Genomic DNA, 72,089 nt, shown 5'->3' with positions numbered 1-72,089 from the left:
TCCTATCCACTTCGTTATAATTTCTTAATATTGTCAATACACCTTCCTAATTCATTAAAACCTCTCCATATTGACCTTAATCCTTCATTAAAACTAAATAAAAACATTCCAAAATTGTCAACTTCCACATAAAAATGTTTATTGTACAACTTCATAGAACATCCAATTACTACGAAAACTATTAAAAATAAACAAACAAACACACACACACACTTATATATCTATTACCAATAAACTAAATAACTATTCCTAATGTCAAATCTAAGTGCATTGATCTATTGGTAGGAACATTGATGCTAGTGTCCCTTGTTTAATTGATGTGCACATTCAAATTGAAGGAAATGAATAAAATAATTTTATTTTTTACCACTTTGAAATTTCCCTCACTTTTCAAATATGAGTCAAACTTGGTTTGACTGGCCCGTCACGTGTTACTACCTGATTGGTCATTGAACCTGGCCATTTTCCACCTCTCTACCATGCGACACCATTTCATATTCTCCTCATTTGTCCACCTTACCTCCTTGTGGGACCTGCATACCACATGGTGAAATTTCATAACCCCAGAGGTCTCCACATCGTTTAGCCACTATCTGCCCAACCATATGACTAACCACTAGCGGTTAGTCATAAGGTCATAGGGGTTTCCTCTAACCACTCTAACCATAGACTTGACTGCTAGTGGTTTGCGTATGGGTGTAACCCTCACCTGCTTAACCATTGGAATTGTGAATGCCTCGATTTCCATGCCATGTGACATCCTCATGTTCACGCTTGAGCTGCCACATGGTGATTGTTGAGTGGTTATTCTAGGGTCCACATCATTCACCATGTCATCTTCTACACACGCATGATTTCATTCAAAATGTATTATTACCTACCTTCTAGTTGGGTCCCACCATGCACAAGCCTTGTGTCTTAAAAGGCTAGATCTTTTAGACACTTTGTAAGTCATTTCTTAGGTGTAAAAATAACCAAATATCGCATTGCACAGCGAATATGGGACAAAAATGTTATACATTATTTTACAAACAACATATGTCACATGGGAAGACCCGATTGTGTGTGTAGTTTTATCTTATCTTTGCGAAGTGGATGACACAATTCCATGCATCTCTATGTTTATTCCATGTTTGGCATTGATTAGAATGGAGATTAGTAATCACAATTTTGGGTACAATCTAAGATCATTGCGACACAAACGCATCTAGAATTCACATCTTAATGGCATCAACAAAATTATAGTCCTCTCTTTAATATATGTTGGTTATGAAAATAGGAAAAACCATCTTGATCATATGATCCCACACAACCATCTCCCATAACCACTGCTTCTTTATATTGGTGAGGCCTGGTCTACATCCACAATCGCCATTAAATGAGCACTCAGGCAACGGTCTTCTAAGCATGCCTTATTTTCTTTTGGTGTTTATTTTGAAAATGGTTTGGAAATGATGTCATAATGGGGCTCTCCCTTCATCATTTGAACAAACTCCAACACTAGACCACCAATTCCAAACAATATCCATTGCTACATGGGTCACCAATTCCAATGCTGAGACTCCCCTCTTGTCATAACACTTCTTCTACATTTGTTTTTTTTTGTCTTTAGCGTGAGTAGACTAGCAAAGAAGAAAATAAAGGAGGATATGGAACTTTTATGCATATAAAAGAAAAATGGATGCAACATTTTGTATTTACACCAAACAATAGCCATCCAAACACATCCTCTAATTTCTCTTTAAACCAAAAATGCATGTGCATGTGTCCTTCACAATTTTTTTTAGATTTAATATAATGGAGTCACTCTGATAGACTAAAAATTCACGTATTAGAATTTTTATCTTTTACCACATTCCAGATGTAAGAACATCATTGATTTTGGATCAAACTTGGTGAGGAAGAATGCTTGACTATAGCATTGTCTAGGGATATTGAACACATATTTGGTGGCTATAACACTTATGAGTAGGACCTCGCATATTTGGCATTATTAATGTGAATGTAGTCACACCCCTCTATTATATAACTCTCAAACTCCCAACTAAATTCTTATATGGACAATTATACAACTAATTGAAGTTTCACACCAATATCAACATGTTCTTTTGTAGATATCAAGCTTATCTTGGTGGTGCAGAATCATCTAAACCTCATGCTTTTTCAAGTCCATATTTTTCCTTTGACCAGAATATTGAACCTTTCCAGAAGAGAGGATGATTCCATTAGCTTTGTGTTTATTGTAGCTTCATTCAAATCTTCCAATGCCATAACCCATTTAGGACAGAATGATGATGTGTGCATTACCATATTATTTTTATTGATCAACTCACTTGATGTCCTGTTAGCTTGAAAATATCAATCGGACCCCAAAGTGGGTCCGACTAAAACAATTCATTTCAAACAACTGAGCCTCCCATTTGATCTGACTCAAAACATTGATTAGGTTCAAGACTGATCATTATTTGATCACTTTAAAACTCATTTATCAACCTTTTGCAAACTACAACTTTTGTTTCGAGAGGCCTTCGAGTTGGCTTTAAAAACTAACAAAATCACCTTATTAGGCCCTAAAACTTTTCATTCATGTTCTCTGGTCCACATACATTTACCCTAAAAATACTAATCTCTTGACAACATGTAGGTCAAAAGATATTGACTATCAAAGTTGCTCACTTCAAACTGCCTACAATCAAACATGTTAAAAATAATAAAATACATCCAATTTTGACATTGAAAACTAGTCAAACAACCACTTGGGGATATGAAACCTGGTGCATTGGTAGACTATCACATGGAGAGTATAATTTATGATTTGGGCTCATGACCAACAACAGGAAAAATTTGGAAATGCATGAAGTTGGCTACTTGAAATTGCATAACTGGGAACATTGGCCGAATAGTGATTTTTACAAACAGAATGGACTTGGAGATGTGTGCAAATGAATTTGTCAAGATTTGAAAAGTGGCACATGTAAAGTATCTTTAGCATAGAATACATTTGTACAATCCATTTGGCTCAATCTATCATGGTTTCAAAGTTATAGCATCTCTGACATGGCTATCAATCAATCTACACTTTCAGTTATAGTAAAACTTAAAAATTGCATTTGGAATCATGTTTGAAAACTAGTCAAACAAATTTGTCATAGGTTCAATTTTAGAACATAGCATGTCTCTGACCCCTATACTGCAACTCAAAAATAAATTTATTAAGAATTTTAGTTGGTTCAAAGTTATAACTAGGAAAATAGGGTTTCCCATAATTCTAAACAATGTGCATCAACATGACAATAATGAACTACCAACTTTGAGGGATTCAAAACCTAGACAAAACATATCAAAAAAATCTGAAAAATAGGTTCTTTTATATGCATAATTAACACTCCCAAAGTGGTGATTCATGAAACTTTACCGGGTGCAAGACATTCAGTTACAAACTAGGCTTCCTATCGTTGTTTGACACTTCGGCAAAAATGCAGATTTGACAGATGCTCAAAATGACGCTTCACAAAATGGCTCAGAATGATATCTTGTCATCATAAAATGCATGCATGTACTGAATGAAATTTTTAAATACATGAGACACATCATGGCCTCAAAATTCTAGTCAAGTACATATGCATGAAAAGCTCTTATAGGGGCTTGATTAGACTCAATTTTCAAAATGGTATTTAAAATTAGCTCTTCAATTTTGAGTCCCAACCCCCTATTTGCCTTATGTATTCTGATTTCCTTATGAAATTTGATGATCATCATTATATTCCCATTGTTTTTTTCTTATTTTCTCCATTCAAAATATGCAATCATCATTACAATTTCATTCCCCCTTATTTTTGTCACTTATGTATGTTGTTGGGGTTGAATGGGAGGAATCAAACCATACTTCTGAATAAAATGTTTGTGTACTTTCTTGATTATAGAAAGTGCATGAACCAAAGTGGTCATTGCTAATTCCAAAATATGATTTTACAACTGTAACCTAGCTACCAAATCAATCAAACTGTCAAGCACCAAAAGATTATGGTCTTCATTGATAATATATTGTGTTAATTTGATTTCTCTCTACATAACCTCCAAATGATGTATCAGCTTTGATTGGATGGAGGTCAACTATGATCTTATATTGTTGTCATCTGCCTAAAGCTCAACCAATTTTCCTTGAGCATTCAATAAATTATTAGTGTTGGGAGCTAGATTTAGTAGACTGCAAATAGTGTTGCTTACTTCATATCAACCTGAATCTACTAGATGTTTTCCTAAAGATCACAAGTGAATCTTGGCACATCACATAAAATGTTGTACAAATGTTGTACTTTCTAAATTAGTTCTACTATGTTCTTTACATGTTCCTAGAATTGAACCTTCTACTCATAAATTATTGTAGAAACTTTATCCACAACCTCATTCTTGAAATTTCTTGCTAACCAATCCATCAATTTTTCATTGGATTCAATATCTCCAGCATTTATTTGCTCAACAATATTTACAAGATGGGAAATTATTGGGGCTTTCCCATCAAAATTGTGTATATCAAATGCCACAACAAAAATTTCTTTAACATCATGCAGTACCTACTTCTATTGATGTTCCCTTCTTAGGTCTTCCTATTTTTTCTTCTTTGCCAAAATTTCTTGCAACAAAGTTGTTTGCTCAAGAGTGATATTTTTCAAATCCAATTGTAGCATCTCAATAACTCCATCTAGACTAACTTCAATACCTGGAGAGGGGTACTTTATTGCTTTTATTGTGCAAGGTGTAGAAGTGGTACTGTTTGGCACTGCTTTGGGAGATGGTGAGGGGATATCACCACTTAGTCATGTTTGTAAATTAGTGCTAGAGACAAAAATAGGTGCACTCGCTACTATTTAATTTTCCTCCTCATTTACCTCAATGTGAGGTCCTAACACATTTGGTCCTTCTTGACCTTTGGTATGAATGTCTACACTAGTGTCCTTGTCAGTTTCTTCTACCTCTTGCTCCTCCTTATCTACATTAGAGGGCTTCTCTAGAGTATCAATGATGTTAGCATGAACTGGTGACATGTTTCCTTGTGAACTTAGCACACCTAAATGCATTTCATCACTCTCATCATCTAGAACAGTAACAGTCTCTATATCCTTCACTTCTTTTGTTATGAGACCAAAAATGATTTTCTAGAGTAACTCATTTTGTTGAATTACAACTTTAGTCTTATTTTGAAATATCATAAAGATTCTAAATTTAGGAATAAATTTGTTTGTGTATCTCTCCAAAAATGTATTCTTTTGTTCTTGTGATAGATTAGGCATAACCTCAGTTAATGTGCTAGTTCTAATGTTTTTCTCTTCTTCTATTGCATGTTGCCACCTTCTAACAAGTCTATTGTACAAATCTATAGGTATCTTCTTCTCTACTTCATTTGGAGCTAACTTATGATATTCCATCATAGCTATCATGGCCTCCTCAACTTTTGTTCTATCAATATTATCCAATGTGTCATATTTCACAAATCTAAAATTGGATAAGCCTGAATATTTTCTTAGGTCAACACATACCTAATCAATAGATTGTGTTCTCCTTGTGGGTGGTCCTTTAACAAATCTCCTTCTATTTGATTTTGACCCACTAGACTCAATGGTCTCCGCTGCTCTTTTCTTTGCAGAATCCTTGACACTAGTTGCTTCCCTTTTCCTTGGTTTGGTAGGTGGTGGAGGAGAGAGGAGTTTCATTGTAGGCTTCTTTGTAGTTCCTTTAGCCTTTTCTCTAGGTGGTGTGACAACAACTAGGGCTTTACCCTTAACTCCTTCTTCCTCTTCCTCATCATCATTACCCTTTTCTTTATCTTCTTCAAGACCTTGTGTAATATGTTGAGGTTACTTTCTCTTGCCTTGGTGCCTAGCTTTGCCTCTAGGTCTTCAATCATTTTCTTCCTGTTCTTTGCCTTGGAAGCTATCTTGACATTTGTAGAAATGTTTTCCTTAGCTTTTTCATATTTCCCAAAAGTTTTAGCTTCTGTATCAATTTATTATTTCAATAATGCAAAAATATTTGCATTAATTGTGTCACTATCAATATCATAATCAAATGTTGTTAGTCATGCCTTCCTTGGCTTAACCGCCTACACAAATGTGTTATCTATGTGTACTAGAAACATACATCATTATAATGTTTCATTACCAACTCTTCTAGCATCCTCACCCCCATTCTCATTCTCTGCCTGAATTCTTCAAAATATATATCCATGACATTTTAAAAAAATTCTCCTAATTGAGTTATATACTCATTGATTTTCCTTATTCCCAAACAATATTACTAATACTAGGAAAATGTTTTTGAATGTAAAAGAAAATACACATGATAAGTGATATGAACTTACACATTGAGTTCTTTACCTTCCTAAAGATTGTCAGGTTTTTTACTAATTATAGTCTCTACAACTCAGCAAGATCATAGTCATGATCTTTCATGACTATCTTCCACACTTGATCTACTTTCATACATGGCACATTGTTCAATCTGCTAGATTATAGAATTTGTTAGAAATCACCCTTACTAAAAATTCAATCAATGGATTAGAAATTGTTTTGATGGACAACCCTTGTCCATTCCACTTGACACTTGTGTTGGCTTCAACTTCTTCTTGACTCGGACTATACATGGTCTTCTTCTTGTCTAGTGTAGGATAACCAATAACCTTGTGAATCATCTTCTTGGTTATTTCAACTGATCCATTGTGTAGCAAAAACTTCATGTCATGAATCCTGCTCAGTACAACTTTGATTTATGCAATCCTAAAATTTCTTAGGAACTCTAGGGCATAAGTTAACCCTTTCCTTTCAACTGATTTATGCAATCCTAAAATTTCTTAGGAACTCTAGGGCATAAGTTAACCCTTTCCTTTCAACAATTTTGAATTCCTCCTTCAAAACTCCTACGTCACACAATTTTTCATATGCTTCTTGGATTTCATAATCTCCTACTTCTCCAATATTTCAAATGTAGCAACTTTGCACATTGTGTATCATGATTGCCTTGGGTGGTATCGAGGATAATGGACCCATTGAGTCACCTTTTATTGTAATTTTAGGATAGCATGAAATTTAGGTGGAGGAGAAATGTCACTCCTCACCAATTGGATCTTACTAACCTCTAATCCTTGACTCTTCCCTATGGATGATGAAGCTACCATTTTTCTCTTTATTAGGGTTTGTAAGATTTCTTCCTCTAGATCACTCAACACTACTCAGATCTTCACTCAATCAATCTTCTTGTCTCAGATTTTCTCTTAAATATCCTTAGGTTCTCTTTTTCACTCAAATCTCTCTATGGTCTCTAATTTTGTATGCAAGGTATGAAATAATGCCTTCTTATTTTGATATATATACTTCCTTTTACTCGATTTAGGGTCTCCATTAATACTATGTACTCAGATAGGTGGAATCCAATTGTCTCGATCAACATTGTGCCTTCAAACTAGGTCTTCACTATACAACTCAATTTCTTCCATCTGACTTGGCCTACATATCAGTTGCTTCAAAAATACTCAATCCATATTGCAATGCTCAATCAATATAGATAGTTTTACTGATGTTTGGCACTATCTGTATAAATAATTCTATTGCACTAGTTCTTTAATTAATATGTTATTATGCATCTTTACTTATGCAAATATGAAGTTTAGTACATTTTATGTTAGGAACTAATATATGATATATCATGTAAATATATAGTTCCATACATACCTTTCTTACTTAGTTTGAGATGATGTGATCACCTTCAATTGGATTGAGTGATCTCAACTTCATTTGTTCCACTACTTCTATATTTTATCTTTTTCTTCCATATTTGATTCATTTCCTTCCTTGTTTGATCAATATTTACTTTACCTTTACTCTTGGTTTTGTTAGTCCAATCGAGTTTTGTATGTGATCTACATTCATATTCTTTATGCCCATACTTTTTATTATTGTAACAATAGCCTTCAAATCTAGGTGTAGTAGATGCAATTTTCATTCTTGACCTACACTCATGTATTTGATGTCCTTACTTCTTGCACTAAAAACAATAACTAACAAACTTAGGTTTAGGATTTTGCATACCATTTTTGCTTTGGTAGATGTTTGCAGTATGACCAATTTTTCAGCGATGATAACATGTGGATTTTCCCTTTGACTTTTCATTTCTCGATTCTCCATTCCTAGATGATTTTCCTTGCTTGATAGATGAATTTCTTGAACTAGTAGTGCTTCCAGAGGACCTCATAAGTTCATCAAAGTATTTCATTGCTTCATTTGGCTTATTGAATCTTTCCACAAGTTATTTTTTAATTTTTAGTTCATTCTTCACTAAGTTCTTTTGTTAGATTAGGTTTGTTTTTTCCACATCCTTCCTATTCAACTCTTGATTTGAAAGCATCTATTGATTCATCTTTTCAAGTTGAGTGTTTGTGAGCTTTTGTACATCACACATCCTTTCCTCAAGTCTAGTTTCCATTAGCCTTTTTTCTTCCTCAACAACAACCTTTTCTTCCTCAGCTTTCTTCTTTTTCTTAATTACACCACATAGTCTTACTGATCGAATCTCATGTTCCCTTTTTAGTCCTCTAACTTCTTCCTTTGGGATTCTTTTCTTATTTAGTAGTTCTACAAATGATGTGTCATTTGAATTTACTATTTCAAATAGTCCTTCAGTTTCAACTTCTTCATGATGAAATTGTTTATCCTAAATAGAAAATTCTTGTCTCATTTTTAGGGATTTCTTCAATTCTTGTTTGGCTATCTCAAGTTGATGCAATATGAGTCAGATTTCAATCACTTATTTATCAATAACTTTGTCCAATTTAAAATCCTCCATCTCCAAGATCTAAACTCCAAGTTGTTAAATTCCTTCAAAAGAACTCAACTCTGATACTAATTATTGGAAGTTTTAATTGGGAACCAAGATACTAAGAGGGGTGTGAATCAGGATCTGTAACACTTTAACCTTTCCAACAGTACTATAATACATTCACTATATTTACCATCTCATATCCAATTCTCTATGCATTCATAACTTATAAAATTAAACTATAATAGCATATAGATCTAATCTATCAATCACAAGCATGAAAAGTAATCACATGACACAAAGATTTTGGTTACCCAAAAACACTTCAAACTGAAGGTAAAATTGGGGTGGGGATGACACCCACAAATCTTCACTACTATAGTAATAAAGTTAACCTATTAGGATTACAATGCTTGACCATATCCAATGATCTACCCTATGAGGGTCTAGCCTATTCAAATATTTTGAAACTATTAGACCTCACCTTGTCAGAGGATTTTACACTTACAACAATGTAAGGACTTTGTTAGGAGATTTGCAAAGATCTATTAAGACTACTCTATTAAGAGATTTACCCTGACTCAATCTATTAAAATTGACTCAATACCTAATCCTTGATCTTCTCTAATAATATTATGTTGGATCTCCTCTTTCAAATCTGATATGATCTCTCAATCTAATAAATATTTTATATCCTTCACTTCTTGACTGGGTTTCTTGCTCTATTCTCAAATAATAGAACTCTTTGTCTCTTCTGCAATGTTTACACATTCACACTTGAATAACATGAATTTTTTATTTTATCCTTTTTATTACCATACACTTCACCATATCACACAAAACTATGTTAGTTCTACCTTATTTAAATATTTCATAAAGAGTTTTCTAGATGTTTCCTTACTTCGCATCTTCATCTGATTCATTCATCACAAAACATATGGATCTATGATCCACATCATAAAATGTGTAAAACTCTCTGTGACAAACTCTACAATTATTAAATATCATGCCCATGTCATCCTGAAATGTTTCACGTCAAATTTTTTATCATTCTTGACTTGAACATAAATTATGTGTTGCTTGGCACTTAATATTTTTGTTACTTGGCACTCACTGTATATTTTGCTAATGCTCGGTCTCTACTATGCTCGACATCTTCTACGTAACTTGGCTTCAATGTGCTTGAACTATTTGATTGACATTAGACTCAACCTAGATTGAGAATACTTGATGACCATTTATTTTCTCAACTCCTATAGAGCTTGGTATATACAAGTTTATATATAATTCCTTTATCATGACTTAGCCTATATAGAGTAGCTCAGTTGCAGTGATGACTATCTGACTCTACCTAGTAAATGACTAAGTGTTTGACACTAATAGACAAGAATAGTTAGAGAGACCAACACCACTATGATTTAGTAAAGCTCTAACAATGAGATTGGCAGGAAGATGAAAGAAATTTTTGAGCTAAGATCTAAGAATACGAAGTTAAGGAATGAGTTGAATCCTAAGAACTATACAAATGATAGGTTGAAAAGATTAGAAGAAAGCATGAGGAAATTAGATGAGTAGTGAAGAGGCCAAATAAGATAAAGAGACACCATAGGACTAGGCTTTAATGAGCAGTTTGCATCTAAGAAAGGGGAGTCATCAAAGAAAGCTAAACAAAGGAATGTATATGTGAATCCTAAGCACAAGAAACCTACATGTTATCACTATGGAAAACCTAGACACATGGCCAATATTTGCAGGAGCAAGGTCCATAAGATTATTGTTACTCCTAAATTTGATTGTTATTGTTATAATTTCAATAAGTATGGTCATCAAGCTTATGAGTGTAGATCCAAGCTTAATCAGTCTACTAATAAAAACAAGTTTAATGACTATTGTTGCATAGGTAATAAGTATGGACACAAATCACAAGATTGTAGATCATAGAAGAAGCCTAATTGAGTAGCAAGAAAACAAGGAATAACTATTAATTGGGACTACAACACAAGGATTACCTAAAAAAATGTGGAAGATATTGTCACATTGTAGACAATTGTATGAGGTTTTACTTTGCAGGAAGATTTGGCAATTAGAGGAATATTGGTATGGCATATTTTCATTGTCATATTTTCATTGTCATACAGTCATTCACTTATATAGAAACTATATATATCAAGCATCAACACTAAATAAAGAAGATATCAAAGGAAAAGGTAAGGGTGATGTTGATGAGATTCACAAATAGATGGGTAAGATATAGAAAAATAATATTAAATAAGGTGGAACATCAAATACATTAGTTGGTGACCCTCATCTAATGGATTAGGTGAATCTACTACTACTGACTAAACCATACAAGAATTATGGGAATCACTTGCAATTGCTATATCTTACATTAGTTCCTTGTAATCTTTAAATTAAGTCCAAATCTACATATTGTTTGATGCATTAGGACAACTCATAAAATATTGAAGGATAGTATGGTTAGTAGAATTGACTGAGCATTGTAGTTGATTAGTGGAAATGAAGTGTGAATAGAGTTGATTAGTTAGTCAATGTCAGAAGCTAAAGTAACCAAGCATACTGATATAACCAAGTTAAAAATGGTGGTTAGTATGGTAATCAATTTTGAGTTATGGAGTATTTCTTGTGTCCTACATACCATATTAGGTAACTTTACCTATAAATACAAGCTCAAACAACTCATTTTCCACCTTGCATATGAGAACACTTGAGCGATTTCAAGCGATTGAGAAGAGTAGTTGAGTTTTGATCTAAGACTAGTGAAATTGTGAGTACTTTTGGAAATTTATGCAATTTTTGAAGGATTCACAAGTTATCAAACAAGTTTAATAGGAACCCTATAAAGCCCTAAGTATCCAATGAAAATGGCATAAAGCTTAATTCCTGGAAGTACACCCAAATTAGTTCAATCCAAGGATCAAAAGGTTGATAAGGTTAAATTGGTGAAGAAGGAAGATTGAGAAGAACCATATTATAAATTACACCCTGAAGTTAGCACACAAATCAATAAGAGTAGACATTGACATTGTTAGAAATGCTTTAGATAACTAAGAGGGGGAGTGAATCAGTTATTCAAGGTCCAAATGTCCAATTAAAACTTTTTCACCAAGTAAAGTGAGCCTTCAAAACTATTCATTCATCCAAGCTTAGACTTTCCTACTTAGCAAGTTACTATAAATCATCATCCAATCATAACACATGAAAAATCAACACATAACATAGTGATTTATGTGGAAACCCAATTTGAGAAAAACCACCAGTAACATGCTACTCAATTTTCACTCTTCTAAAGTGATGCCCTATGAAAGGCTTTCCCTATTAAAGGCTACAACACACTGTAAATGTGACCTAGTTAAAGGATTTAACCACCTTGTTAGAAGCAGGTTTGGTTAGAGGACTTTAGAACATTCACTTGGAATGTCACCCTGTTAAAGGATTTACAAATGGTTGTTAAACCAACCTAAGCCTATAGGATTTTTACCCTAACTGATTCAATTACTAGAGAGTAACAATAAGGGGTTTTGACCTAATTACAATTCACAACTTATCTTGCAGATTTCCAAATCACCATTCAGCTCTTCACATTGCCTAGCTTTCAGTCTCTACAACTCTTAACAGCTTGCCCTCCTTTCAAGCTTTTTCTCCTTGAGTCTTCATGCTCAATGTACCAATGCAATCTTCCTTCTGACCACTAATAAAAGCAGAGTCTCTGTGCTCTATTCTTCCTCCTCTTTGATGTCTTCTCCTTGACACCTTTCAACCACTTTGCAATTTGGCACTCTAGTAGTTCTTGTTTCTTGGTCTGTGACTCCTTAAATAGAAATCTTGAATTTCTTTTCCCACTCAATTCTTCCCTCCTTTAATTTTTTTTTAAAAGGATTATGTAGGATTCATTGAATCTAACCCATATTTTGTTCCTTCCAAAAATATCATGAAGAATCCTCTTGAATTCGCTCAAAAAAGGTTTACATAGAATTCTATGCCACTAGCTCATCATCCTTATCCTCCATCTGGTTCACAAAATTCAAGGTAACAACTTTGTTAGCTCAGATTTGGAAAATCTTAAGACTTTTTTTAATAATGCAATAGCTTGACACTATTGAAATTTTAATGCTCAGCACATACTGTGTTACTCGACATCAACTATGTTTTACTGATACTCGGCACTTATTGTGGATTCACTTGGCATCCACTAAGTTTTTCTTATGCTCGGCACCTGTTACTTTGCTCAGCACTTGAACAAGCTCAGCTCCTTCTATATCACTTGACAAACACTAGATTTTTCATTTTCTTGGCTCCTACTGAAAATTTCCTCGGCTCTAACTAGCTTGCTAGGCACTCACTAATGAACTTAGTTAAGCTTTGCAATCAACCTTGTTACAACTTATTCCTCCAATATTTCTAAGTGTGATCAACCTTTGTATCTTCAAGTATATTATCAATACATCATTTAACCATTGTCTTAATTGATCTTTGCACTTCATTACAAAACCATAACTCAACCTTTCCCTTATTTGCTCTTCTTACATCTTGTTGATTAAATCCTCTTCATCAATCAACTAAGTGATAGTACTTGGATCTTATAAGCAATTGTCATTCTAGAAAGTAGAAAGTTTGACATCAATGACAAAATAATGATTAAAAACATTCTTTATCAACCATCTTCCTTCTTTGCAAAAATCTCCCTCTTTCAATCAATCTTCTTCTGACAATGATCTTTTAAGTTAGATTTCCAACAATCACCCTCTTTGGCATTGATGATAAACCAAACTGATCAACCAAGTTAACAAAATACTAACTAGGTTAAGACAATAAATCAAATACCAAAAAGAAAACTTTACAAAACTATTCATTCTATCAGCAACATAAACTAGCTTATGACTCCCTCTAAATTTTTTGATAATAAACTATCTTCTCCCTCTTTGTTCTGTAATTCCTCTAATTAATTCTTGTTTGTATTGATTTCTCCCTCTGAGTTGTTATTTCCTCTATCCATTTGATCCTGTAGATTTAATCAATTCTTGCTACTTCTCCCTCTATCTAATTAAATGTTGTTGATCAGTTTCTTCATTTTTCTTCCTCGACTATTGATCAATTTCTTATTACTTCTCCCTCTTTGACAAAAATACCAAAGACATACTATTTTAGTATCTTAACATCCAAGTGTAGCATTTGCAGGTACTCCAATTTCTCCCTCTGTCACCTTTCTTGTGACTAATTTGGAACTTCGACACTTTGATTACTTCAAGCATGATCCTAAAGTAAATATCCTCTGCATCAATTTGTAATGTGCCAAAAATCAATTCATTTGATGTAGGATAGTCTTCCTTTATTTCAAGTAGCCTTGGCTAGGGGTATCACCCCTAACTTACCTCTAAGATACTCAAAAGCATCTTTAGGTAGTGCTTTTGTGAAGATGTTAGAAATCTGCTCTTTTGAACCGATATATTCCATTCTTACTTTCTTGTCTTCCACCAATTCTCTTACATAGTGATACTTAATTGCAATATGCTTTGTTTTGGCATGCATCACAGGATTCTTTGATATGTTGATGGCACTTGTATTATCACAATAAAGTATCACAGGTTCGTTTACCTCTTTCTTCATACCTTGTAATAGATGTTTGATCCATACAATATTGGTGCAGTTGATAGTCGCTACAACATATTTAGCTTTTTTTGTGGACTGTGAGGTACAACTTTGGTTTTTTTTGGTCCATGTAATCAATTTTTTCCCTAAGAAAAGTGCTCCTCTACTAGTTCTTTTTCTATCATCAATATTACCTCCCCAATCTACATCAGTGTAGGCTCTTAATTCAAACTTTTAACTCATCTTATAATATAAACCAAAGTAATCAGTTCCTTTTAGGTACATCAGTATTCTCTTTACTGCCATCAGATGATTTTCTCTTGGGTTAGCAAAAAATCTTGCCACTATTCCAACAGCTAATGCAATGTCTGGTCTACTATTTACAACATACTGTAGCTTTCCAATTATTGATCTATACATTGTCTGATTCACTTTAGTTGATTCATCATTCTTTGATAACTTATGTCCTATTACCATTGGTGTACTTATTGGTTTTGAGTCTTCTAATTGAAATGTCTTGAGTATCTCCTTGATGTATTTTGATTGGGTTACAAATATGCCATGCTTCAGTTGATGTACTTGCATTCCAAAAAAGAATTTGATTTCTTCAAACATTGACATCTCAAACTCATGTTTCATTTGAACTGCAAAATCTTTGCATAGGGCATCTTTTCCACCAAATATTATATCATCAACAAAGATTTTAGATATCATAATATCTTTGCCTTTTTTTGCCTTGATATACAAGTTGTTGTTGTCATCTGTTCTCTCAAATCCTATCTTCACAAGATATTTTTGCAATCTCTCATACCATGCTCTAGGTGCTTCCTTCAAGTCATAGAGTGCTTTATGCAATTTTCAAACCATATCCTTGTTGTCGTCATCAACAAATCTCTCTAGTTGTTCTATATAGACTTCCTCTTCTAGTATACCATTTAGAAAGTAGACTTTACATCCATCTAATAGACTTTGAAACCTTTGTAAGTAGCATATGCAAGTAGTGTTCTTACTCCTTCCATTCTTGCAACAGGGGCAAATGTTTCCCCATAGTCCATTCCTTCTTCTTGTGCATAGCCTTTGTAGACTAGTTAGGCCTTGTTTCTTGTTATCTCACCATTCTCATCAAGTTTTTTCCTGAAGACCCATTTGGTACCAATTACATTTTTAGCAGTTGGTCTTGGAACTAGGGTCCATATTTTTTTCTTCTCAATCTAATATATCTCCTCTTCCATAGCTTTACGCCAATTATCATCTTGTAGTGCATCTTTAACTATTTTGGGCTCAATCTTGCTTAGTAGGCATAATTCATTCCTTAGTATATTCCTTGTTTGCATCTTTGTCACCAATGATTTGTTCTACAATGGGATGTCTTCTCACATACTTGGCTAATCTTGGTTCTGTCCTTCTTTCCATATTTGATCCTTCAACTTCAGAGTCATTTTTCTCTTCTCCTTCTGGTATTTCATCATCTCTTCCATGTGTACTAATTTCAAAATTAGAATGTGCATTTTCTTCATTCTCAACTCAACTTCTAAATGTAGCTCAACACTCACTGGTTGTGACTCAATTGATACTAAAATTTGTTGTTGATTCCCAACTTGATTAGTAGCATCATCTTCAATTGGTATTCCTTCATAGAAGTATACAAAAGATCTATAATCTTTTGGTTGCTTGGATTCATCAACTTGGACTTCTATATGTTTATCAAAATTTACATTTGCGCTCTCCACAATCTTGTTAGTGTTAGTATTCAAACACTTACATGCTTTGCTTCTAGTGGAGTATCCAAGGAATATGCCTTTATCACTTTTTGCATCAAACTTGCCATTTCTAGCATCTTTAAGAATATAGAATTTATAATCAAATACTTTGAAATGTTTTACATTAGGTGAGTGACCATACCATAATTCAAAAGGTGTTGCATTTGTTCCTTTCTTGACTTGGACTTGATTCAAGGTGTAAATAGTACTTAGAGCTTCTCTTCGGTACTTCAGAGCAACATTTTTCTCAATCATCAATGTTTTGGTACAATCTATTAATGATCTATTCCTTCTTTTTGCAATCTCATTATATGTTGGAGTTCTCAGTGCTAATGTTTGTCTCTTGATACCTTTTTCATTGCAAAACATCTCAAATTCTTTTGATGTAAACTCTCCTACTCTGTCTAATCTCAAGCACTTTAGACTCTTTCCTATTTCCTTCTCAACCCTAGCCAAATACCAATTAAACATTTGAAATGCATCAAATTTTTTCTTTAAGAACATGGTAGTCATCATCGTTGAATAGTCATCTACAAATAGCATTATGTATATGTCTCCTAGGTAGCTTTGCACTTTTATTGGGGCACATAAGTCTGTATGGACTAATTCTAGTACCTCTTTGGAAGTGTAGGTTTTGTTTTTGAAGCTTGACTTGGTCATCTTCCCTAGTTGACATTGTTTGTACATTGTATTTTCAAGCTTCTTCAGCTTAGGCAAACCTTTAACTTTCTTCTTTTTGCTGATGCTAATCAAATTGTCAAAATTAACATGACATAGCCTTTTATGCCATAAGCACACATCATCAATTCTAAAAATAAGATAGGTTGCATCTTCCATATCTAGGTAAAATATATTACCCCTATTTTGTTCACTTTTTCCTATTAGATTTCCATTAGTAGCATAAATTTTGGTAGTTTTGTTTTCAAATTCTACTTTACAACCTATATTGCCTAACTGTGACACACTCAGCAAATTGTAGTTTAGTCCTTCAACATAGTATGTATTTTCACATGAAATTTTCTCTGTAAGTTTAATAAAATCTTTTCTTTTGATTTGACATGGAGCATCATTACCAAATCCAACACTATTTCCATCATATTGAGTAAAGGTAATAAACTTACTTTTGTCTCCTATCATGTGATATGAACATCCATTGTCTATGATCCATTTGTCATTCTTGTTTACACAAGTCACCAGTGTTGTTCCTTCATGGCTACATAGACTACTTCATCATCATTCTCATTAGAATCTTCTTCAACAATGTAGCATCTTTTGCCTTTGTCCTTGTAATCTTTGCTATCATCTTCTCTTTTGTTCTTGTACTTGTTTCCTTCTTTATAGTTCTTCTTCTGTGTACACCTTGCAGCAATATGTCCTACTTCATTGCAATTGAAACAAATGATAGGGATCTTACCCTTGAATTTACCTTTGCCTCGATGGAATCTTCTAGCCAATAGTGCTTCCAATTGTTCCACATCTTCTTCATCTATGTTGTTGTCACTAGATGCATGTTTTCCTTTTCTACTCTTCTTCATTGATTTCACCTCCTTAGTATCTTTCAATGATAGCTTAGCCTTGAAAGTAGATTCAAGGTTCTTAGGTCTATAGTTATCATGATTGGACAATTCAAAGGCAGTGAGTCTTCCTACTATTCCCTCAAAGGTTAGTGTGTTTCCTAGTACACACCTTAGGTCTTGGATGGTTGAAACTCTAATAGCATAGATGGGGAGCAAAGTTCTTAAGTACTTACTATTGATAGTGTCATGTTCTAAATGACCACCTAGGCTTCTTATTGCACTTACCACTTCTTTCATTCTAGAGGCATATTGAGTAGCATTCTCACGTTCCTCCATTTTCATGTCATTAAACTTTCCTTTGAGGCTTTCTCTCTTTTCTCTTTGAACATTCTAATTTCCTCCATAGATATCTGGTAGGGCTTTCCACATCTTGAATGTAGTATCACATCCTTTGATGTCATCAAATTTAGCATAACTGAGTGTAGAGGCAATCTCTAGCATTTCCTAATTGTCCTCCTTCCTTTGTTGAAATCATCTATAGAGAGGGGTCCAGTTGGATCTACATGTTCCACTCCAATTGAGGTTTTTGTATAATCTCCTATTGATCCAAGGTGCAGTTTCATCAAACTTTGCCATGCAATGAAGTTATCTTTGTTGAGCTTGGGAACTTCTCTCTTGGACATCTTGATCTTCCTGCTTCTAGTACCTTAGAATTAAATCAGTAGATGGCTCTGATACCAATTGTTAGAAATGCTTTAGAATAACTAAGAGGGGGATTGAATCAGTTATTCAAGGTCCAAATGTCCAATTAAAACTTTTTCATCAAGTAAAGTGAGCCTTCAAAACTATTCATTCATCCAAGCTTAAACTTTCCTACTTAGTAAGTTATTGTAAATCATCATCCAAGCATAACACATGAAAAATCAACACATAACACAGTGATTTACATGGAAACCCAATTTGGGAAAAACCACCAGTAACATGCTACTCAATTTTCACTCTTCTAAAGTGATGCCCTATGAAAGGCCTGCCCTGTTAAAGGCTACAACATACTGTTAAATGTGATCTAGTTAAAGGATTTAACCACCCTGTTAGAAGTGGGCCTAGTTAGAGGACTTTAGAACATTCACTTGCAATGTCACCCTATTAAAGGATTTACAAATGGTTGTTAAACCAACCTAAGTCCATATGATTTTTACCCTAACTGATACAATTGCTAGAGAGTAACAATAAGAGGTTTTGATCTGATTACAATTCACAACTTATCTTGCAGATTTCATATCACCATTCAGCTCTTCACATTGCCTGGCTTTCAATCTTTGCAACTCTTAACAGCTTGCCCTCCTTTCAAGCTTTGTCTCCTTGAGTCTTCAATGTACTAGTGCAATCTTCCTTTTTACCACTAACCAAAGAAGAGTCTTTGTGCTATGTTCTTCCTCCTCTTTGATGTCTTCTTCTTGACACCTTTCAACCACTTTGCAATTTGGCACTCCAGCAACTCTTGCTTCTTGGTTTGTGACTCCTTAAATAGAAATTTGGAATTTCTTTTTTCACTCGATTCTTCCCTCCTTTAATTTATGTTCAAATGGATTAGGTAGGATTCATTGAATCTAACCCATATTTTGTTCCTTCTAGAAACATCGTGAAGAATTCTCTTCAATTTTCTCAAAAATGGTTTGCATAAAATTCTATGCCACCAACTCATCATCCTTATCCTCCAACTGGTTCACAAAATTCAAGGTAACAACTTTGTCATCTTAGATTTGGCGAATCTTAGAATTTTTCTTATAATGCAACAAGTTAGCACTATTGAAATTCTAGTGCTAGACACATACTATGTTACTCAACATCAACTACATTTTACTAATGCTCGGCACCTATTATGGATTCACTCGGCATCCACTAAGTTTTCCTAATGCTTGGCAACTATTACTTTGCTCAGCACCTGAACACACTCAACTCCTTCTATATCACTTGGCACACACTAGATTTTTCATTTTCTCAGCTCTTATTGAAAATTTTCTTGGCTCTAACTAGCTTGCTTGGCACTCATGAATGAACTTACTTAAGCTTTTCAATCAACCTTGTTACAGCTTATTCTTCCAATGTTTCTAAGTGTGACCAACCACTGTATCTTCAAGTATATTATCAATATATCATTTAACCATTGTCTTAACTAATCCTTGCACTTCATCACAAAACCATAACTCAACCTTTCCCTTAGGTGCTTTTCTTACATCTTGTTGATTAAATCCTCTTCATCAATCAACTAAGTGATAGAACTTGGATCTTATAAGCAATTGTCATTCCAGAAAGTAGCAGATTTGACTTCAATGACAAAACAATGATTGAAAACATTCTTTATCAACCATCTTCCTTCTTTGCAATAATCTCCCTCTTTCAATCAATCTTCTTCTTACAATGATCTTTTCAATTATATTTCCAACTATGTACCCCCTAGGGTTCTACTAGTATGTGATATTCATGCATTTATCCATTGCAAGATCATTAAGTGGGAAACTATGAATTGCAAACAACTTGCAATGAACTAAGTGAGAATAGGAAGTTGAAAGAAGACCACAAGCATCTTGAAACTAATGGTTTGACCCACATTCTAAATTTTCCAAAGGTTTTTAAGATTAAGTGGATAAGAATTATTTTAAGCCGAGTGCACAAGAATATAATGTAGCTAGATGAGCCAATAAGGATTACAGAGAACATTATTCACATGGGGATAGGCTACCCTATACCCAAGAAAGTAAAGGAAATTAGGTTAGTGCCAAGGAAAGAGATTGAAAAAAAGACTAGAGTAGTTTGGGATGGAAGAGGTTTGAAGGTTGCTATAATTTCTAATCCCAAGACTAGATTTGGCACCTATGTTGTGGAATATAAGATATTTCAATTAAGCAGACTAAAGAGTGTTCCATGTGTTGTAGTTGATCTCGCATATAATATTGTGAATAAAGGTATCATACTAAACCTAAATGAGTTTTTGTTGAAGCAATTAAAAGATAATATGAGAATGGTTTGGTTTTCCAAGACAAATACTCATAAATTTGGTTCTCTTCTGATATGTTTATGTTTCTATCTCTAGAACTATGTTCCTACTATTTGTCATGTTGAATGGGATTTTAAGGGACCATTTATATATCAAATAAAAATTTGATAGTGTAATAGATGAATACTTTAGTCAATTCAAGGACAAAATGCATAAGAAGTGTTGAGCTCCCAAAAAGCTAGTTGAATATAATAGGGTGAGATGTGTTTCTTAGTAGATATAGATGCCATGTTGATTAAAGAAGTGGAACCAATAACTACATCAGTAATACCAATAGAATATAAGTTAGATATTGATTGAACTATTTGGTCAATTAATGCATTATTGAACCAACCCAAGGATCCAAAATCAAAAAAAAAAAATCTACTTATGAGGAGGCCAAAGAAAAAATTAAAATGGAAATTATTGGTCCAAAGCTGATAAAGAATTGAAGGAAAGTGAATAATACACTTGAAGGTAAGTTTGGTGGAGATGAAGGTACATGTAAGTTAGCTAAAGCTACAACCAAGAGAAATGATGAAGAAGGTGGTGAAGAAGTAGAAGTGGAGGTTGAGGTAGAACAACCTAAGGATAAAAGAGAGAAAAGTAAACAAATTGCCACACCATAGAGTCCTAAAGATATGCATTCTAGGACTAGAGTTGCTACCTTATCTACTCCAGCTACCATGAAAGGTGTTGTGAAGATATTTAAGATTTTGTATTCAAAAAATAAAACTTATCAAAAGAGGAAGAATGTTCAAGAATCCACTAGCCAACCAAAAAAGAGGAGAAGAAAGTTGATTTTTGAAGAGGGTAGTGATAAAACTAAATCAAACAACATAAGATAATTTAGAGTGGAAAGTAATAAAAATATAAATAATATTGATGGAATTGTATATTAAATCAGAGAAGCTGGTGGCTTAGTTGCATTTAGAAACTTCAAGTATCCTGCACTAAATCATGAAGACAAATTGAAGATTGAACATGCATTCAGTGATATGATGTATAAATCTAAGTATGTGCCTGTTGAGTTTGGTAACATGATACCTTAAGAATTTTATAATAAAATTATTACAAGGTGGAGGTATGCATTAGACATCAAGTAGAAAATGAGAGAAATCACACTTTCTATCACAATTCCATATTTGTTAGTGCCAGATATAAATGAAGAAATATTGAAATATCAAGGTAAATTTATGCATAAGAAAATAGTAATTCAGGTGTTAACTGGAAAAATCAAAGAAGTAGATGATGATGGTGAAAAAAAGAGGAAGAAAATAATTAAAATAAAGGGCATCAAAAAGTCATTCCATGTACCTAACACCAAGTCAGTAGAAAAACAAGTTAAACTAGACAATAAAGAAGATGAATATTAAAATATTTTAGTTCAAAATGTTATTGATGGTGTACCAAACATGGTCAAGAATATAGAAGATACAGTGATAACTAAAAATTATTTAGATGATGATGTTAATAAAAATCAAGATATTACACTACTGAGAAAATTCTTGAAGAGAAATCTTGCACCGAGTCAACAACTATAAAAATACCAGGATATGCCCCTGTTCTTGAGCAAGTCAAAGATTATCGAACACTTGTGGCATAAACTAAGACACAACATGTAAATATTGATGTTAATGATTTTTTCAATTCTTTTTTTACTAATACTCACATGGATGCAAATAAGATAGATACTTAGCAAGTCGAGCAACAAGGTGATACCATACAAGAGGAAGATAATAAAGGAAGGAAGCAGACTAATGAAGGTAATGATGTAATAGTCCAAAATAATAATAAAACACATTGATGTGAATACTAAAAATAATTCTTCTATTAAAACTATTTCAAGGCTAGACACTCAAGGACCTCTAAGTGTGGGAACAAAAGAGAAAGTTCAACAAGCTCAACCTGAGAAAGCATCACAAGAAAAGAAGGAAATAGAGAAGCCAACTAAGGTACAACCTCAATAGCCACCCAAGTTGAATGTTCAAAAGGAAGCCCACAAGAAGTAAAAAATAGATGATTCAAAAAAGAAGATGAAAAAAGTTTCATCAAAGAAAAATAAGGAGAAGAAGGCTCCTATGCCACCAAAAGCATCCTCGAACACAAGCTTGACCACATATAATGAAAAGAAGAAGAAGAAAAAGACAAGGATAGATCTAGTAACATTGAATGAAGTAATTTTTATTCCCAAATGTGACCCCCATACACTTGATCCTAAAGCTTTGAAGGAATATGGAGAACTATTTACAAGAAAGGTAGAATAGTATCAACTCAGGCAAGACATGAAGAATAAACAAGTGTTGATAGATGTCAAGGACATTCTATTAGAAATTATACCCAATATTATTAGTGTAGAAGGTGAATGCATCATATGTTGATGCATGAGAGAAGTTGATGGGGTGTGTAGAGAATAAACTTGAACATAAAGTTAGAGAAGGTTGGAAAGTCTATTGCCATCCAACAAGTATAACTCTCATAACTGGTCATCCATCTAGAGGAGCTAACAAAAGTTGCAATTAATTTATTTCATAGATTGTGTTATTTATTTATTTACTGAGGATACCAAGGAGAAGCTGAATAAAATAGAGGAAGATCTTAAGACTAGTACTAATGGCCTAATTGCTAACCAAAGCTCATTTCAAGTTCACTATTATGAGATGAAACACTTTCTAGGAGTTCAACATGATTTAAGAAAAGAAAAGGACATATAAAGCAAAACTGAATGAGATCCAAGATTTTTTGATACCTCACATTGAGGTTATGCAACAACATGTCAAGAAGGAAAAATATCTCGTTGCTACACCTGATCTATCAATCACTGAGCATATGTTAGATCTTTTAGCATTGTTACATGGAGAGGAGCTTAGCTTGCAAGCACTAAAAAATGCCTAGAATTATACAATGGATAATCTCAAGAAGACACACATGCATGTATTTGACAAGTTTAGAGTAGTGTTTTTATATATTTATCATTTTTGAGATTACTTGTTGGCATCATTGTCAAAAAGGGGGATATTTGTGATGTATCGATATAAGGGGGAGATATATAGGATATTTTGGGGGAGTTACATATGATGTTATAATATTGGGAGATATAACAACCAAAAAACATTTTTCTTAAAAATATTTTCAAAATACAAGGTATACTGAATGAGTAGTACATATGTAGGAAAGATATGCAAAATTTTCACTAAGTCATTTTTGTGTCAATAATATAGAAGTTTTTTTCACTAATGCCAAGGGCGAGAATGTTACTCCCATATGCATTCAATGTTTTCATTAGTGAAAAATTTATGGTTAGTGAGTATTGAAGATATTGGTTGGTGAGCAGAGTTACTGAGCCATAATATTATTACCGAATATAAAGAGAAGAACATGTCAATGTTGAACACTATGGTTGTCGAGTGATATATACACCAAGAAAGGCCAAGTACACTGAGTAGTAAAGATAACTGAGAAAATTATAAGTTAGTAAGTACAATAACTATAGTAGAGCTTACTGATCCAAGGTGTTATTGAATGAAAACATCATAACTAAGCTAGAATATGGAGTTTACTGAGCTACATAGGATGGACATAAGAGTTTAAGAATTCACAAAAATTAATGCATTTGTATTCTAACAAGTGGGAAGATCTATTTTCAAGATGAAGGAGAAGATTTATTGGGAAGAGAGATTTAATGTTTCATGATCCCAAGGCAAAATGTAAACCAATGAAATAAAAGGCAAATGAGATGATAAGGATGAATATAGATCATAGATCTTATTCTGATGTGATCTACGAAAAATTGCTAAACCCTAATTAGGTTATGCATTGAAGAGGTAAAAATATTTATATATAAGGACATATCTATAATAGTTTAAGGGTTATTACTATATTATGGAGTTGATGCTTGGCAATTGTTGCATTATGTACACCTAACAATGTGTATTGTAAATCTCCTAATAGAGTATACATAAAATGAATGTTGAAAAATCCTTGAGAAAGGTGGATTTTGACACATTTTATTGTATGACCCCTAATAGAGTAAGTTACCATAAGTGACACCATGGTAAGCCCTAACAGGAAAATCTTTATTGTACAATAGTGAAGAATTTAAGGGTCTCATCCCCATCACAATTTTTCACCTCACCAATGGTTTTCATGGGACCAAATATTTATGTCATATGTATTGATTTTTTTTGTGCTTATGTTCTTCTAATGAACAAAATTAGAAGTATTTACTTTCATTACAGTTTATGAGATTGTGGACATGCATGCACATGTTGATTAGTTATAAGAAGGGAAACATATTGGTAAAGGGTAAAAAAATTTATAAGGTCTATAATGTGCATGGATTCTTTAGAAGATGTGGACCATTTATTGGTGCAATGCCCCTTCACTTACAAATTTTAGGACATGACTAGGGCCAATGATGAATAGTTTGAAGGAACTAAATTCTTAAGTTGGCCTTATAAATAATGTAGATCTTCCCTTTCTAAATTTATCCTTCTTAATTATTTTAGAGATTTTGAAAGAGAGGAATAGGTAAATTTTATAATGCAAGGTAGAATCTCCTGATATAATCAAACATAAAAAAAAAATTGGGCTATAGTGGAAGTCATAAATATTGTTGTTGAACTTTGTAATCTAGGTATGTTATTTATTCAAAGGAGGATTGTTAGCCCCAATTGATATTGTAATAGATAATGAGGATATTATTATATGATGATGATATGAATGTATGTAAAAGAGTCATATCAATTCTTATATTAACCTTTTTTAATGATACAAAAATTGATATCAATTCTAGCTAATTGCGGTACATTATTCTAACTTAGGAAAGTACCATATCATTTGATTGGTGAAGAGAATTTGAAGAAAGTATGATGAAGATAGAAGTGATATGTAAGGTACTCAATCAGTACTTGAATGATTTGGACAATGATTATGTAATATTGGCTTGATTATTTTATAATCATCTAATATTAATGCAATTTATTCAAGGTTATAACCTTAACTAAGTCATAAGCTTAATGAAGGGAGACTATATTCACTGAGTGACTACAGTATTGCCCCAATGATTGGAAAGGAAGGAAGAACACAACATTGCCCAAGCAAGTTAGTATTACCTAAGTTATATGTGGCCTAAGTAAATGTAATGTTTACCAAGTGACATCCAAATCAACAAGTATGAGACACTAGAGTTTGAGGCAAGATTTTGATGGAAATTTAGAAAGTTTGAGAAGGTTTAAAGTTAGAGTCAAAGTTCGTTGTAAGATCAATGATGCAAAAAAATCAAGAAGAATTTGATGGAGGAAATTGAAGAAGGATAAGGATGGACACAAAGTTCTATGTAAATTTATTTCTTAATGTGTCTAAATTTAATTTATGAATTAATTATGTTGTAAACCTAAGATCATTGATTTTTATTATGTTGGTAAGTATGGAAGGATATGGAAGCATTCAGAAATCTATTTAAGGAAATGTTAGAGTCGGATTTTAGGTTGTTGATCAGGAGTTGATGATGTTGATAAGGATCTGATTGAAAGTTGTTGTAAAGTGCAAAGTTATTGAAGGAGAAAAGAGATAACTTTTGAGTGGAGTGAGTCAAGTAGAGAAGAGAGAATAAGAAGAAGGAAGAAGTTTGTGAAAGACAAAGTCAATCGAGTGAGTAAAAGACATAAGGAATGAGAACAGAGATGTGAATAAGAAAATGTAGTTTCTATTCTTAACATATCACTTTACTATTATTGTTCAACTATTGTAGCAGATAATATTGGAAGTACCAAGTGGACCTAACAAGTCTATGAAATCCTAAATGGTAACATCAATTAGTGGTGTTTGTAATTCCTTTAATTCAAGCCATTATTTTTAGTCCTAGATAGGGAGTGATAAGGTCTAGATAGTCTTTTGGTGAAATCCTCTAACGAGGTCACTTTAACAAAGTGTATGTAACTTTTAACATGGTAGTCTCCTAACAGAGATCACTTTAGAAGACTAGACTTTTTGGGTAGCTAGTATGAGGTGGTTTTTCCCTTAACAAGGTTTCCATGTTAAATATTGGTGTCAAAAATTGTGTGATTGTTATATGTGTTGCAAGTTGTTTTACAAGTTTTAATAGTTTACTGCAACTCGGTAATAACTAAGATATCACTAGGTAATAACTAAAATTTATTAATAGCCATATTAATTTAGGTAATGCAAGGAACGGTTTGATAACAATTTGGAAAGAAATGGGTGTATGATTTAAGTGTCAATTTGGATTTTTCTACTAAGTGATTGGATGTATTATTGCTAATATTTTTATGGTTTTGAAAAGTTTGAAAGGACTATGAGATAACTAGACATAATTGATTCACCCCCTCCCCTCTCAGTTATCTAATAATTTGGTATCAAAGTTGAGTTCTTGAAGAAAGAGGTTTAAAGGTACTTAAGAAAAATGTCAAGATGTATAAGAGAGAGACACCAAAACTAAACAAGGAGAACTTTTTCTGATAGTAAGAGCAAATGAAGCTACATATTTTTGGTATTGGAGAGAATGTTATACAATAGTTGGAAAATGACTGTGTCACACATGCTAGTCCCCTAACTATGGAACAGATGAATGAGAAAAGAAATCACAATAGCATGATGATTGAGATTTCATCCTCTCTCAATGATGTAGAGTTTGACAATATCAAGAACTATGCCAATGCAAGACAAATGTGGGATAAAATAAAGTTTTTTTATGGAGGAGATGACAATGTAAGAAGAGATAAAGTTGAAAGACTTAGAGGTAAGTATGATGACATGAGAATGAAATAAAGTGAAAATGTTGCACATTATGTGAACTAAATCAAAGAATTTGTGAGTGAAATCATAGATGTTATAGTGGGAAATTATTTTAAGCCCTCACTAACCATCAACAATCGAAAGAAAGAGAAGAAAATCAAAGAAGAAAGTGAGTTTGAAACTAAAGATGATCTAAATGAGATTAAAGAACTACTTGCACAAAGGTTATTAAGAGGTTAAGGTAAATATAAAGGTAAATTTCCCTTAATCTATTTAAATGTAATGAGGTTGGTCACTTTGTTGCTAAATGACCTAACTAAAGAAAATCAGATAGAAATGAAAAGAAAGATTACAAGTACAAGAAGAATAGGGATTACAAAGACAAAATCAAGAAGTCATGTTACATTAATGAAGAAGAACATACTGAGACAAGTTATGATGATGACAAGGAAATAGTTGAAATGGTCTTTGTTGCAATCAAGAAAGATTGAAATGGTGAAAGGTATGAGAATGAAAAATCTCTTATTTCACATGTTACAAAGAATGATTCACGGATTATTGATAGTGGTTGTTCACATAATATGACTAGTGATATAAGTAAGTTTGACAAATTTGAAGAAATTGATGATGATGGAACTATTAAGTTTGGTAGTGATGTTCCATAGTTAGTGAAAGGTAAAGGATCACTAATCTTGAATAATAAGATCAAATGTGATTATGCGTATTGGGTTCAAGGACTTAAATATAATCTTTTGAGTGTTGCTCATTTGAACAACTCATGACATAAGCTTGAATTTGAGAAAAGGAAGGCCAAAATCTTTGATGAGGAAGGTTAATATTATTGGAAAAAGAGTGCAAACAATAGGTAAGTTATTCTACATTGATCCTACATTTGATACATGTTTATTTGCTAGAGTTGAATATGTGTGGTTATGGTATAAAAGGTTGTATCATGTAAACTTTTAGAATATGGTGAAAATCAGTAGAAATAAAAGAGTTAGAGGATTAATAAGTTTGAAAAAACTTGAAAATGCTATGTGCAAAGAATGTCATCTCTATAAGATGACAAAGTCTAGTTTTTCTAGTAAGGCACATACTTCAAATGATATTCTAGAATTAGTGCAAACTTATTATAGTGGTTTGATTAGAGTGGATAGTTACTATGGTGATAGATACTTCATATTGTTTGTGGATGATTATTCAAGAATGGTGATTGTAATGTTTATGAAAGTAAAGTCACATGATTTTGATATATTTAAGTGGTACAAATAAAGAGTTTAAAAAGGAAATTGGTAAATTACTAAAATATTTGAGATTTGGTAGAGATGTGAATTTATGTCTATAGAATTCACTAACTTTTGTGTTAAGAATGGTATCAAAAGATAGTTGTCTACACCAAGGACACCACAACATAATGGTATTGTTGAAAGGTGAAATAGATCTATCATGGATTGTGCAAGGACATTGATGATTGAGAAGGAGGCATCTTAGATATTATGGAGAGAAGCAATCAGTATTGTTATTTATACTCTCAACCAAGTTCGATTGAAGAAAGGAACAAACAAGACACCCTATGAGCTATGCTATGGTCATACACCTAATGTAAGTTATTTCAAAATATTTGGAAGTAGATGTTATATTCACAAGGATTCTAGGAATGGTAAACTTGATGTTAAAGGAGATGACTGTATATTCCTAGGATATTATGTTAAGAGAAAATCTTATAAATGTTTGAACAAGGATACTAACAAGATGGTTGGAAGTGCAAATGTAAGATTTGATGAATTTGCAAAGAGAAATGATTTGGAGAGAAAGAAGGAACCTAAAGATTACAACAATTTTGTTTATGTCTATGATGATGTAGCAAATACTCTACCTAAGTTACAAAAAAGGCATTTCAAGCATCAAACAGTAGCACCTGAATCATAGATAGATATTCCTGAGCACTAGATATTTTTTACCAAGAATTAGATAATACAACTTGAGCAGGAAGATGAACCCCTACCGAGTGAAGAAAATGCTAAGAATTAGAGAACTAAACCTGTATTAACCAAATATATGAGGAAAAACCATTCACTTAAATAAATGATTGGAGATAGAAGTGTTGGAGTACAAACAAGAAGAAAACTAAGAGAAGATACATGTTTACTAGCTGATTTTGAGCCTAGATTAGTTAAAGCTATGATGTTAGATTAAAGCTATGAATGAAGAGGTTGATCAAATTGAGAAGAACAACACATGGACACTTGTATAGAGACTTGTTGATAAGAATGTGATTGGAACTAAGTGGATTTTCATAAACAAACTGAATGAGAATGGATAAGTGGGAAGAAACAAGGCTAGATTGATTTGCAAAGGTTATGCACAAGAAGAAGGAATTGAATATGGTGAAACTTTTACACCTTTTGCAAGATTTTTAGGTGTGAGAATACTATTGGCTTATGCTATATACAAGAAATTTAAGGTATATCAAATGGATATTAAATCTACATTTCTGAATGGAATAATTGAAAATGAAGTCTACATTGAACAACCTAAAGAATTTGTTGAACATGAAATGAAGGATATGGTCTACAAATTGAACAAATCATTGTATGGACTGAAGTGAGCCCTGAGAACATGGTATGAAAGGTTACACTATTATTTGATTAAGATAGGATTTCCTAGAATAAGTGAAAATAGTAATCTATATTTGAAGAATGAATCACAAGATATGGTGTTGATTGCTAAAATATTTGTTGATTATATAATATTTGGAGAAAATGATATGATGAGCAAATTGTTTTCTGATTAAATGAGCACTGAAATTGAAATGTCAATGTTTGGAGTGATAAAAAAAAAGTCATTGGTTTGCAATTTAATCAAGCACTTAAAGGTATTTAGGTCACTCAATCCAAGTATATAAAGGAAATCTTAAAAATATTTGGGATGGATGATTCTAGACCACTCGATACATCTATAGTGATTGGAATGAAATTATCAAAGGAAGACTCAACTGGTGAAGTTGATCAAACACAATACAAATATGTGATTGGAAAGCTACAATATGTTATACATGGTAGACCATATATTGCCCTAGTTGTTGATTTTGTTGTAAGGTTTTCATCTAATCCAAGGGAAAATCACATGACTGAAGTGAAAAGGATATTCAAATATCTCAAGGGAACTAAAGACTATGGCATATGGTATAAACAAGAAGATGATTTTAATCTTAAAGTCTACACAAATTTTGATTGGGTTGGAAATGTTGATGACTATAAAAAATACAAGTGGAGGAGCTTTATTTTTAGGAGAAATATTGATTACATGGATAAGAAAGAAACAAAGTTTCATCTCACAATCTATTATTGAAGTTGAATACGTTGTTGCTCTAATCAATTATTAAAATATTGTATGGACCAAAAAAATATTGGACAGAATACAAAAAGAAGTAACCAAACTTGTCACCATTTACTATGATAACAAAAATGCTATAAATATATCAAAGAATCGGTGATGCATGAAAAGAAAAAGAACATATCTATCAAGTATCATTACTTTAAGAAGAAAGTATAAGAAAATAAAGTAAAGCTTGATTATGTAAAGTCTGAGGAAATCTTGTATGTTAACATTGATTAGTAGTGTTTGTAATTCTTTTAAATCAGACCAATCTTTTTTTCCTAGACATGGAGTGAGAAGGTCTATATGACCTTTTGGTGAAATCCTCTAACAAAATCAGTTTATCAAAGTGCATATAGCCTATAACAAGTTAGTCACCTAACAAAGATCACTTTAGAAGAATGAAATTTTTGGGTTTCCAGTCCCAGGTGATTTTTCCCTTAATAGGATTTCCACATTAAATATTCATGTCCATTTGTGTGATTGTTATTTGTGTTGCAAGTTATTTTACAAGCTATGACATTTTATTGAAACTTGGTAATAACTAAGATATCATTAGATAATAACTAAAATTTACTGAAATTTTATTAACACTCCTAAAATTAGATAGAGAAAGATTGCTAATATTCTTGGATGTTCTATAGGATATTTGTTGTGTTCCTATCTTGGTCTCCCTCTGGGGCTTAGCCCTTCGAGTGCCTTTTGGTAGGATCTAATTAAGAAATTTAATAAGATATTAGCTTGTTGGAAAGGTAATATGTTGAGTCAAGCGGGTAAAGTTACTCTTCTCAAAGCTTGCCTTCAAAGTATCCCAATTTATGCTTTGAGTCTCTTTAGGATTCTAGCTAAATTTGCAAATACTATTGATAAAATTCAAAGGAATTTTTTATGGTCTATAATTGAGGAAAGGAAGAGAATGGCTTTTATTACTTGGGAAAAAATTTGTAAACCTAAGATGGATGGTGGAGTGGGTATTAGATCTATAAAAAGTATGAATAAAGCTTTACTGGCTAAACAAGGGTGGAGAGTGTATCATGATGATAAGGAATGGAGCTCTATTTGGAAACATAAGTATATTTATGAAGCTCCAACTATTTCTCTCTTTTTATCCTACCATGTTATTCCTACCTCTTCTACTATTTAGAGTGTGGTCCAAGGCGCTAAACATATCTTGAATAAAGGTTGTAAATGGAAAGTTGGTAATGGATGTAAAGTTAAATTTTGGGATGATTACTGGTTGTTGGATCACCCTTTAGCTGAGGATTTTGAGGATATGAATTCTATAGAAATTTTCAAATAGGTTTATGGTAAATTTGTGGAGAATTATTGGACAAACAATGAGTTGGTTAATATTGCTGAGATTAATCAAGAATTTTACAGGACCCAGATTACCCTAAATGTTTGTAGCCTTTATCCACATCAGGAGGATCTTAAGGTGTGGGAGATTGATCCTGGAGGTTGTTTCAAGGTCTCTTTTGTGTTTAGATCTGAGGACAAGGGTAATTCTCCAATGTGGGCTAAAGCGTGGATCAAAAAATGTATTCCTAAAATCAATATCTTTTTTTGGACTATGATTCAAAATAAAATTTTAACCTTGGATAATTTGCAAAAAAGAGGGGTTTATTTGGTTAACAGATGTTGTCTCTACAAGATGGATTCAGAAGATAGGAATCACATTTTTTTGAATTGCAAATTTAGCCAAAATATTTGGGATTATCTTCTTCAATATTGGAACATCTCCTGGGTTCAACATAACAACATTGATCACTACTTTCAGATTTGGATATGCCCTATAAAGAATGTAGAAATAGATTTTCTCTGGAAGATATCTCTTCCCCATCTCTAGTGGGGTATTTGGAAAGAGAGGAACAATAGAATTTTTAGAAACAAGGAAACTCTTAATTGAATTTTGGGTCAAAATATTATTAGAGCTATTAAAGAGAATTTCAAATCTCAGAACAAAAATTTTGATGAAAAAAAAATATGAAATCCTATGAATGGTAAAGGTACTAAAACTAAATAGGATGACCAGAGATAGTATGTGAAATGGAGATCTCCCCCATTGGGATGGGTTAAAGCTAATTATGATGGTTCAACTAAAGGGAATCCTGGAAAAGCGAGGTGTGGTGGAGTGTTGAGAGACCATTATAGTAGAGTAGTGGATGAAATTTATATACCTATAGGTCATTCTACTAGTCATAAAGCTCAAGCTATGACAACTCTATTCATGATGAGGATGGATGTGAAATCTAGATTTTGGAATTTATGGATAGAAGGTGACTCTCTTAATATAGTCAATATGTTGAATAAGAGTACAATAACTTGGAATATTGAGGCCAACATCATGGAAATTAAAGATCAGATTTAAAAAATTGATAATGTAATTATTACTCATATTTTCTGTGAAGGTAACAAAGTTGTTGATTGCATATCGAATAAAAAAATTTATAGGAAAGTTAAGTTGACTTGGCAGGATTACCTCAACAAGGAGTGTGAGTTGACAACAATTGTTAATTATGATATGAGAAATTCTATTGAAGGAAATATTACATAAGATTAAGAAATTAATGATGAGAAGTAACAGTTTTATGGTAGATTATTTGTGTATCCCAAGGAGTTACCATTGTGCTATTATGGAAAGCACTTAGCACATTTTCAGGGTTAAAAGTTTTTTGGAGATTAAATATACTTTGTTCTCTATTTTTTTTACCATTTCTCATATTAGTTGTAGATGCAAAGCCAACAACAAGATGGGTGGAGAGCTGGGGAAACTAGAGTCAATGACCTGCAAGGAGTGGAAGGTAAATTTGGCTATGTGGAATATTCTCTAAAAAGGGAAAGTAATGGTGTATATTGAGAAACTTAATGGTTACAAGCCCCACATTACAGAGTATTTTTTCAAGAAATGGATTGAAGATAGGGTTATGATGCATGGGGCTAATATGAAATTGTCTAAGGAATTTCTAGCCAAGATTATGGGACTTCCTATGGAGGGCCTAAAATTTAGTAAGGAGACTAGCATTTTTATTGATGCCTTCAAGAAATTTTTGAAAAGTGATGAAAAGGAGAAAAGGCTTGAGAAGAGTGGCTACTTCTACAACCTAGACTAGATTAAGGTTATATGGAGGGATTTTCTATCCTACATTCATGAGTATTTCATCCTGGATGGAAGATCTAAGTGGGTACAAAAATTTCATTTTGTGTTTTTAAATCACTTTTAGTATAAAGATAGCATGTCTTTCCCATTTTATTTGAAGTTCTCTTTGCTTCATATTCTCCAGGACCATAGGAAGAAGGATTCTAGACTAGTGCTCTATGAGGGGCTTATTTTACTAATTGAAAATTATTGTAAAAATAAAGATGTGAAACCATCTCCTACTATGGAGAAGAAGCGTAAATTTATTGGTAGTAACCTTCATGCAAAGAAAATTAAGGTTAAAAATGAGGAGGGATTTAGTGATAGTAAGGGTGCCAAGAAGGGTAACAAAAGGAAGAAAAAGAAGAAAAAATTGGAGGATGTTATAGAGTCTAATAATATTACTTAAGATGATGATAAAGTGGAAATGGGGGACCTCAGTTCTAATCTAGATGGTTACTCTAGTAGCAAAGGTATTTCAGCTAGTAAGGATAATTCAAATAGTAGTAAAGGAAGGAAAACAAAGTCAAATGTTAGTTCTGAAGCATTGGGGCATAACGAGGGGAACCTAAGTGCTCATCCTACACCCACAAAAAGGTATTCTACTGAGGTTTAAATGGATATGGAAACTAAAAAGAATGAGGATAGAAAAGCCCTTATCATGAAAGAGCATAGCTTGAGTAAGGATAATAAAGAGGAGCTAATGGAGAAGCATGGCTTAAACGCTAAGAACCGAGTCAATATCAAGGAAAACCAGGAAACTACCAATGACTCTGGGAATAAGTCTACTAAAGGGCTTAGGGATGATTCTCATTAGATGAACTTGTCTTTCCTTCATAGAGCCAAGCTTAAAGTTGATGTATCTCTTCAAGGAGACTCATGGTTCTATAATGAGATTATGGTGTTAAAGAAAAAAGGTGGTGATATGCAGAAAGAGTTGGATAATGAAATAATTTTGAGAGCCTATCTAAAAATCCAAGTTGGAAATATTTCTAAGAAACTTAAGGAGTATGAACTAGAACTCTAACAATTGATCAAGGATAGTGGGCAGAAGATGGAGCTTGCTACTTCCATCTTATGTGCTACTGTGGCCATTTTAGGAAAGAGAAGTAATGAGGATATTATGTTTCCAGATACCATTGGGGCTAAGAGTCTAGGCATTCCAAATAAGAGAACAAGGTAGAGTATGAAGAAAAAAAATTGAGGCTCCTAAGGTTCCTGGGTTTGCAACAAAAGACGTCATCCAAAGCACTACGGAGGTAGGAAAGGAGTTAGTGAAGGTCATCAAAGAGCTTCTTTAGTTGCTAGTTAGGTTTGCTAAAGTGTTGGTTTTTGGGCCATGTTGGTTTGTTGATTTTGTTTATTTTGTTATTTCTAGTTTTTTGTATTAAACTCTAGGTTCTAGGTCCTTGTAAAACTTAGGTTTGCTTCTATTTGTTTACTCTAGTGGTTTTAGGTCCCTGAGAAACCTAGTTTTTTGATGTTTTGTGGTGAACTTTAGGTTTCAGCTCCTTTTAAAACTTGGTGATGCTTCCTATTTATCTTTATTTGTTGTAAAGGGTTTTGGGTCCCTTCAAAAAAAAAAAATTCATTTATCTAAAACTAAAATTTATTAACAGTCAGTAATGCAGGGAATATTTTTATAATAGTTTGGGAATAAGTGGATGTATGAGTTAAGTGTTAATTTGGACTTTTATATCGAGTGATTTGATGTATTATTGTTAATTTTTTGATGGCGTTGAAAAGTTTAGAGGGACTATGAGATAACTAGACATAATTGGATGTGTTTAATGTGTATGGATTCTTCAGAAGATGTAGACCATTTATTGGTGCAATACCCCTTCACTTAGGAATGTCAAGACGTGACTAGGGCCAATAACAAATGTTTTGAAGGAACTAAGTTTTTAATTTGGCCTTACAAACAATGTAGATATTCCCTTTCTAAATTTATCCTTGTTAGTTATTTGAGAGATTTGGGAAGAGAGGAATAGGTGAATTTTCCAAGGCAAGGTGGAATCTCTTAATATAATCAAATGTATAACAAACTGGGTTATAGTGGAAGTCATGAATATTGCTGTTGGACTTTATAATCTAGGGGTGCCATTTATTCAAGGGAGGATATGTTTATTCTTAAGGAATAGTTGGAAATAAGAATGTGTATAAGTAATGTTATCGACAAAGGCAAAGTGATGAAAGAGATAAATAAGAAAATTCAAGACCCTTAGGTGTTGGGGTGATTTCTTGTGAATGGAGAGGGAATACTTTTGCAATGACAACTAAATTATTGATGGATGGAACAAACAATAAGGTAGAAGTAAAGGAAACTCTCTTGGTTGTGCAAGTTCATAAATTTATACAAATGGAATATATTCATATAGGAGGTGACTCAAAATAATTGTAAATGTTATCAAGTCAAGTGAGTCACAATCCTATCATTTGAAAGTTTTGATTTGTGAAATTATATATTCTCTTTTGACCTTTAACAATTTAAAGGTGAGTAATATTAGGAGAAGTGGCAATGTGGAGGATGGTGTGCTACCTAAATGTGCAGTAAAATTTAAAGGCATGAATAAAACTAGGATAGAAAACTTTAAAAATGTAAGAATGGACTAGTTGGAGGTGTTTCCAAGCCTACTTACAAGTTAAATAACATTTAATGGTAGCAGGATTATGGATGAAGATGAGATCATTTAGGGGCTTGATTTTGGTTCATTTTGACACTCTTTGATAGCTAACAATTGGGGATGTCAAGAATAATAATCTTGATTTAGGGAGGACATAGCAATGATTACAAAATTTTGCTTCGCATGAAAAGGATGTCAGAAGATGGGATGTTTCTTGAAGTGGAGTGTAGAAAATGGTTAATATGAAAAGGTGGAATGAACTTGGAAAATAAGCATAATGTTTTTGGTTGTCTGAAGTGTGTGATCAGACATGACATTAATAATGTCAAAAGTTAATTTCCAAAAAGGACAATGAGGAGTTATTGAAGATTGGAGAATGTGGAAATTCTCATTGAATAATGACAAAAGGAGGATATAGAGGAATTCATTCTTATTTAAGGATATTTAAAGAGTGTTTGATAAATTCCCATGATTGAGGTTCATAGTTTTACACTCTGATCAAACTATGCATTTTGTAGAATGTAGGCTTATTTTACAATGACCACTAAAAATAAACAAAAAATATATTTTAGGGCCATGTTAGTGATGAGAATGGGTAAGGATTATTGAAACTAGAGTTGGATATGATGGAGCATTTGGTGATTAGTGTTTTAGGGCCCAAGTTTAAGGAGAAATTTAGAGTTGAGGGGTTAATATGGATACCATTTCTATGGAGATATCCCTTGGATTTGAATTAGGGAACACACTAATATGGTGAAATGAGTTTTCCATTCACTTTTTGACGAGGAATTTCTTATGGGGTTAGATTCAATTCTGGAATGGGTTGTACTGGTGGTTAGCACAAACATCTCAGACTATAGCAAAGATAAAGAGGAGGATTAGGAATATGGTTTGATCACTTTTATTATTTATATAGAGAAGGTAGAAAAGGAGGATTATAAACTATAGAGGTTACTAAAGTGGGAGGAGTTAAAGGTAGAAATAAGGAACTTTCAACATAATATGAGGACTATACAAAATTCTATACCAAGTAGGGTGTTAAAGAGATAGAGACCAAAGGGAAAGGTAAGAGGACGTGAAGGTCAACCTTAATATGGGGATGGTGTTGTTAAAAAAATTGTGGCTCTCAAGTGGAGGATAAAATTTGAATTATGTTTGATGTTTTTTGTCTAGTTACTACTAGGTTGTGCTACTTTTTAACTGAAGGAAAATATATGTTAGTAATGCAGTTACAAGTGATAAAGTAGTAGCACAAGGGGCTTGGAGAATAAATTGATCCCTTTAAAATGTAAAATGTAAATGGTTTAAAGATAGTAATCTATTTGTAGGTGTGATCAAAAGGTCTAATTAGTACAATATGACAATTGCAGTGGTTGTGTAGTGGTTGGAAGGAAAGTTTCAAAGTTGTAATTTTCTCTTTTGATTAATAAAATTATCTATTACTAACTAAAACAAAATATCTCTTTGGTGACTCCTACAATAAATTAGTTGTCATGATCAAAAATTTCAATGGTTTCACTTGTCCTACAGTCTACCCATGGTTCTACTACATGGTCTATTGAAATCTATAGTTTTTCCTATCTATAAGTGCTTGAAGTTTCTTAGCAATGGACAAATCATAATGATTAACCATAGTCTCTATCATCCTTTATCCAACCAAGATAAGCTCGACCTTCACTTCCTTTTAGCCTCATATATCTCAACCAATTCAACCTCGGTAAAATTATTTATTCTTATCCTATCAAAAATTTAAAAACACAAAAGATTTTCAAACTTAGAAATATTAAGGTGGTCTCATCTCCTCACTCTAGACTTAAAATGCTTCCTACATGTTTTGTACCTTGGATTTGCGTGTCAATTCTACCTCCTATATTATATTAATTTCCTAAATCTCCATCTCTCAACATAGTGTAGTTCCCTCTATTTTTCCTTCTAAAGATGAAAAGGACCCAATGTTGAGTGATCCTAAACAAACACAACTTTAAAATATCCAAATGTAATAATTATGCCCATGATCACTACCATAGATGTTTTATTAGGTATTGTGATATTTCTACCAAAAACATTCCCTCCATTAAGACACATTTAAATGTCTTTTATCTCTTTGACTTGTGAGTGTTAAATATGGGCCTCTAATTCATCCACACACTTCAACATGATCATTATTTGTCAGTAACATCTTGAAATGTGTTAGAGTAATTATTTGTCTACACTTATTAATTAAATCACCTTGATTTAATTAAATAAGTTGCCTATTACTCTAGTTTTCTTAAGCTATCTCTTAGGTGCATATAATTAATATTTTATATTAATTATATTGTGCAACCTAGCTTTTTTAGCCTTTAGGGCTTTTGTTCACCTTTAAGGTTGAACTCTTGTAATTCTTTTTTTGATCAATCAATTTTGGAATACAGTTTTTCTCTCATCTTGTTGAGTTTTTCCAAGCTCTTCTTTTTCCTTCTTTTTTTGGTTTCTCTTTAGTAGGTTATTTGCATGCAGGTGATCTTGGCAATCTGTGAAGTTAGTTTTCGCAACTTCTACATGGTATCAAAGCCTCCCTGCTACTTCTCTATTGAATGATTTTTGAAGCTATGATTCAAAGACACAAACCCCAGTTTGTTTGTGTTTTTTTCTTCAATTGGGAGGTAGAGCAATTTTTTGGAGCACTTTGGGCCCAAACAGACACTGTTGTTGGATCTGAAAGGTCATTTACAGTCAAGATCCATATAAAACTTATTCATTTTTGCTTCCAGGCATCTCGAAAAAAATTTTAGCCCCCTAAGGAGGTTGTACGAACAAGATTTTGCATTTATTGCAAAAAAAAAAAATTTAATCATATTTTGGGCGTGCCATCGCAGCCCTGCCTATGTGAAACCCACAAGTGGCTACAGCCGGCTGCGTTGCCACAGCAGAACTGCGGCCCAGCCGCCACCCACCCACCACCTCTTCAATGGCAACACTAGCAGTGCTTCTAGTACCTGCCACCTCCGCCAGTCTTCACTACTAGCGGGCTCCTTCACCACCAATTCGCGGCCATCGCTCCATCTTTGCATAGTTGGCAGGCCTGTTAGCGCTCAATTGGATTTTTTTGCACAGTCAGCACATCTCGGGTGTGACACATGGCACGTGGACTCTGCCATGTCAACCATACTTGCCACGTGGCACTACCATGTGGCCCCTTTTTTGCCACGACAGCCCCCAGGCTATCAAATTTTTTCCATTAGATTGTTGATGTCAGCACTACATCATCAGCCCTCCAGCACCTCTCTAGTGTCCTTTTCTAACCTACAGTTGGTTTTTTGGTGATATCTTGAGCATACGGAGGTCTTTTTTCGATCTAAAAGAAGTGTCGAAAAGCTAGTTTTGAGATGGAGATAGTAGTGTAGGAGTTTTTTGGTTTTGATGCAGTTTAGTTTCCTATTTTTTAGTTGAAGTCCAAAGTTCTATTTTTGACTTCGACAAGCATTTCTTGTGCATCCCATCTCTGTTTTGTGAAAACATTATATTTTTGGAAAGTTGGTACTGTCATCTTTTCAGAAATGATGTAATTTCTTCTTGATTCTACCCCATGCTCTTTCTATCATGTTTTTGGCATTTTTTCTCTATGGTGGATATCTTTAGTGTTTCAAGTCCAAGGATCATTTTCTTGGCATGGGATCTTTTGTTTTGGGCTATACTATCTTTTGTATTAGCTTTTTTCCCTTTCTAATCATTGTCGATATCATTTGTAAGCATTTTTATGCAAACGCACTGAGATAAAGTGCCACTCTTGCATTTCGGGTTCATGAACATTGTTTTGAGATAGTTGTACTCGCACTATTTTTTAAAGTGCCATGGGGGGGGAGGGATAGTTGTTTGCTTCTTTTGTGCCCTCTTCCTTTTGTGCCCCATGCAGTGTCTGTGACATGTGCCTTTATAGGTGTTTGTACCTCTTACACTCTCTCGTTGTTCTTGGTTCTTTCTATAGAGGATTTGGCCCATCTTTTCAATTGCTTATCACCTCACCCCATCTGCATTAAGGGGGGGCTATTCTATTGTTTCTAATACTTCCTTGGTTCAATGGTTCATTGGAATGAGCTATGTATTCATTATTTTGATCCTATATACTAGGTGATTGCAGTGGCTAGCTACCTATGCATTTTGGTGAGATGGATCACCTACCATATAGACACTCTCGGTTCGTGCCTTCTATTTCTGTGGAGGATCTTCAGATCAGCAGTTTCTTTCTGACAGATTTGTCGGCTTCTTCTGCTTCAGTGGTTTTCTTCATGATCTTATCTTTGTTCCTATCTTCTGGAACATTCTTTGCTATCTCTTTTTGGAGAGTGGTTTTTCCCACTAGGTTTTCTCCTTTGTCTCTAGTTTATAGAGATTTTCTTATTTTGGGTACCTGATCAGGCCTTGTTGTCAGGACCCATTTTCCTACTTTCATAGTTGTGCTAGGTTAGCTACCTCCTGAGCTTCACTTAAGGGGGGGTGTTAGAGTAATTATTTGTCTACACTTATTAATTAAATCACCTTGATTTAATTAAATAAGTTGCCTATTACTCTAGTTTTCTTAAGCTATCTCTTAGGTGCATATAATTAATATTTTATATTAATTATATTGTGCAACCTAGCTTTTTTAGCCTTTAGGGCTTTTGTTCACCTTTAAGGTTGAACTCTTGTAATTTTTTTTTTTATCAATCAATCTTGGAATATAGTTTTTCTCTCATCTTGTTGAGTTTTTTCAAGCTCTTCTTTTTCCTTCTTTTTTTGGTTTCTCTTTAGCAAGTTATTTGCATGCAGGTGATCTTGGCAATCTGTGAAGTTGGTTTTCACAACTTCTAAAAAATGAACATGATATTATTCATTTGACATGTCTGCATAAGGTGATTTGTTTGTTTCCTTCTAACAAGTTGGGGTTTTACTATACGCTCTCAGAATCAAGAGTTCGGTAACCACACCAAACTAGTACAAGGATTTAAATGAATATAAATGCAATATTAATCTATGTTTTTGATATTTTTGTATGAAAATATATGAATTAATATAGATGATATTGAATTGATCTAAGCACAATGATAACCAAATTAAGCTAAATAAATGCATTGCAATCTAGATGATGGGCATATAAAAGCAATAGAGATTTGAATGCAAAATGCTTGAGTGATCAATCCAACAGCAATTTGGTACTCTTCACTTGCATCCTCTCCAAATGAGAGGTCAAGGGTCTCTTTATAGAATCTTGGACCTAATCAATGGTCAATATTTAACCAAGTGTATGGTTTAGATCAAATGAGAGATTGAGTCCTCCATTTTTTATGAAGTTGAATGAGATAAAATAGGGGATAATATTGATCCATTCAAATATGTGTTCATCATTATTATTCTAATTAATTGAATAATTAGTTTCAACAATTATGATGAGTATATTTGATTAAATCAATATATTTAATTCTTTTTTCATGTAAAATGAATTAGGAAAGAGTATTGATCCATTCACACATGACATCATAATTCAATATTCTAATTAACTAAATAATTAGTTTCGACACTTATAATATGTATATTTAATAAAATCAATGTATTTAATTCCTTTTTATGTGTATTAGCTAAAGAGGGTGGATTTAATTTAATTAAAGTTCTTAGGACTTATAATAAAATTAATTCAATTAAGAGGTTAATTTAGCCAACTTCCATCAATATTTAGGAATTAAATAAAGTATATGATTAATACAGATTAAGGATTTTTTGCATTTTACACTTAAGTTGTGTAAAGATGATTAGAGCCAAAAATACCTAGTACAATAGGATTTAATTGATCAAAAAATAGATGATGTGAGATTGATGCACCGAAATTGGTTTAGAATACCATGCACCAATTTAGGGGTATTAAATTCACCTCTCTTTGAATAAATGTGTGAGCAACACATTGATTCAAAGAAATTGAAAGTCTAAAGTATTGAACAAGAACTGAGATTGATTTTGAGATTTATGACACAAAAACCAATTGATAATATTTTTAGGGTCATCTTTAGAATGAAGATTAACCCTCCATAATCCAAATAGAACACCTAGATATTGGTCTTAATAGAGAAAAGATTGTCAAAATTTATAGGATTCTTCCCAAAATGAGACTTGATCCTCAGGAGTCATAGTTAGAATACCCCGATACCTGTCCATTAAAAGATGACAATATTGATCACGATTCATAGGATTGTCCCCAAAACAAGGCTTAATCTTCAAGAGTCAAGGTTAAAATGCCCCAATACATGTCCATTACATCGTAATTAAAAGAAAGTTTAGGATTATCTCCATAATGAGGCTTAATCCTCCAAAGTCTAGATAAAACACCTGAATACTAGTCCATGAAAAAAAAAAAAAAAGACCTAATCATGAATCATAGAATTATCCCCGGAATGAGGCTTAATCCTTAGGAGTTAGAATAAAATACCTAGATACATATCCATCAAGATATGACAAGGATTGTTATGAGTTTGATCAATAAGTAAGATTAGATAGCATATGATGCCATATAGAGGGAACAAAGATGCTCTAAGTGATGAGATGCCCCTAGCAATTAGGACATTATATTCAAATTAAGTTGAAATTAGATTTGAAAGATTCAATTATATAATCATCCTACCCCCTCAAGAGCAAAATTGAAAGAATACACATCCAAGCAATAAATGATATTCAGAAGAATATAGAATAGAATAGAAGAGCATGTAGAAAATTTTGAGTTGATTAATTAAGAGTGATTCAAAGGTCCAGTTGACCAAGCTTGACCATAATTGACCAAAGTTTACTTTTTCAAAAATATTTTGAAAATGTTGAGAATATGGTGAATTGAGAATAGCCCAAGATTTGTATGGTATCAGAAATATAAACTGCACAAGTGTTCGATCACGTTGGTCCCAAATATTTAAAATATGATTTTGAGTTGTTTAAGTGTGTTAGATTTTGATTGAGATCAAAGTTGTCCAATTAGCCAAGGGATTATTTTCATGTCCATTGGAGCACTTTGAAAATTTGGGTCAAAACCTATATAAGGGTCCAAAGGGTCATTTTCAAATCATTTTAACATTTTTCTTTTGTGGAGAAGGAGCTTTGAGGAAAAAATGGTGATTCTATACATTCTCATTGTTTCGAGAAATCCAAGTGACATTATCGACCAACAGATTATAGACCACTTGTGAGTATCCAATAAACCTCATCCTTGGTTCAATTTCTTTGGTTGTTGATAAGTTTCTTATCATGTTTAATCATGTAGAAATGTAATAACATCAGGGTCCTTGCATGAGGACTTAGTTTCTCATGTGAGCCCTTGACAAAGTTCACATGAAGAAGTGCTTCTAAAGCACATTTTTGCATGGGTACTACAATTTTTGTGCATGAGACATACCCATGTCTTGTGCATAAAACCCTCATATTAGAGCTAGTTTTTCATACATTTGATTCCTTCTCATATGAGGTTACTTTCTCGCAGATCTTGAAGAGTTTCCTGGCATGAGGATATACCTTTGAAGCACAAGATTGTAAAATCCTGTGTGAGATTTCAAGCATTTTAAGGTCATTCATATGTAAAATTGCATATTTTTCATCTTGTTTTGTGTCATCATGATGTTTTTTAGCATGTTTGTAACATGTCTATGTAGCAATAGTATGAGAATATTTATTTATTTTTGTGAGTGCATACTGATCGTGTTATGTTGTTTACATGTTTTCAAGTTGACTTTCCAAATGCGAGTTTTAGATTGAATTATTCAATCATCAGGGCACTGACCAAATAGCTAGATGATATAGAGTTGACAAATATTGATTATCTTGGTCTCTTCCATTTATGTGATATCCCTAAAATTCGAGTGAATCATGGCTTATTGACTACTTTGGTGGAATGTTTCCATTCAAAGAAGAACACTTTCCATCTGCCACTTGGAGAGATGACCATCATACTAGAGGACATATACAAGATCCTACAGATCCCATTCCATGGGCCTTAGATAGATTATGATAGCCATCCATGACCAAGGAAATTGGTACTAAGGTCCATATTCCAGGATGATATCATTATGGGTTAGGGCTATCTCACGAGAGGAGTTGGTGCAAGTTTATCGTCTAACACACAAATTGGCAGTAGTGCTAGGAGCTTTCCTCAGTTACTACTTGATGCCTATCAAAGGTCATAATGGACTAGAGTATGGATGGGGTTGCATGATGTAGCAAATGTTAGAGCAGCTAGCACATTTTGGGTGGAGTCGATGTATGTTGGCCCACATGTTCCATGAGATGCATGAGATTGTCTATAGAGAGATGAAGAGTATGGTGGTAGGAGTTTATGTATTGCAAATATGGGCATGGGAGTATTTTCCCATCACCAAATTTATATGTGAGGATATGAGACAACGTTACATGCCCTATATTTGTAGATATAGTAGATAGATGACCTTGATCATGTTGGGTAAGATTGAGTAGTAGAGAGCTCAATTAGATGATCTTGGAGTAGTGGTATAGTGGCCTTGGTAGGAGATAGAGACATGGGATGATACATGAGCATAGCTCAATTATATGTTTACCTTAGCCACTTATTGATTATTCTATATGTGTTATTAAGTAGTTTCCTGTAACACAAGCGTGGAGGAAGTATAGTCATCCATGTGACATTACTCAAGAGTATTATGCTTATGCTTACTTCACCAAGGAGGTGAAGAATGTTTGGTCAATTAGATTAGACCCTAAGAGGTTGATGATAGATGTTTGAGGCCCTCCACTGACCTACTAAGATTATATGCTAGTTGTAGTTGATGGAAGGATGACAGTACTAGTGTAGTTGATTCATGCTCCTTAATAGGTACCATAGCAATAGGGACACCAACAAGGACCTCAATAGATGAATACATAGATCCCTATTCTATCTCAATAGATGAGGGTAGATCCAAGTGCTAGTGGGAGTAAATTAGGTCAAGAAGAGCTTGTGGAGAGATAGGAACCTTAGGTTCCATCAGAGGTGATGCTAAGAGGTAGAGAGTGGATGAACAACCTATACAATATGCAAATCATGGAGGAGGTGATGAGGAGATGCATGATCTTCCTTCCCCTAAGCCACAAGATGAGAATATCCTTTCATTGACTCGGTATGCTCAAAGCAGGTTACGAGATCAAGTCAGGATGGCACAGTGATGTATCATCTTAAAATGGGAGCACTTCCATGTTAAGAGTGTTTATCCCTTTGAGTAAGTGGTTTGGGGTCATGTCAAGTACCTTAAATGGGTCTTTGACATGGATTTGGCTTTTTCCCCTATTCTTCCCCCATTTACACTTTCTTTCTATGCTTTTCTAGCATTCTAGAATGAGATCCTAAGATTTTTGACCTGAAGGTCAAGGATGAACTTTTAGGTCAAGGTCAACCTCAACCCTAACCTAGGTCAAATGAACCCAACCCTAACCTAGGGTAGGGTTGACCTTGTCCCTAATCCCAAGTTCAAATTTTAAGGTTCCATGATTTTTAGATGTCAGGTTTCGAAAAGAATTTTTTTCCTGCTTTTGGGTATGTTGTTTTGTTCTTTGAAATGGTAAACTCTTAAAATAAATTTAATCTAGGACCATTTCTAGGGGTTAAGGTTAATTAGGATTTAATACTCCTATGTCAACCTTCTCTAAAAGTTTGTGTCGTAGATCTCTTTGTAAGGAAGCTTTCCTTTCTAATTTAATCTAATCATTATCTTGTACAACCACTCACTATGAACCTATGAAGAGATGATACTAAGTTATACTCTTTCATTATCAAGCATTCAAGCATTCAAGAAAGCATCCATCTTTAAGCATTCAATTCATTAAGGATATCCATTAGTAGCCATTGAAGGATTCAATCTCTATGGAGCCCTCTTGTTGAAGATTCATCCATTTCCATTCAAGCCTCTTCCTAATCCAAGATCCATTTTAGATTGGTGTTGAAGATCTAAGATAATAGATTTGAGAAATTCTACATCCTTGTTAGTAAATAGTTTGTTCACTTTAATTAACTCTTCAAACGCCCAATATTTTTGAAGAATAACTGATTACAACAATTGGGAAATTGTAGTTAAATGATTGATTTCCCTCTAAATTTTATAGGTACAGCTCCCTTATGGTTATGATTTGCAATGAATTTGTTTGTTTCTAATTCTAAAAGGGGTATGTTCTTTCCTAGAGAATAGGAGAGGTAAACCAAGTTAGGCCTAAATAGGAAATAACTCAAGAAAGGATTTAGGTCTTAATACTAATCAAATTTATGAACTCATACATCTTCTAAACCTGTAGAATTTGACGATATAGTAATGAAATCAATCTATGAATTAGCTACTTAACAGAATGCTTCTAACCTTAACATGCAAGGGACTAACTTAAGGAATAATGTGTGATAGAATCTCTTTGAACCTTCAATAACAATATTATTAGCTGATAAGTAGGAGATAATTTCCACAGCTAGTCAAATTGTGATATGAATATCAGGATTTAACTGTGTGATTTTTGAGTCAAACTCGATGACCCATGTTTCATGAGTAGTGATTCAACATGAATCCATCTCTCATGAGAATAAATGGAACACTTAGCACTCATTGGATCTAGGTGATGCTCACAGGGGTAAAGCACCGGGACTTCCCGGGAGGTCACCCATCCCAGTACTACTCCAGCCTGAGCGCGCTTAACTACGGAGTTTCCTCCATAGTTAAACCCAAAGCTTGCAACCCCATTTGCAAAACCTTCACCAAGTGTTGTGCCTTATGAACCATTCATTAGAAAGCCCCTTAAGCTCATCAATTGATAAGTAGGAGATAATTTCCACAGCTAGTCAAATTGTGATATGAATATCAGGATTTAACTGTGTGATTTTTGAGTCAAACTCGATGACCCATGTTTCATTTATTCTCATGAGAGATGGATTCATGTTGAATCACTACTCATGAAACATGGGTCATCGAGTTTGACTCAAAAATCACACAGTTAAATCCTAATATTCATATCACAATTTGACTAGCTGTGGAAATTATCTCCTACTTATCAATTGATGAGCTTAAGGGGCTTTCTAATGAATGGTTCATAAGGCACAACACTTGGTGAAGGTTTTGCAAATGGGGTTGCAAGCTTTGGGTTTAACTATGGAGGAAACTCCGTAGTTAAGCGCGCTCAGGCTGGAGTAGTACTGGGATGGGTGACCTCCCGGGAAGTCCCGGTGCTTCACCCCTGTGAGCATCACCTAGATCCAATGAGTGCTAAGTGTTCCATTTATTCTCATGAGAGATGGATTCATGTTGAATCACTACTCATGAAACATGGGTCATCGAGTTTGACTCAAAAATCACACAGTTAAATCCTGATATTCATATCACAATATTATTAGCTTCAACTTGCTACATTGAATAGGGGAAAAAACTTTGTTTATTCCATAACTCAATTCAATTGAAAGAGATATCTTAAAATATCATAAATAATGAAATAGTAAATAATTGATATAAAATGCATTCAACTTTTCTCTACAACATGAAGTATTTCACACCAAAAAGTAGCCGACCTTTTCATTAATTTTCAAATGAGGACATATAGGATTTTGAAATGAACCATTACAAAAGAACGAGTCAGTTCATCTTCTTTCTCAAAATTGAAAAATGGCAAGAAGCCAATTATCAATTACAAATATATAGCTAAAATACAAGAGAGGGACAATATCATTTCCCCTTCTTTTTCTTCTCCAATTCCACTTTATAGGCTTTTGTAGCAATGATAATCGAAATGAGTTCTTTGTGTTTGATGACTTAGACGTTAGTGTATCAAATCAGCCACTTGGAGTGTTCTCTTTCCAATTATTTGATTTCATCTGACATTCTTCTATCTCTTTTGTCACCACATGTATGCATCCATTGAGATATTGAAGATGAAATGCTCTGTTTTGATGACTGGAAGATTTATCTGTTAACTTATTCAAGTAGTCAAAGAAAACCTTTTGTATAATGGCAACTCCCACTACTCATTTTCCTTGTCCACTCATTTGAGACTCAATATGAAGGCCTCTCAAAAACTCATGATATTTATCTTGTTCATCTTTAACTTTACTGTCTGTCACCTTTAGTCCTTCTTCTATGGAGGAAATCATATCTGCTTTGAACTATAAGCTTTTTTGCCACTCAAATAGAGGCTCATCTTCCTTTGGAAGAATTTTGGATTCAACTACTACCTTAGCCTTCATTTGGATGATCATTTGTAAGAGAGATATGCATTCTTCGCATTTGGTCTTTTTTGTGGACAAAGTTTCCCTGTTCACTATTATATTGTCCTTTTCTATATCAAGACTTAGTACTGCATTGCCTACCTACTCTAGTACTAAAAATCCTTTAGCCTTGAGTTTTCCAATCTAGTCTCTACCAAGTTTCCCAAAACACTTGTCTTCCTATAGTTGAGAGATGATAGCCTAAATATTTGTGGCTATAGGATCACTGGTATGTGGCACTCCTAAGATATTTATTAGCAGGGAAATTACTTGCCTAATGAATTAGTTAAGTTCATGGATCTTTGCCTTCATCCTAACTTTGGAATGCTTGAGACCTTCAAGCTATCCCTTTATCACTTCATTTGTTGATTTCCATAGACCCACTTTGGTGTTGTGCCTAACTTCTCTGAGGTCTAAAGACTACAATGTGAAGTCATCTATAGTTAGGTCTTTACTTATCCCCTCCTTGGCAAGCTCAACAATCTCCATAATTAAGTGTCCTATATCAGGGTATTGGTTGAGAATTGATAGAGTCTTTTGCTTCTTAACTTTACTCAATTTCAACCCAGAATGGATAGCTAGAAATAAAGTCTCTTTTTTTGAGGCTCCCTCTTCTTTCATTTTTCTCTTTCTATCTAAGGTATTCTTGAGCCATGACTCAATGTCAATTACCTTAGACGCAATCCCTAGTGTATCTACACTAAACGTTTTCCTCTTAACAAGAGTCAATGCCTTTGAAGCTGAAAAGAAAGGATTCTTTGAAGCCAAGGAAATGAGCTTTGGAGCTTTAGATACTTTCTCCACTTTGAAAGTTTTCTTTGTTGCTTCATTTGACTCTGTAGATTCACTTTCACTACTCCCACTATCTCCAAGATCAACCATTTGTATTTGGGGCCTACTTGGTAGGATTAATGTGGCATTTATAGATGGGATTGGAATACTATGGGGTGAGAGAGCCACCATGACTGCATTTTCCTTCAATTCTTCCACCTTCTTCTTCTTGGTCTCTATCTCTATTTTGATCACTATCACTAAACTATCCTGATAAGTTTTATCAAGTGGGATGTTCTTGTTAGGAGGTTGATCACCTCCTCCAATTAGTTGAGCGAGTGCTTGAGTGAGAGGTAGGATTGTACCTGAAGCACCACTTTGAGAAGATGAAGTCACTAAGACATTTGGGGAAGACTGGACTAGTGTGCCTTTGCTCCTACTTCACTATGTCATGGTCCACTTGACCCACTTTCTGATTCTCTTGTAGATTTTGGCCATCCTCATATCTAGATCCTCCACATCATCTTCAAAAGGTTCTGAACTTATCAAAATGTTCCTCAACTTGGTCAAAATAAGTGTTGCTATACATATTTTTACTATCATGTTCAATTTCATCTACATCTATATTCACCTTATACATTTTCACTTGATCAACAATCAATCTGATGAAGGCTTGATCACGACTCTTGAACTCATCTTTACAATTGGCCCAATAATCTTCGATCCTAGTGATATGCTTTATCACACTCCTAATTTGTAGAACATCTTTGGCATACCCTTTTGGGTTGACCTTAGGCCTCAGGACTTCATACATATCAAGATTATATTTCTTCACAAACACCTTCATCAGATTATTGGCATCAGATTAGGTGTTACAACTAAAGGCTCCAACCTTTATAGGCAAATCCTACCCCTTCCTCTCTAGGTGTCTGCTCAGGATGTTTACATATAGAGCTTGTCATATAATCTTGATCAACATGATCATGTCACTTGGATACCTCAGTAGCTTCAAGAAGAACCCATCAAATACTGCAAGATGCAAATAAGAAAATGATGAGAACTAAATAAAATAACACCCAAAATAACAAATGGTGGCAATGGCTTTAAGGTTAAATCTTCTCTACATGCATCCTTGTAGTTCCCTACAAATCATCATGGTAAACACATCATTCACCTTAACATAATCTACATAACTATTCTGTGATTGGAGACATGGTTAAAACTCATAAGACTTAGCATCATCAGGGAAATCCTCTAATCTTGGAAGGCCTGGCCATAATTGCAATGAATATAGCATGTAAATCAAGAAGGAAAACATGTAGAATGTATCATAAAACTTGGCCACCTAGAGAGCATTGGATAGAATCTCACTTACCTCTCAAGTTCCCAATCAATGTACTAGGTGCCTAAGCATATAACTTGAACCAAAAAGTAATATTTCTCAACAAAATTTAGGGCTTCTACTTCACCTCTCAATCTATGCAGAAGAACCAAAATGTCAATTATTTTTGGCTTAAGATTAGTTTCGAACAAAGTTTTAGGAACTTTTCTCTTATCACTTTGTGGCTTCTAGAACCAAGTTCTCATGATCTCCTTCCTCCAGATCATCTTATTTGCCGATAATTCTAAGGTGGCCCCACCAAAAATCAAGTCAAAGAACTCCTCTCCCTCTAGAACATGAAAAAAATTGACCACTATCTTCCTATCAATTGAAATTAATATTGTATCATCGGGCAGAATAATTTCTCTAGTTTCTAGATTGTAGTGATGAATGCATTTTTAAATAAGCTCTGGGGCTTGGACTGCAACTAGAAAACTAGTGGCCTTGACTAAAACACATACTCAAAGCTTCTCCATGATAGGATGAATCCATTTAGATTTGACCCTCCTTTGTAAATTTTCCATGTCATAGAAATGGAGGGAGGTGTCTGTGAAATTTTGTAGTCGGGACCTGATCCCAATAAAACCATCAAAACTCGTGAACTTAGTTGCCATAATCTTATGAATAAGATTTTGAATTGAAAAGGTGAATAAAATGGCAAATGCAATAGTCACATACTTTCAAAAATCTATGTGCATCAATAGAATGAGGGATCAAAGAAAAGAGGTAACTCTTTCAAATGCTTGTGTGCTTTTATATGAGAGTCCCAATTTATTCGTTATTCTTCAAAATTCACACCACACAAATGAAATTTAAAAAAATACCCATTGAATATTAAATGCAAAAGCTCAACAAATATTTAGGGGTCTTTTCACTATTTCATTGAGTGCAATGGTAACTTTCTATAAGCCCATTACTTACTTTTCTATTTTCTTTTAAGTTTTGGAAAGTTTCCATTGGGGTACTTCATTGATGAAAATCTGCCACATGAGAAGACATTTTTAGGTTTTCCATCAAGGCTTAATGTTTGAGTGATGGCGGATCCAAATCATGTTTAGGAGATTTTTATTAGATTCAAGCATCAATTATTTGTAGAATTCTACAACATTTGCATTTTTTTAAGTTATATATGGCTTTGAGTGGTCTTTTGCAGGAAATCACCTTTATGGGTTGGAAACCCATCAAGGAGAAGGCAATTTCCAATTTTTTGATAATGCCTATTTATCAAGAGATGGTATGCCATGAGCAAATAGATAACATGTTTGATTTGTGATGAGTAAATTTTATCTCTACTGAATTAGGTACTAACTTACTCGACCAATCACAAGGTAAAAAAAACATCCACCTGGCTATAAAGAAAGAGAAGTCAAAGTGGGAAAATATGATAGAGATCACCTAGCCTTTGGGGATCTAGACCTAGAATAAAATAAAAATGAGGACTATACTCACTTTATCTACTACACAAAACTCACTTCTATTGATAGGTTAGAAAACAAAAGTGGGGCAATAGTTGGCTCTGCCTAGGGACTTGGACAATCTATATCCAAGCAAGGAATCCAAGATCTCTAGTTTTGCAAAAATGAAAAGTGGTGACACAACAAAACTAAAGTTGGGAAAGTGAGGAAAAATAAACTAAGGGAGAAAAAAAACATGAACTAAATGTAACTATGATACAATAAAGGGGTTACCTGTTTTCAATTTGAAATTTGATACAGCTTGAAGTCCTAACCATTGGAGGTCAAATGCAATACTTCACCATTCGGGTTGCCAATTTGAATGAATTATTTTCAAAAACTTGATGAATGATGAATGGTCCTTTCCAGATTATGTCAAATTTATCATGCATTCCTTTTGGTGCCCTACTTTTATCCCACAACATTATAGTATCTCCCACCATAAACTTCCATGCTCTGGTCTTCTTGTCAATCAAGTTCTTCACATGCATTTGATGTTGTGTGATATGATCCACTAATTTGAAAGTGAAAATTATCAATTTCTCTCTTTGGAGTCACCCTATCTACCCAAAGTTCTTTGTAAATCTTTTTGTGTCATGTCTTTTGATTATCTGATACTAGTTTCTTCATGATATTCGCCAAATTCTTGTTATTGGACTTAGCTTGACCACTCCCTTGCTAAAAGTAGTCAGACAAGTGACTAATTGTTATCTCGTACTCAAAATAGAGCTTAGTAATTCTGACTAAAGAAAAGTATGTTGCATTATTCATTAATAGTGTAATGGGTATGCCAAATTTAACCAGTATATTTTCTTTTATGAATTCACAAACTACTTTGGAAGTATTTTTCTTGGTTGCCTTCACCTCTACCCACTTTGTAAAATAATCTATCATGGTGATGATATAGATGTGATTGGCACTAAATTTAGGCTTAATAGGACTAATGAAATTAAGACCCCACTATTGGAATGGACCTTTGATTACCACAGGCCTAATAGGTAATGCGGCTAATTAAGGTTTGCCTACAAACATTTTACATTTTTCAAATCTTGATACCCATTGATAACCATCTTCAAGCATTCTGGGTTGATAGTAGTATTGCCATAATATTTTCAAAGTAGTGAGTGAGGATGAAAATGTCTATCGCATGCTCCATCGTGAAATGTTTTCAATAGTATCTCTTGTTGTTGTTTATCTATGCATCTAAGGAAAGTCCCATCTATGGATCTTTTGAAAAATTTATCATCCCAAATCACATACTTAGTGGCTTTTAATTTTAGATCTCTTCTTTTTTTTTTTGTCAATCCTTCAGATGATTCACCATATGTTAAGAGGTATGTAATATTTTCGAACCAAAGATCCTATAGACTCACCACCAAAACTAATTGTTTTTCATTTGATTCTTCAGGGTTTCCATTTTTTTCTATAGCTTTGCATAAAGCATTACCTCTTACTAGCTTTGTAGGCTTAATTTCAATATCATACTCTTGTGTTTTAGCTACCCACATCCCTCTAGTATTGCACTCTACATCTTGTTGAGTCAAAATGCTCTTTACTACCACATCTGGTACATAAACCACGAAATGAGAGTGTAGAATATAGAATCTAAAATTCTTCAAAGCTTTAACCATGGTGAAGGCATGTTTTTCAATTTGGGAGTATTTCATCTTGTGACTCTTCAGGGGTATACTCATGGTGGTGATAAGGGCTTGTACTCCTTCCTTGTTATCCTACATGAGGATGGCTGACAAGGTGTGTTTGGAAGCATCATAATAGATCATAAAATCTAGTTTATAATCACAATGACATAGGACTGGGGCATTAGCAATGGCAGTCTTTACATTCTAAAAGGTTTTTTTCTAGCATCATTCCATTTAAAACTTGAATTCCCTTTCATCATATCTATAGTACATTTAGTGGTTTCGGTGAAATTAGGCACAAACCTTCTAAGGAAATTCACTTGTCCAAAAAGGGACTTAACTCCTGTCTTGCTTACAAGTAGACCTAGTCTTTAGATGGCCTCAATTTGTTTAGGGTCAATTTTGGTGCCCTCTTATGATACTATATGGCTAAGTAACTTCCCTTCTGTCACATAGAAGATGGATTTCTTAGGATACAGAGAGATTATGTCCTCTCAGCATCTTTGTGACACTTTCTTCAATCTACTATGTGATTTTTTTCTTCTTTGAGAATATAGTAAGGTCATCCAAGTATATGATGATGATCCTATCCTTCAAGTCAGCAAAATATTTATTCGTGCACCTTTGAAAAGTGGTGTCAGCATTGATAAGGCCAAATGGCATCCTATGGTATGGGAATGTACCCCAAGGAGTGGTAAAAGTTGTCTTGTGTTGATCTTTCTCTTCCACTTCTATTTGGTTGTATCCTGAGAAGCCATCAAGCATGGACATCATTTCAGCTCTAGCTACCATTTGTAGTAGATAGTCCATATTCGGGAGAGCATAATTATCCTTCAAACATGCCTGGTTTAGATTTCTAAAATCTACATAGATCCTTATCACTCTATTCTTCTTTCTAACTGGTGCTTTGTTTGTTATCCAGGTAGAATAATGAATAAGGTAAATGATTCATGCCTTCAACATCTTGTCAACTTCTTGAAATATGGTATCAGCTACCCTTGGATAATAGTTACTCTACTTCTATTGGAAAGGAGTTGCATCAAGTTTCAAGGGAATATGATGTTTCATTTTCTCGCCTCTGTAGCTTTTCAAATCCTCATAACTCCATGCAAATACATCTTGATATTCTATGAATAGTTGTCTAGCAGCTTCCTTTTCCTCAAACATGCAACATTTTCTAATATTGATCATTTTGGAACTTTGCATGTCTCTAATATTTACCGCCTCATACTTACCAGTAGTAGACCCTTTTTCTATTCTCTTTTCCTTAATGTAAGTATCGTGTCTATTAAAAAACTTTTCCAATGATATAAAGTATGGGGGAATTAGATTACCTTGTAACTGGATTGCATCAGTTTCATCCTCTTTTTGCTTCTTCTGAAGATCTTCTTGGACGTTTTCATTAGAATGATCTTCATGAACAATTCTGGCATTTTCTAAAAATAACTACAAACTTTTGTCATCTCTGAACACTTGTCAAGCTTCTATATTGTTAGGCATTGAAGGTCTGTATACAATTTCTACCTGATACTATTTATTTTTGAATTCTAGATGAGGAAGTAGTAAGGAGGCAAAAATGACCAGTGAATCCACCTTAGAGTTCATCTCCCTCGGCATTGATTCAACTGAGCATGCATCTAACCCTTCAATTTCATCCCAGACCTTGTTTCTATAATTTTTCAATTTATGATTCTTTATAGAGTACTACCCTTTGATTTTTTGCACAACAAGCTCTACATCACCTCGAGCTCTCAATATCTTTGTCCCTTTTTCTTTTGTAACTATTATCCTAAGTAACACAACTTCATATTTTTTCATGTTGTTCATGTTCCAAAATTCTAACTTGAATGCCATGGGTTGAGGTTCTCCCTTAGGTGATATCAATACCACCCCTATACCGAACTCGGATGAGGAACAACTTCCATCGAATTCTAGTGTCCATATTGATGATGATTCTTCTTCCTCAATAAGATTTTGATCTCCCTACTCTTTGATATCTTGGTCATTTGAGACCTCTGTAGTGAACAACATATAATTACCAAATTCTAATTCTTGGTAGAGGATTTGAGCTTTGGGATCATCTAAATTCAGAATCATAAACTTGGCTTTCTCTTCATGCTCTAACTTTACTTTCTTGCTCCCTACGAGTATGACCACCTGAGACCAATCCACTTTTATTTCTCCTCCTAGGTCTCTATAGAAACTTCTACATAAAAGCAAACCATAGTTGGCCAAATTATCTATGACTAGGATAGTCAACAGCAATTTCTTTTCTAGGTGGGAGGCCAATGCTACTTGAGCATCTTTGATTTGCACATGTAGTGGGACTTGTTTGGCATCCATAGAATAACACCTACCATGAACTTTGGTAAGAGTGAGGCCTAGAGATTTAACTATAGCATAAGGCATCACATTGTCTAAGGCACCAAAATCAATTATACAATTGCTTAGTTTTCACCCATTAATGTATAAAGACATGTAAAATGGGTTGGGTTTCTATCCAGGAAAGCTTGTCAAACCTGTAGATTCTTCTTGGTCAAAAAGTGTTAAGGAGTCATCTTCTTCTTTAGTCATGACATTATGATTTAGGTTTATATTGTCCCCTTTGCAATAATCTATCAATCTTTTTAATTCTGAGGGATGAGACTTCAAGTAGTCTATAGGGGAAATTTGAATTTTGGAATCTTTTCAAAATTGAATGAAATAAAAAGAGATCTTGTCCTTATCCAATTGAGAACTCTTGGCTCCTTGATCCACATTACCAAAGCCTAAAGTAGAAGCCTCATTACCACCTTGAGGATGACCCTAAATCTGATTCTTATTTTTTTGGATTTTGGTCAACATCATATATGAGGCCCCATAAATAATAGCATAGCATTCACCTGGTCCTTCTAAATCTGACTCATACTCTAAAAAAAAATTCTAGAGTCACCATTTGAGTATGAATCTAACTCATGACTAGAATTTGCAACATTCATCTCATTAATGGATAGTAACTACGTCATACAGGTAGTCTTAGGGAAACTTTCATTATCATCATTTGTGGTTAAGTGGAAGACACACATATTTCCCTTTTTGGGTGTGGCTTCAATAGCTAGTCTTTGTGGTAGGCCAGTAAGCTGTAGAGTTTTCTCATCAATATTCCTCCTTGATTAATTTTTTAAATTTCACTGGTAGGTATTATTGAATCCAGGGAGTTGCCTCTTCATAGTGACTAGTTTATTTGATAATTTTTGCAACATCCCATTATATGAAGTGGTGTTACTACTACTTTCCTTGGTCTAAAACTCTCATTTCCACTTTCCAATAGAGATCAAATCATCCTCTAGTTCAATAGCTTTCTTCAGGGCATCTTCCAAGTCTATGGGATGGGATCTCCTCATATCATAGTTAATATTTGTTGGTATTACAATTATAAAGAACATCTTTAAATTACTTGTAGTAGGTCTATCAGTAGTAGGAATTCTATTAGTGATCGTATTGAAATTAGCAACAAAATCCCTCATACTTACAACAACTTGTTTTTTGATAGATGTCAACTGGGCCAGCAAAGTGTGTTCATCTTCTACAGTTTTGAATCTTTTTTCCAAAAGTTGATTTTTTTTTCAATTCATTCTCATCATAGCCCAGCTTGTAATTGTGCCATCATCTAAGTGATAAAACCAATCCTTTGTGCTTTTTATTAGAGTTTCCACAAATAGTCGCATAGATATGCCTCTGTATGCTACTCCCAAGATATGAGTTGTTGCAAATAAATTCTTGATGTGTTCATCGATAGTAACCTTCCCATCACCTAAAAACTTGGGAAAGTTATTTCTTGATCTAGACAAGAGTGGATGATATTCCATGAAGTCCAGCGGGCCAGTCGCTGCAACCTAGGGAGCAGCCATAATTTCCCTAGCAAGGTATGGCAAAAAATTGACAACTAGAGGAGAAACTACTTAGTGTAAATCCAAGACCTAACAAGTTGTGCGCAATGAATTTTGATTTCTAGGGGCTGAATATGGTTTCCTCCTACTTTTCTTGTCACCCTTTTGTCGATGTGTTTCTAGGATGGGAAAACCAAGTTCTGCAATCTTTCAAAAATAAGGTCTTGTCCACCTTAAGCTTTGGTGCTTCTAAGGAATCTTCCTTTTCCAGGATTCCTAATTACTCTAGCCCCATTTTTTTTATGCTCTTCAAAACTCTCTCCTCTGTACAGCTCTTTCTCACTCTTCAGTTCTAGTTTTTTCTTCTTCTAGTACTTGGCTAGAATTTCTATAGTATTTTTCATTCCTCCTATATCTCTAGACAAACATATTCAGAGATGAAATGATATCTTCTTGGTCAACTTGGAATTCAAGGTTCAATTAGAGTATGGGGAATATGTTCTCATGAGGTAACACCATCTTTATTCATGTTATATCTTCTAGTCTAGCGATTGTTCATCTCCCCAACAGAGTCACCAGAATTTTTTTAGTAAATAAATTGTTCACTTTAATTAACTCTTCAAATGCCCAATATTTCTAAACAATAACTGATTACAACAATTGGGAAATTGTAGTTAAACAATTGATTTCCCTCTGAATTTTATAGCTAAAGCTCCCTTATGGTTATGATTTGCAATGAGTTTGTTTGTTCCTAATTCTAAAAGGGGTTTGTTCTAGGCTAGAGAATAGGAGAGGTAAACCAAGTTAGGCCTAAATAGGAACTAACTTAGGAAAGCATTTAGGTCTTAATAATAATCAAATTGGTGAACTTGTATATCTTATGAACCTATAGAATTTGACGATACAGTAATGAAATCTATCTATGAATTAGCTACTTAATAGAATGCTTCTAACCTTAACATGGAAGGTACTAACTTAACGAATAATGTGGGATAGAATCTCTTTAAACCTTCAATGACACTATTATTATCTTTAGTTTACTACATTGAACAAGGGAACAAAACCCCATTAATTCCATAACTCAATTCAACTAAAAGAGATATCTTAAACTATCATAAACAATGGAACAATAAATAATTGATATAAAACACGTTCAACTTGTCTCTGCAACATGAAGTATTTCACACCAAAAATTATCCTACCTTTTGATTAATTTTCAAATGAGTAGATATAGGATTTTGAGATGAACCATTACAAAAGAATGAGTCAGTTCATCTTCTTTCTCAAAATTGACAAATGGCAAGAAGCCAATTATCAGTTATATGTACATAGCCAAAATACAAGAGAGTGGGACAATATCATTTCCCCTTATTTTTCTTCTCCAATTCCACTTTATAGGCTTTTGCAGCAATGATAATCAAAATGAGCTCTTCATGTCTAACGATATGGATGTTAGTGTATTGAATTAGCCACTTAGAGTGTTCTCATGCCAGTTCTTTGATTACATCTAACCATTCTTGTATCTCTTCTATTGTCACATGTATGCATCTATTGAGCTATTGAAGATTAGACACTCTATTTTGATGACTCGACAATTTATTTGTTAACTTATTCAAGTAGTTAGAGAAAGCCTTTTGCATAACAATGACTCCTACTACTCATTTTCCTTGTCTACTCATTTAAGACTTAGTATGAAGACCTTTCAACAACTCATAATCTTTATCTTGTTTTTCTTTAACTTTACTCTTTGTGTCCTTCAATCCCTCTTCTGCATAAGAAATCATATATGCTTTAAACTATAAGCTTTGTTGCCACTCAAACAAAGGCTCATCTCCCTTTTGCAAAATTTTGGATTCAACTACTACGTTAGCCTTCATTTGGATGATCATTTATAAGAGAGAGATGCATTCTTCACATTTGGCCTTTTCTAAAAATAGAGTTGCCATGTTCGCTATGATATTGTCCTTTTTTGTCTCAAGCCTTAGTACTACATTGCCCACCTGCTCTATTACTGAAAGCCCTTCAAGCTTGAGTTTTCCAATCCAATCTCTACCAATTTTCCCAAAAGAATTATCTTCTTGTAGCTAAGAGATGATAGCCTGAATATTTGTGGTTCTAGGGTCACTAGTAGGTGGCACTCTTGAGATATGTGGTAGTGGGGCAATAGCTACCTAATGAAGCAGTTAAGTTTCTGGATCTCCACCTTTATCTTGACTTTGGCAAGATTTAGACCTTTAATTTTTCCCTCTATCACTTCATTTTTTGATTTCCACAGACCCACTTTGATGTCGTGCCTAACTTCTTCGATGTCCAAAGACTACAATGTGAAGTCATTTGTAGTTAGGTCTTGAATTCTCCCCTCCTTGGTGGGCTTAGCAATATCCATAGTTAAGTGTATTGTTGTAGATGCTCAAAAATGGTTTATGTCTATGGTTTTGTCATCTTCTTATACTAACTCATCCCATTTGTAATTCTAATCTTCTTATGTCTATGGTTTCCTCATTTTAGTAATTCTGATCTTTTGGTCAAACTTGACTATATCTCAACAATGTCCTTCATCATTTGTATCCTCTTTCACATCATTCACAAATCAACTCAAAATCATATCAAATCAACTTAGAATCACCCCAAATCAACCTAGAATCATTGAGAATTAAGCATAATCAACCTGAAACATGTCAAATACCTCAAATCAACCATCATATGTCCAATCTTAGGCATTGTCATGTCTCTCGGTGCCTTAGAAACCTATCAATCTATCAAACCTATCAATCTGACCTTTGTACTGCCATGGCTCTCAGTGTTGGGTCAAACAATCATTCTTGTCATTTGATCATTAACATTGTCGAGTCTCTCAATATTAGATCATGACATCATTAAATCATTTTTAGTAACATTGATAGTGTTTATCAATGTTATTATGATCAACCATATCAATCAATCTTGATCCTATAGCATTTACGATATTGGTTAAATGTTACATTTCCTAATTCATGTCATGTGTCCTTCACATGTTATCAATTTTACTGAAACAATCAATTTGACCATGGCTTTGGTCTACCTGTCATCATCCAAGTTAATCCACATCTTCATCAAAGGATATTGTCCCACTCATTTAATCAAATTGGCCAATCATCTACTAATTTTCTCTATAGGGTTAACTAATCCATGATTTAATCCTAGGTCATTCTACTAATCATTCTTCCTAATTAATTTAATTAATTAGTTAATTCATCATTTGCAAACCATGGAAATTCACAATTTTCTAAGTCCCATTTCCCACTCATAATTTCAAAATTCCTAATTTCTATTTGTGTGGATATATGGATTTTTAATTCACATATTCCACATAATATTGACACAATCTTGACATCATCATGACACATGGGCATGACACATCATGGATTCTCTATTTACACTTGGCTGAGATATGTCATAATCCATATATTATTATTCCCTTATGCATGTTTATATTTGGCTTCTGTTTTCATAGATTATTGGCTTTAAGTGGGTTTGAGGTGTCACATGATGCATCATAGATCCTCTTCCATTTATAGCCATGTTTGACTTCCAAGCATCAAACAATCTTACATTTGGAATCTTGTGTCATATGTGTCATGGATTCTCAAAGGAATCTCTTGCCAAGTCACATATCCAAGGTGACAAGTCCAATTCTCTTGTCTTGTGTGTTGATTATAAATTGAGCATTCTTCCTTTAATTTCCAGTCCTTCAAGTCCCTTGATTCTTAACCTTCAAGTGCTAACTTCTTAGTATCTTTATGCTTCAAATCACTTCTTCTAGTACTCTCATATCATTATCATAGACTTTTTCTTCCTAATTGTGTGCATTATAGGCAATAGGAGCTACATCATATGGAGAAGAAAGAAAGACATGGGAGCTACAAATGAAAGAGGGGTTTTTTAACTTTGTGTTGTTTTCTTTGTTTATTTAGCTTTCATGGTTGACTAGAGGGCATCAACATTTACTAATTTTGTGATTTTCTCATAGTATGTTAGATATTAGCCCATTTTCTGCTCCTACACCTATATCAAGGTCTTGGCCAAGAATTGATAGAGTCTTCTACTTCTTAACTTTACTCAATGTCAACCTAGAATGAATAGCTAAAGATAAATTCTCTTTTTTTAAGGCTCCTTATTCTTTCCTTTTCCTCTTTCTATCTAAGGTATTCTCAAGCCATGACTCAATGCCAATTACCTTAGACACAGTCCCTAGTATTTCTACACTGAAAATTTTCCTCTTAATAGGAGTCAATGCCTTTGAAGCTAAAAAGAAAGGATTCTTTGAAGCTAGGGAAATGAGATTTGGAGCTTTAAAGACTTTCTCCACTTTAGATGTTTTCTCCACTTCGGATGTTTTGTTTGTTGCTTCATCTGACTTTGTAGATTCACTTTCACTACTCCCACCATCTCTAAGATAAACCACTTGTATTTGGGGCCTACTTGGTAGGAGTAATGTGGCACATACGGATGGGATTGGACTACTGTGGAGTGAGAGAGCCACCATTACAGCACTATCCTTCAATTCTTCCACCTTCTTCTTATCAGTCTTTGTCTCCATTTTGATCATTGACACTAAACCATCTTGACAAGTTTTATCAAGTGGGATGTTCTTTTTAGGAGGTTGATCACCTCCTCTGACTAGTCTAGTGGGTCCTTGACTGAGAGGTAGGATTGTGCCTAAAGCACCACTTTGAGAAGATGAACTCCCTACTACATTTGGGGAATATTGGATGGACATGCCTTTGCTCTTGCATCATCATGTCATGGTCCACTCGACCCACTTTCTAGTTCTCTTGTATATTATGGCCATCATCATATCTAGATCCTCCACAACATCTTCAAAAGGTTTTGAACTTATGGGAGTTTTCCTCAACTTGGTCAAATAAGTATGTATATACATATTTAGACTATCAACTTCAATTTCATCTACATCTATATTCACCTTATACATTTTCACTTGATTAACTATCAATCTGGCGAAGGCTCGATCATGGCTCTTGAGCTCTTCTTTGCAATTGGCCCAATAATCTTTGGTCATGGTGATATGCTTTATTGCACTCCTAATTTGTAGAACATCTTTGGCATACCTATTTGGGTCAAGCATAGGCCTCATGACTTCATACATGTCAAGCTTATATTTCTTCTTGAACACCTTCATCATGTTCTTGGTATCGGAATGAGTGTCACAATGGAAGGCTCCAAGCTTCATAGGAAATTTGTGTCCTGTCTTCTTCAAGATTCTACTCAGGATGTTTACTTGTAGATCTTTTCATATAATCTCAATCAACATGATCATGTCACTTGGATACCTTGGTAGCTTCAAGGAGAACCCATCAAATCTTGCAAGACACAAATAAGAAAATGATGAGAACTCAATAAAGTAACACCCAAACTAAGTAATGGTGTCATGGCTTTGAGGTTGAATCTTCTCTCCAAGAATCCTTGTAGTTCCCTACAAATCCTCATGGTAAATGCTTCATTCACCTTAACATAATCTACATAAATATTCTTCAATTGAAGACATGGGTAGAACTCATAAGACTTAACATCGTCAAGGAAATCCTCTAATCTTGGAAGGCCTAGCCATAATTACAATGAAGCCAACATGTAAATCAAGAATGAAGACATGTGGAATGTATTGTAAAACTTGGCTGCTTGGAGAGCATTGGATAGAATCTCACTTAACTCTTGTGTGCAATCAATGTACTAGGTGTCTAAGCATATAACTTAAACCAAAAATAAATATTTCTCGGCAAAACTTAGGGCTTGTACTTCACCTCTCAATTTGTTCAGAAGAACCAAAATGTCAATTATTTCTAGCTTAAGATTGGTTTTAAACAAAGTTTTAGGAACTTCTCTCTTATCACTCTATGGTTTCTAGAACCAAGTTCTGATGATCTCCTTCATCCAAATCATCTTTTTTGCTAAGAATTTTGAGGTGGTCCCACCAATAGTCAAGTCAGAGGAATCCTCTCACTCTGGCACACAAAAACAATTTACCATTATCTACCTATCAATTGAAATTAATATTGTATCATTAGGCAGAACACTTTGTTTGGTTTTTGGATTGTAGTGATGAATGCATTCATAAATAAGCTTTGAGGCTTGGACTACAACCAGAAAACTAGAGGCCTCAAATAAACCACTTCCTTGAAGCTTCTCCATGATAGGATGAATCCATTTAGATTTGACCCTCCTTTAGAAATTTGCCATGTCATAGAAGCGGAGGGAGGTGTCTATGAAATTCTATAGTTGGGACTTGATCCCAGTCAAACCATCAAAATCCACGAACTTAGTTTGCATAAGCTTATGAATAAGATTTTGAATCAAAAAGGTGAATAAAATGGCAAATGCAATAGTTAGAGGCTTTCAAAAAGTTGTATATCGATAGAATGAGGGATCAAAGAAATGAGGTAACTCTTTCAACTGCTTGTGTGCTTTTATATGAGAGTCTCGATTCATCTGTTATTCTTCAAAATTTGTGCCACATAGATGAAATTTAAAGAAATACCTATTGGATAGTAAATGCAAAAGCTTAATGGACATTTAGGGGTCTTTTCACTATTATGTTGAGTGCAACGGTAACTTTCTATAAGCCCATTACTTTTTTGGTTTCTTTTAAGTTTCAAAAAGGTTCCATTAGGGTACTTTGTTGATGAAAATTCACCACGTGATATTTTGACTAAATCTTCTTTGCATAATAGTTTGATCCATTCTAATATTATTCTAACATACTCTAAATCTAGTATGAGGAGCAAATTTACTTGTTAGCTTGATCTTTCTTGCATAAGCAGAAAATTATCTTCATGGGTTGAAAACCCGACGAGGAGAAGTCAATTTCTATTTTCCTACCAGAGGTCCTTTATTGGTTGAATCTTTGAAAACTTCATTCTTGGCTATTAAGAATGTTTAGTTAAGGTGTATGGATCCACTTGGGTGCCACTTAACTTCTTGGTTTTCACCTTTAACTTCTTTGTGGAAAGCCATCTTCATGGGTTAAAAACTTGCCATAGAGAACACATTTTTAGGTTTTCCATCAAAGCTTAATGTTCGAGTGATGAAAAATCCAAATCATGTTTAGGAGATTCGTCTTAGATTCAAACATTAATTTTTTGTAGAATTTCACACTATTTGCATTCTTCTAAACTATATATGTCTCTGAGTGGTCTTTTGTAGGAAATCACCTTCATGGGTTGGAAACCCGTCGGGGAGAAGGTAATTTCCACTAACACTTATTTATCAAGAGATGGTACGTTGCGAGTAAATAGAGAATGCGTTTGATCTATGATGAGTAAATTTTATCTCTATCAAATTAGGTACTAACTTACCCAACTAGTAACAAGGTAAAACAAACACCCACTCGGCTATAAAGAAAGAGAAGGAAAAGTAGGAAAATATGATAGAGATCACCTAGCTTTTGGGGATCTAAACCTAGACTCAAAAAAAAATTAGGACTAGACTCACTTTATCTACTACACAAAACTCACTTCTGTCGATAGGTTAGAAAACAAAAGTGGAGCAACAATCCTATTCTACATTCATTTGGAGCATCCATACTTGTGATTTAAAGGATTTGAATCCTCCACAAGGATTTTAGTATAAACAAGGTGAATAATTACATTTTCTTTGTTTATTTATTTTGTAATTTCAATTGCATTTCAAGGTTAATTCCAAATTGGGTTTTGGCTAAGGCAAACCCCACTTCCAATAAGCAAAACCATTTTCTTGTAGGTATAGGTGTGAAATAGTGAAAATCAATGGAGATTTGGATATCCTTTTCGTTGAACTTATGGGATTCGCTAACAAAAATTTTGTCAAAGCAGTGTAAGTCAAGGTCAACTTTTGGGTCAAGGATGACTTTCTTGGGTCAAGATCAACTTCATTGACCTAGGTCAAGATTGGCCTTCCATCAAAAAAGAAAAAGATTTCTAGGTTTTGAAGATCTTGTAGTTTCAGTTCAAAATTGCGAAAATCGACATTTTTGAGATCATTTGATAGGGGTTTTAGCCGATTCTTTTTTGAACGTAAGTACCTTCTATTTCTTCATTTCAATATTAGTCATCTAGATTTACTTTCCATATCATAATAATCTATATGTATGTGTAAAATATGGGATTAGGGTCTCTTTGTTGGAAATATAGAAGGAGTAACTGAAAGGGGGGGTGAATCAGTTACCACTAAAATAAATCCCAGATCCCTTACATGTCAACAATAAAATTTAGACTGGGAAAATTGATTGCTATTGTTACTAGGTAAACACACAGAAAATGTTGTAACTCGGTAAATGCAGAGTGTGAATTACTTTTAGCATATCTTAAAACATTAATAGTAATTAATCTTGCAAGCATAAAAGAAATAACATGAACACATGAGACACTAGGATTTAACATGGAAACTCAATTTGGGAAAAACCACCAATGTAACTAGTTACTATTTTTCACTCTTCTAAAGTGAGCCCTGTTAGGAGCCAACCCTGTTAAAGGTTGCAAAACAAACTGTTAGGTGTGACCTTGTTAGAGGATTTAATCACCCTGCTAGGAGTGGTCTTGCAAGAGGTCTTAAAATAATTCAATGGAATTGCCACCTTGTTAGAGGATTTACAACCAGTTGTTAAACCAACTTTGTTAAGAGATTTTAGATCACTACTACAATGGTTAGAGAGTAACAATGAAATGACCTAATTGTGATGCAACTAAATTGCTGAATCCAAATCTCTATTCTGCTTAAACTTGATCCTTCCTGATCAAATATTACTTTTCTACTCCACAAGAATACTTGCTTATCCTTTAAGTTTGCTCCCAGTCTTTTCTTTTCAATTCAATCAACACACTTGCACACACTAGAAATCTCAATTTGATCTTTTATTTATACCTTCTAGATTGTCAAGTTGGCCCAAAATCAACTCATAATAACCAATATTCATCATCATAGTCGAATAGAATCAATATATAAAGTAATTAAGCTTCATATGCCAAAACAAGAAAAGTCCTTCGTAAGCTGACCCTGCTCGATAGAAACTAACTTTAGAATAATTTCTTGTGTTAACCAACAGAGGCTCAGTTAATACTGCAAACTTGCAAAAATCCTTTGGCAACTGAATGAACTTGGTGAACACTGACTCTGTCCAACTTTCCCTTCGTTAACTAAGTGAGCTCAATTAAAACTCGTTTCTTCCTCAATTCCTTTGATGCCTGAGTGACCTTGATAGATACTATCATCTGTTCAAAGTAAACCTATGAATATTTGGTAGACAAGGAAAACTATCTTCATTGACCAAGTGAGCTCGGTAAGCATTGTCTATTAACTGATATGAAATTTGTGTAACATCAAAGACAACACACAATTAATTAATTGTATCCAACAATCTCCCTCTTTAGCATTGATGGCAACACAACATGTCATAGCACAATAAAATTTTGAGAGCAAGATTCCTTTTGACAGAAAATTTCTCCCTCTTTGATTTTACACAAGAACTTCTTTATGTTGTATTCTCCCTTTGCATACTTTATTTTCAAACTTCTCCCTCTACAAAATTTCTTCTCCCTCTACAAAATTTTAGAAAGATAAAGATATGATGATAAACTTCTCCCTCTTTGACAACACATGCCAAATTTGTATCAATGTACTTTGAGTACTAATTCATATGCAATATTCTCTTGATTATACTACATCAACTGATTGATCTTTAGCTAGGTTCTTGTTGATGCATCATTAAACTTCATTTAGTCAACTTTACATAGGGGAATGACCCCTAGCTTACCTCTTAGATAAAAGAATGCATCCTTAGGTGATGGCTTCGTGAATATGTCTGCAATTTGTTCTTTTGTATGGACATAATCCAATCTGATTTCTTTGTCCTGCACCAGTTCTCTGACAAAGTGATATTTTATAGCAATGTGCTTAATTTTGGAATGCATCATTAGGTTCTTCGATATGTTAATTGTGTTGGTGTTATCACAATAGATGACTACTGGCTCTTTGATTTCAACCTTCATTCCTTCCAGCAATTATTTGAACCAAATAATGTTAGAACAATTTACTACTGATGCCACATACTCTACTTCTGTTGTGGATTGGGATGTGCAATTTTTCTTTTTGCTTGTCCAATATATCATTCTTTTACCAAGAAAGAAAGCTCCACCATTTGTGCTTTTTCTATCATCAAGATCTTCTGCCTAATCAGCATTAGTAAATACCTTTAGGTCTAGGTTTCTTCCAAGTTTGTACCATAAGCCATAGTCTTTAGTACCTTTTAGATATCTCAAAATTCTTTTGATTGCCATCATATGATTTTCTCTGGGTTTAGCTAAGAATCTTGCCACTATCCCAACTGCTAAGGAAATATCAAGCCTTGTGTGAACTACATACTATAATTTTCCAATCATTGATCTGTATAAGGTCTAATCTACTTCTTTGGAGTCATCATCTTTGGTAAGCTTGAGTCTAGTACACATGAGGGTACCAACTGGTTTAGAATCTTCCATACCAAACTTCTTGAGTATCTCTTTTACATACTTGGATTGGGTGATATAGATACCATTTTTGTTCTATTGTATCTACAATCCAACAAAGAATTTTATTTCACCAAACATGGACATCTCAAACTCTTTGTTCATTTGTTCTAAAAATGCTTGCATAGGTCATCATTTCCTATAAATAGAGTATCATCTACAAATATCTCTACCAACACAATTTTGTTATTTGGTCCTTCCTTGATGTATAAACTATTGTCGAGATCAACAAAACCTTTTGGTTGTTCAATGTAGACTTCTTCATAAATAATTCCATTCAAGAATGTAGATTTAACATCTATTTGATAAACTTTGAATCCTTTGTGAGCTGCATATGCAAGTAGGGTTCTAACACCTTCTAATCTTGCAACAAGAGCAAAAGTCTCACCATAACCAATTCCTTCTTCTTGAGAATAGCCTTTACACACTAATCTAGCTTTGTTTCTTGATACTTTTCCATCTTCATTCAACTTATTTTTGAATACCCATTTTGTTCCAATCACATTTTTATCTTTAGGCCTAGGAACAAAAGTCCAAGTTTTATTCTTTTCTATCTGTTCTATTTCTTTGTTCATTGCCTCAATCCAAATTTTATTTTCTATAGCATCCTTAACACTTCTAAGATCAAAATCAGCAAGTAAACATTTACCTTTTAATTTTCTTCTTGTCATATACCTTCTAATTTATCTCCAATAATCTGATCAGGTGCATGATGCCTTTTGACATATTTGGCCAATACAGGTTCTCTTCCTTTTGAGTGAACTGTATCATCTTCATTTTTAATTTCAACTTTAGGCTTGGTTCATTCAAACTCAGTAGGCATTGACTTGATAGCTTCAGAATGTGACTTGGGTCCCTATGACTCAATTTGTTCTTCTTGCAACTTGGTAGTTGTAGAAGACTTGGGAGGTGAAGTCTCCTTATTGCTAGATGCACCTGGTAATGCATCAGGTTCAAAATAAATAAATCTCTTATTATCTTTTGGTTCCCTTTTACTTTCTTCTTCAATCTTTTATGTAAAATCATCAATTCTCACATGTACACTTTCTATGATTTTATGAGTAGACAAATTCAAACATTTATATGCCTTACTTCTGCAAGAATATCCTAAGAATATACCTTCATCACCTTTCACATAAAATTTTCCTTTTCTAGACTCTTTCAAGATATAACATTTACTACCAAATACTTCCAAGTAACTTATAGTGGGTTTGTAGCCATACCATAATTCATAGGGAGTTTTATGTGAGTCCTTCAACTATACTCGTTTCAAAGTGAACTAAAGTGTTGATGGCTTCCTTCTAGTATTTGATAGCAACATTATTTTCAATCATTAGAGTCCTTGCACAATCCATGATGGATTTGTTTCTTCTTTCAACTATTCCATTTTGCTTAGGAGTGTCAGGGGTTGATACTTGCCTTTTGATTCCTCTTTCAATGCAAAAATTATTGAATTCATTGGAGATGAATTCACCACCTCTGTCTGATCATCAATCTTTTTCTTGTTTCTTTTTCTACTCTTGCTAGATACCATTTGAATTTCTCAAATGCTTCTAATTTTTCTCTAAGATACATAATAGTCATCATTCTAGAATAGTCATCAACAAAAAGAATAAATAATTTTTCTCCACTATAACCTTCTAGTCCAATGGGTCCACATAAGTCAGTATGCACAATTTCCAAGATATCTTCAGATTGACAATTTTTTCTCTTAAAAATAGTCTTTCCCATTTTTCCAACCTAACATTTTTTGCATAAACCAACATCTGGTTTCTTCAAACTAGGGATACCCCTTACTTTTCTAAATTTTCTTATCTTGACCATATTATCCAATTTTACATGACATAGTCTTTTGTGCCATAACCAAATTTCTTCCATTTGAGCAATGAAACATGAGCAATCACCAAGATCAAGATAAAATAGGTTACCTCTTTTTTGTTTGCTTGATCTAATCAGATTCCCTTTGTCATCTAGCAGTCTTGCCTTGCCATGGATAAATTCTACCTTGAATCCAATGTTGATTAGTTGTGCCACACTTAGTAGGTTATGTTTTAGTCTTTCAACCTAGTAGGCATTGTCACATACAAGTTCATTGGTTAATGATATGCGACCTTTCCCTTTTATGTAATAAGGTTCATTGTTTCCAAACCTTATACTACCTCCATCATAGTGTTCAAAGTGTTCAAATTATGTTTTGTCTCCAGTCATATGATGTGAACATCCACTATCTATGATCCATGTGTCATTTTTACTAACATGAGAGATAAGTGCCATCTTGTCTTCTTCTTCATCAGATTCATCTTTATAAGCAATGTATACTATTTCATCTTTAATATTATTAGAATCTTTAGCCATAAATTAGGTCTTCTTACCTTTGTCTTTGAAGGATTTGTGACTTTTGGATTCCTTCTTGCCTTTATACTTGTGGCTTTTCTTCTCATCCTTTCTTTCTCTGTTTGGGCACCTGGTAGTAATATGACCAGTTTCTTCACATGAAAAGCAGATTAAAGAAACTTTACCTTTGTACTTTCCTCTACCTCTAGAATATTTCTTTGCAAGTAAAGCTTCAACAACTTCAAGATCACTATCAAAACTTTCCTTAGTTTCCTCTTCACTTTCTAACTAAATGTCCTTTATTTTCTTGCCTTTCTCTTTGAGTGAAATTTTAGCTTCAAATGCAAATTTAACATTTTTGGAAGCTGGAACATAATTGTCAAAGTTGTCTAGCTCAAAAGATGTCAATCTTCCTACCAAGGCATCCAAACTTAACTTGTGATTCAAGTCACATCTCTTTTCTTGAATAGTAGATACTCTAATTACATAGATAGGAAGCAATTTTTTGAGAACTTTACTTACAATAGTTTCTTCCTTGATTTCTCCTCTAGAAGCTCTGAGTGCACTGACACTAGCTTTGGTTCTTTCCACATATTTGGCAACATTTTCATCTTCTCTCATTCTCATCTGATCAAACTGTCCTATAAGGCTTTCTGCTTTGGCTCTCCTTACATTGTCATCACCACCATAGATTTCCTTTAGCTTGTTCCACATATCAAAAGTAGTTTTATAGTCTTTTATCTCATCGAATTCATCATAGCTAAGAGCAGATGCAATATTAATCATCATGATGTTATGGTTCTTTTTCTTAGCAAGATCTCCAAATGATAATGTACCAGTTGGATTTTTGTATTCTTCATCAAGGTATTTGTAGCCTAAGTCACTAATGGTGGAAAAATGGAGTCTCATGAGTCCCTACCATGTTGAAAAGTTGTCTTTATTTAGCTTTGGAATCTCTCTCTTGTAAGACATCCTGATCTTTAGCTTAGGTCCTTGACAACCTTTCTTGCAAGCACCAGAAGCTCTGATACCAATTGTTGAAAATATAGAAGGAGTAACTGAGAGGGGGGTGAATCAATTACCACTAAAATAAATCTTAGATCCCTTAGATGTCAACAATAAAATTTAGACTGAGAAAACTAATTATTGCGGTTACTCAGTAAACACATAGAAAATGTTGTAACTTGGTAAATGCATAGTGTGAGTTACTTTTAGCATATCTTAAAACATTAATAGTAATTAATCTTGCAAGCATAAGA

Source organism: Cupressus sempervirens, chromosome 11 (genome assembly GCF_028749045.1).
Source record: "Cupressus sempervirens isolate cs-2001-9-10 chromosome 11, ASM2874904v1, whole genome shotgun sequence".
Classification (NCBI taxonomy): Eukaryota; Viridiplantae; Streptophyta; class Pinopsida; order Cupressales; family Cupressaceae; genus Cupressus; species Cupressus sempervirens.
Note: the sequence above shows the minus strand (reverse complement) of the source record.